The sequence below is a fragment of the Equus asinus genome, chromosome 20, assembly GCF_041296235.1.
Source record: "Equus asinus isolate D_3611 breed Donkey chromosome 20, EquAss-T2T_v2, whole genome shotgun sequence".
NCBI lineage: Eukaryota > Metazoa > Chordata > Mammalia > Perissodactyla > Equidae > Equus > Equus asinus.
In genome coordinates, this window is record NC_091809.1 from 27,041,619 (window position 1) to 27,108,034 (window position 66,416).

A 66,416-nucleotide genomic window follows, 5' to 3' on the forward strand; every position below is an offset into this window, starting at 1 on the left:
GTTGTAAACTCAGAACCATGTCCCGCACGTGTAAAGCGCTCTATAGGTAAGTGACTGATGCTGCCATCATCCTCTTGATCCCTCTAGGCGCCCACCTCCAGCCCATCTGAAAGATGTTTAAATCGAATCTCAGGCGTTTTGTGGTTTTTTTTTTCGCAAATCCCTTTCGTCGGCCCGGCCTGGTGGCCCTGGGATGCTCGCCAGGCCTCCGTGCACCCGGACTGGGCGCGGACACCCCTGGGCTCCGGGAATCCGGACGCTGTGGACCACAGGCTCCCATCGCACCGCCCACGGGCCTGGACCGCCCGCGGTCTCCATGGAAACCCACCAGCCGCAGGGGGGCGTGACGGACTGGGGGCCTCCGCCTATCAGATCAAAGTCGTGTCGGCGAGCGGGGCTGACGGGGCCTCTGACGGGTGCGTCCTCGCTCAAAGGCGGGATCACGGCGACGGCCCGCGCGGCTGTGCCGGCCCACCAATCAAGGGCCGCGCTGCCTGTGATGGACAGGCGCGGCGGGAAGAGGCCCGAGTGCAGGCTTTCACCCAACCGGCGGGCCGCAGCCCCGAGAAAGGGCCAATGAGGAGGCGGCGGAGGTGGGGCGAGGAGGCCGGTTGCTCCGGAAGTGGAGGGAGGGGGTGAAAATGGCGCCCAGCTCGAAATCGGAGCGGAACAGCGGGGCCGGGAGCGGCGGCGGCGGCCCAGGGGGCGCCGGGGGGAAGCGGGCAGCAGGGCGGCGGCGGGAGCACGTCCTCAAGCAGCTGGAGCGGGTCAAGGTGAGGCCTGGAGTCGGGGAGGAGCGCGCCGGAGGGTGGGTAGGAGGGACGAGGGAGGCAAAGGGAGGGAGGGCGGTCGCGGGGTGAGGGGTTGGGGGCGGGGCCCCGGGGAGGGGGCTCTATAGAGGGGCCGGGGGCGGGGCCCCGGGAAGGTGGCGCGGATGGAGGGGCCGGGGGCGTGGCCTCAGGGAGGGGGCTCGGATGCAGGGGCTGCGGGCGGGGCCCCGGGTAGGGGACTCGGATGGAGGGGCCGTGGGCGGGGCCCCGGGGAGGGTCTCGGATGGAGGGGCTGCGGGCGGGGCCCCGGGGAGGGGGCGGGGTCCCGGGGAGGGGGCTCGGTTGGAGGGGCTGCGGGCGGGGTCCCGGGGAGGGGGCTCGGATGGAGGGGCGGGGGGCGGGGGTCGAGGTCCCGGGGAGGGGGCTCGGATGGAGGGGCGGGGGGCGGGGCCCCGGGGGCTCGGGTGGAAGGGTCGTTAGAGGCCGCTGGAGGAATAAGGAAGGAGGAGGCGATCCAGGGTCACACCCATTTTTCAGCGCCCTGCTCCCATGCCCCTCTGTTATGGGGCCTTCCCGCGCCCTTGGCAGAGCTCCTGCTGCCTGCTTTGGGCTCCCTCTGCCTGGTGTTCCTCTCTGTCCCAGCTCTGAGCACAGGGGAGCTGGGAGTTCCTGTACCTGCATCTGCCTCCCCCACTGAATGGGAGGAAGCCCCCTGGAGAAGGCCTGGTCTTCCCTTTCAGACTGCGAGCTCCTGAGCGGGGCTCTGCCTCCCCCATTAGACTGTAAGCTCCCAGAGTGCCAGAGTCTCTTCCCCCATCACTCTGGGAGCTCTGGGAGGGCACGTGCATCTGCTGTCAGGCCAGCAGCAGTGGGACAGGGCGTGTCTCTGTGCTAGGGAGTAAACCTTCCCCATTCACTGGGAACGTCGTGAGGGCGGGGCTGGGTCTCCTTTTGACTGGAGCTCTCTGGGCAGGGACAGTCCACCCTCAGCCCGGGTGCTCCCTGGGTTGGGCTGTGGCTCTGCCTTTAGCTTGGAAGCTCCCTGGACATGGATTGTGTGTCCCTGTTGTCTGGGCCCCGCTGACGGGGCTCATCCATCAGACTGGGATCTCCTCGAGGGCTGGGCTGTTTCTCCCCCATCACACTGTGGGGCAGGACCCAGGGGCTCTCATTCCTCCGTGCCCAGCTTGGCCTGCCTGTCCCCCCAACGTCCTTCCTTGGTGAAGTTTGGGGTGAGGGAGTTGGGGGAAGGCGGCAGATAACAGAGAAGGGGAATCGGGGGGAACCGGAAGGTCTCTGGGCGGGCTCCCCTTCTGTCTGCCTGGACTGCTCCCCAGCTGAGGCCAGGGCTGTGCTGGGGGCCTGAGCACCCCCTGTGGAGGCTAGTGGGTCGGGGACAGGTGATTGCAGTTGGTTAAGTCCACATCCTCACCTCCTTAGGGGTTGAGTGCGCCCTGAGCCAGCTTTCAGGGAGGCAACCAGGTGGCCCAGTGTGGCCAGGGGTGACTGAAGACACTTCCTATGGGAGGTGATGGCAGTGCTGGTCCTCAGAGCCTGGGGGCTTGGCCAAGAGCACCCCTGAGGCTGAAGAAGTGGAGCTGGGAGGGTGGCTCGGGTCCCTGGTGCAGAGGGAGGCTCGACCGTTCCCACCTTCCAGAGCTCAGACTGCCCTGGACCGTTATGGCTGGCAGTAAGCGGGCCTGCGTGGCGGTCCTGGACCCCACGGGTGCTGCTCCTCCTTGGGAGACGGGACCAGGGGCTGCAGGTGGCATCTGCTGGATGGTGCCTCAGGAGCCCTGGCCACCTCTTCCCCAGATCAGTGGGCAGCTCTCCCCTCGCCTCTTCCGGAAGCTGCCGCCCAGGGTCTGCGTCTCCCTCAAGAACATCGTGGACGAGGACTTCCTCTACGCAGGGTGAGGCTGGGGCCGGGCAGGGGGCGGGCTGGGGCAGTGGGCTGGCCCTGACCTGGCCACTCTGCCCTCCGTGCCCCCCGCAGACACATCTTCCTGGGCTTCTCCAAGTGCGGCCGCTACGTCCTGTCCTACACCAGCAGCAGCGGGGACGACGACTTCTCCTTCTACATGTACCACCTGTACTGGTGGGAGTTCAACGTGCACAGCAAGCTCAAGCTGGTAGGGCGGCCTGGCGCCGGCTGCCCCTCCCTCTGCGGGCCCCTCACAGCGCCCCTCTGCGCCTCAAGTCCCTTGTCCATAAAGTGGAGATAGTGCACTCGTGGGGGCGTCGTCAAGACTCCACGTGTTGGGTCGAACCACATGAAATTGCCGTTTTTATAGTTGGAAGTGGGTAAATAGCGGCACTTGCATGTGCTTCCAGTCAGCATCTACGGCCGGGAGAGCCTGGTGGGCGCAGGCCGGGCGGGACCTGTGCGCTTTGTTAGGCCCGAGCAGGCAGCCACCCTGTTAGCCCTGACCGTGACTCCTCGCGGCCCCGGCCCCGGGCGGCGGGCACTGCTGGCCAGTTTGCACGTGAACTCAGAGCTGAATGGCTTCGGGGGATGGGGCTGGGAAGGCGCGCGTCTGGCGAGTCCCCTGGCTGCGTCCTGTCCCGGGCCCAGCCTCCCTGTCTCCCCCGCTTGTGGTGAGAAACACTTGGGAGCCTCTGCAGGCTGTTCCCAGGAAGGCAGGGGGCTGCGGGGGCTGCTTGGGGCTCCCTGGCCTGAGGCACCACCAGAGGGGACAGCCCTGCCGGCTTGGCCTGTCCCCGATCCCAGCCCAGCGCAGTGCAGCCTCGGGCCCGCTCTGACGCTGACTGCGCCATGCAGGTCCGGCAGGTGCGGCTCTTCCAGGACGAGGAGATCTACAGCGACCTGTACCTGACCGTGTGCGAATGGCCCAGCGATGCCTCCAAAGTCATTGTCTTCGGTTTCAAGTGAGACCTGGGGTTGAGGGAGGCCGAGGGGGGTGGGGGCCGGAGGCCGGGGACCCGGGCGAGGCAGCTGAGGGTGTGCCGGCCCCCAGCACCCGCTCGGCCAACGGGATGCTCATGAACATGATGATGATGAGCGATGAGAACCACCGCGACATCTACATCAGCACCGTGGCGGTGCCGCCACCAGGCCGCTGCGCTGCCTGCCGGGAAGCCAGCCGAGCCCATCCAGGTGAGGGGCTGGGGCAGGGCGCGGGCTGCGGCCTCTCTGCCCTGGGCCGAGAGTGAGCCGAGTGGCTGTGTCGCCGCAGGTGACGCGAGCGCACAGTGCCTGCGCCACGGCTTCATGCTGCACACCAAGTACCAGGTGGTCTACCCCTTCCCCACCTTCCAGCCCGCCTTCCAGCTCAAGAAGGACCAGGTGGTGCTGCTCAACACTAGCTACTCCCTGGTGGCCTGCGCCGTCTCCGTCCACTCGGCAGGTAGGCCCGGGGCTGCTGACAGGCCCAGCGCGCACACACTTGGCCATCACTGCCCCACATTACAGATGAGACCGAGGCACAGAGAGGTGGCATCCTTCATCTAAGGTCACACAGCCAGGAAGTGGGAATGTGGGATCCACACGTGGCCATGCCCCATCCCAGCACTGTCCGCTAGAACCTCCTCAGGGCTGGGGTGTTCCGTGTCTGCGGTGTCCACTACAACTGCTGCCAGTAGCCACTTGAAAGTGGCCCGTGCAGGCGAGAAACTGAGTTTTTCTTTAATGTAGTTTTGGTTGTGTTAAGCTTAAATAGCCACGTGTGGCCAGCGGCTACCATGCTGGACACCGCCGTGGTCCTTTCTCTACAAAAGGGGAAAGGCTAATTAAACATTCCGAGAGTGGCGAGCGGACAGAGCCCGACTGGCACCTTTGGAGAAATGCCCGTGAGAATCACGAGGCAGGCCCCTCAACAGAGCGGCGGGTGTTAGGATCCTGCGCTGGCTGGTGGTGAGGCGGTGCCCTCCACCCTCCTGGGGCTACAGGCAGTGGGGTGTCCCGGCCCTGTGCCTGCCATGCCCAAGGCTGGTGGCAGGAGCTGGGGACCGCCTGGTGTCCATCCCTGGGGCGCGGGGAGGTAGGACAGCCCCCGCCTGCATGTGCAAGAGCCCGCCTTAAAGACGCAGGGGTGTGGGAGAAACACGGGAGACATGTAACCAGATACTGATCCCACTTAGGTATAAAGATGTTTCAGGTTTGCAAGAACCCCGTCAAATAAAAAAAAACTCACTGATGACCTTAAAATGGTTGTCCCAGGGGGAGAGAAGGCAGTGAGCACGAAGAGAGGATTAAATGTGTGTGAGGTAGCCAGTAAACCAGCAGGGCCCGAGGGAACTTCCCCCTCCCGCCCCTGTGCTGGCCACCTGCCCCTCGCCGAGCGGGCGCCCCCAGCACAGCACGCCAGGCCTGGATGGGCTGATGCCTCCACCCTCTCGGCGGTGATCCTATTGGGAAAGACCACGTGAGACAGGATTCAGCCTGGGCTCCCACCCAGGGGAGGGGCCCCGTCAGCATGTCCCGCGCCCGTCACCATGGGAGGAGGGCGTTCCACAGAGTGGGGCGTTGCCCCACGGTGCCACGACTCCGGTGGACAGGAGTGCGTTGGCAGACTCGCCTTCTCTCACAGTGTGACCTTAGACAGGTTTCCCTCTGACCCCACGTTCCCCGAAGGGGCTCTGGCCCCTGGTCAGGCAGCAACGGAGACTCCAGGTTGTGCCCGTGCGGGTCCCGCTGGCGTTGGGGTGGCTAGCCGGCCGCGTGGTAGTCTCAGACTTAACTGCCGTGGCTCTTATCTGCTGTCACCGCCAGCTGTGGCTCCCCGAGGGCAGGGATGTATCTGTGTCACAGTGTGTGTGGCACACAAAGGATGCTCGAGAGTAGGATTTGAAGGAATGTGTGTGCGCGCGTGTGTAAAAGGTTCTTTTCCCTTCTGGATGTTTCAGACTGATTTCTCAGCGTAAGTAGTCTTCTAGAAGGGTCTCCTCCAGGTCAATTTCTAAGAACCCCCTCGGGCAGTGAGGGAGGTGGGGAGAGCAGCCTGGACCTGAACCCCCCCATCGCTTTTTGCCTTCCAGGTGATAGCAGCTTCTGCCAGATCCTGTATGACCACTCCACCTGCCCCCCAGCCCCTCCCAGCCCCCCTGGGCCCCGGAGCCCAGAGGCGCCCCCCGCCTGCCCCAGCCTCTGCCCTGAGGCGGCCCCCGCCCAGCCCTCTGGGGCCCCTGAGCCCTCGCCCGCCATCGCCAAGGCCAAGGAGTTTGTGGCCGACATCTTCCGCAGGGCCAAAGAGGCCAAGGGCGGGACCCCAGAGGAAAGCCGGCCGCCCCCCTGCCCGGGGCCCTCGGGCACCCGCCTCCGCCTGCCCTCTGAGCCCCCAGCCCCTGGTCGCGAGGCAGTGCCCCGGGACAGCCCCCCGGCAGCAGAGGCACCGGCCCCCGAGCCCGGCTACGTTAACTACACTAAGTTGTACTACGTGCTGGGGTCCAGCGAGGGGACGGAGCCAGAGGATGGTGAGCAGGGAGCCCATGCCCAGGCAGGGTCCCGGGCATGGGAGGCTGGTCTGGAAGGGGCCTCCAGGCTTCGCACCGCCGTCCTAGCCCCACATCCTGTCCCCTCAGAGTTTGAGGATGACAAGATCTCCCTGCCCTTTGTGGTGACTGATCTCCGTGGCCGCAACCTGCGTCCCATGCGGAAACGGGCCGCCGTCCAGGTTAGTGCTAGCGACCGGCAGGCCAAGGGGCGGCCCCAGAGAGCCTGCTGGGGTGGTGGCTGCCACCGTCATCCCCCTGCTCCTCTGTCCGTTGCCACAGGGTCAATACCTGACAGTGGAGCAGCTCACGCTGGACTTTGAGTATGTCATCAATGAGGTCATCCGCCACGACGCCACCTGGGGCCACCAGTTCTGTTCCTTTAGCGACTATGACATCGTCATCCTGGAGGTGGGCCGTGGTGTGGCCCAGGGTGGGCTCAGGGTGTCCCCATCTGGGGGTCACCCTCAATAGCTGTCACCCTGCCCCCAGGTCTGCCCAGAAACCAACCAGGTCCTCATCAACATCGGCCTGCTGCTCCTGGCGTTCCCGTCCCCGACCGAGGAGGGCCAGCTACGGTGCGTGGGCAGGGACCCCGCCCTCACCCTCGTCCAGCAGGGGCCCACAGGGGAGGGGGGATATGAGAAGACTCCCCTGTCTCCACAACTTGCATTGGTCCCTTCCTTACTGCTCCAAAGACAAAAGCCCTGAGGGTCGCCTCGGTCCTGGCCCAGGGACCCTGTGGTGCCACCTCCTTTCTCTTCTGCTCACCACCTCTTCCCCTGCAGACCAAAGACCTATCACACCAGCCTCAAGGTGGCCTGGGACCTCAACACCGGCATCTTTGTGACAGTCAGTGTGGGTGACCTCACAGAGGTCAAAGGGCAGACCAGGTGAGGCGGGGCCGGGGTGGGGCCCGGGGCCGGGGCCAGGTCGAGGAGAGCCACTCACCCCCTCACCCGCAGCGGCAGTGTCTGGAGCTCCTACCGCAAGAGCTGTGTGGACATGGTCATGAAGTGGCTGGTGCCCGAGAGCAGCGGCCGCTACGTCAACCGGATGACCAACGAGGCGTTGCACAAAGGTGGGCCCCGCGACCCGGCTGCAGCCACAGCTGGGCGCCCCGTCCTGCCAGGCCAGCCCAGAGCTGGGGCTGGTTCCCAAGTGTGGCCGGGAGGACGAGCACGCTGGCCGGGCGGGTGACGCTGCGGACGCTGGCTGAGGGGGCAGCCCAGGCCAGGCCTGACAGGGCTGGCAGGTTGGCGCCTGGGCCCCCAGCCGTCGGTTCATTCGGCAGGCGCAATGGGGTGGCTGCAGGTGGGAGGCAGAGCCGAACTCAGCTGGGCTGCTGCCTTCCGGAGCCCGCATCCAAGTCACATCAGGGAAAGAGGCGGGCCCCTGCTGCAGCCCGGCCAGAGACGCATGGCTGTCCCACGCTTCCCTGCAGGGTGCTCCCTGAAGGTTCTGGCGGACAGTGAGCGCTACACGTGGATCGTGCTGTGAGGGCCGGCCGCCCGCACACTGACTCCAACTACCTCCGCGGCCCGGAGCTGGCCGCCCTGCCCGGTTGGCTGGCCTGCCGACGGCTGGCGCTAGTGTTCAGCTGCGGGCAGGGGGCTGGCGGGGCGGCCCCTGGTGGCCTGAGAGTCTGGACGCTTCTTATTTATGCCTATTTAAGTTGGGAAGGGGTAGAGGGAGGGAGCCCCTGCCCCCCCAGCCCCCCAAGCGCCCGCCCGCCTTCACCCTGCGCTGGGCACGGCCCTGCCCTCTCTCGTTTGCCCCCTCCTCTGCTCCAGGCGTGGGCATCGTCCCCTGGGGAGGCCGAGTGGACCTGGCTCCCTGCCTGTCCCCAGCCTGCCCCACTCGAGGTGGCAAACGTGGCAGCCGTCCCCGCTCCCCTGTCGTTCGTCTTCATGTAATAAATGTTTTATTTCTGAACCTCGCTGAGTTCCCTTGACTGCCACTTGGGGCCCAGCTGGAGCCCCCCCCCCGAGGCCCCCCCAAGGCCCAGCCAGTCAGCAGTAGCCAAATATCACAGCAGAATTTATTGTGTTTTAAGAAAGACTACAAAAAGGTAGAAAACAGCTCGGCACACTAGACTACCACACGTGTGGACACTTTCACCGCCGGGAGAGGGGAACCCCGAGGGCAGGGAGGGGGGTGGATGGGCCACCCCAAAAGCTGTAGCACGCGGAGCACGCAAAATAGTGATTTTTATACAATAGGTCAGATTTTTTTTTTTCTTTTTTGCCATAAACATCTCACAGGTTGAAAACACTGAGAAAACCGGAACAGATAAGGCCATGATGGTTGGAAAGAAACCCAACAAGTTACCGACTCCGCTGGGCGGCGCTCACAAATCGCACAATAGTCATGGGGGGCAGGGGCGCACAGCACGGAGGAGAAGCGGGGTCTCCGCGAAGGGGAGGAGCGAGGAGGTTCCATCACAAACCAGCAGCGGGGAGGGCCCGGGAAGCGGGGGTCTTGGGTCTGAGCGCGCGGAGCCCCCAGCCCCGCGGGCAGGCGCAGCCCGCCACCCGCCGCCCGCAGCAGGCCCCTGGGCTCCGGCACCCGCCCGCCCGCCGCTCTTTGGAAGCTGGAGGCGGCGGCCCCGCTGCCCTCCCCGCAGCCAGGCCGGCGGTGCCCCGTCCAGGGCTGCAGGGCGAGGGAGGGCCCAGCTCCGAGAAGATGCGACACCCACGGCTTTAATTGCACTTAAACGGAGGAGGGAGAAGCGGTGGGGTTGTCGAAGGAGGGGTCCCGGGGGCTGCTGCTGACAGTGGGGGGGGGGGGGCGGTCACCAGGTGATGCCCGCCGGCGCCCACCTGGGGCTCAGGGCTGGGCCCAGGGCAGGCTGTGCAAAGCCAGCGAGCTGAATAAGTTAACAGTTCCGCGGGGGAGGGGGCCTGCCTGCCTGCCCCCGGGGGTGGCGGGAAGGCGGCTGGGGAAGGGAGATGCTGCGGGCTTGGGGCCGAGGAGCCGACCTGGCTGCCCCAAGGGGCACCTGGGCACGGCGGCGGGTTCCTTAAGGCACGTCTTTTGTGTCAGAGTTTGCAGCTGCGGCTCCGCCCGGCCCTGTGAGTGTGCCGGCCCCATCTCGGAGCCTTCCCTGTCTCGGAGGTCCCCTCCCCGCCCTGGCCGAGGCTGGATCGGTGACAGCGAAGCCACAGAAGTTGCGAAGGACCCTGGCGTGGAGGGGCGGCGGGGCGGGCAGGGAGGCGGGCGGGGCGGGGAGGCCGCGGGCTTAGCTGGAAGGCAGCGCCTGCACGAAGAGCCCGCGCGCGTCCGTGCGCGCCAGCTTGGCCGGCGGCTCCAGGGCCTCGGGGCCCAGCGCGGGCGACTCGCCGCCAGCCGCCAGCGAGATGTCCTGCGGCAACTCGTCCTCGCTCTCCTCCTCCTCTTCCTCCTCCTCGTCTGGGGCACACGGACCAGGCCCGGCTCAGCGCGGGGCGGCGGCGCCCCCAGGGCCTCGCCGGCACCGCCTCCACCCCAGCTCCCCCCCGGCCACCGCCCCCCTGACTCGGGCCCTGGGCAGGGGACACGCCGCGCCTACCTTTGTCCGGGTCCAGGGGGTTCAGCGAGGTGGCCAGGTTGGCGAACTGCAAGGAGAAAAGGGAAGGGGTGAGAGTCCCGCCGAGGGGCGCCCCGCCCGTGCCCTCAGCGCCTAGCTGCGCGCACCTCGCCCATGACGGCGATGGGGGTCTCGCCCTTGGCCTGGGCCACGCGGTGCTCGATCAGGTAGTACATGTACTCGTCATACAGCAGCCGGATGAGGTGGAAGGAGCCGAAGCTGGCGGCGCTGCGCAGGGTCAGGTCCCGGATCACCATGGAGCTGGAGGCGGCGGCGAAGAGGCGGCCGTCAGGCTCGGCCCCGCCCCTCGCCCCCGTCCTTGCTGCCAGGATCGCAGGCTCGAGCAAGCCCAGCTCCCCGCCCGGACCGCGCCAGCTCCTCCAGGGCGCCCATCGGTGAGAGCGGAAGCACTCTGCCTTCGCCGAGGAGGCCGGGCCTTCTCTAGTGCCATCTCGGCCTGTCCTCAGAGAGGAGGGGCCTCCTCTGGGTCCCGCCCCGGGAGGAGGGCCCTCCTCCGGCCCCGCCCCGCCCCGCCCGCCCGGCCCCGCCCAGCCGGTGCGCACCTATAGAAGGACCACTTGAGGAGGAAGAGCTTGGCGGCCTTGGGGAAGCCGGCGCTGCCCTGGTAGGGCTTGAGCACCTGGCTCACGACGCCGTCCAGCCAGGTCGCCCACTGCTCCAGGGAGTTCTGCTGCTGCAGCGTCACCTTGAAGTCCTGCTCCAGCCGCTGCACCATGCGGTCCTCGCAGCGGCACACCCACGAGGCCTGCTCCTGGGGCACAACGGGCGGGCACCCGGGCTCAGCCACCGCCCCGGGCCGCCCCGCAAACCGCCGCCCGCCTGCCCCGCGCTCACCTGCACGTTGGCGAAGTCCACGCGGTTGAGGTCGCTCAGCATCTGGTTGATCTGCGCCGTGTTCTGCAGCACGGCGCGCGCCGCCTGCGCCAGGTGGTTGAGCGACGTGTAGCGCCGCAGCGTCTGTGCGAAGGCGCCGGCCGCTGCCACCTGCGGGGCGGGGGGGCTTGTGGCTTCCAAGAACCCGCCCACGCCGTCCCCTGCCCGCCCTGGGCGATCCCTCTGCACAGCTTCTCCCGAAAGCGGAGGGGAGGGGACCTCGTTGCCTTTGTCGGGAGATCAAGCGGTCGGGAGCTTCACACTTGGAGTCCATCCACCCAAAGTGTGGGTCCAAAAATCAACGTTTTGTGTCTGCCCTTCATTATTATTTTTAATGAGAGGACACAATAGAAATCTCGGAGGGCACTACCCAGAAAAGGCCAGCACGGCTCCCAGGAGCGTTTGTTTCATTTGGTTTGATTATTCCTTTGACTGTCAGCTCTGGGAGGGCTGGGGTTCTGTCCATCTCGGTCACTGAGCCATGCTGTGCATGCAGCAGGTGCTCAATAGATGCATGCTGCATAAATGAATATGTGAGTCTTGCCCATTCTGAAGGGCGTCGCCCTGGATCCAGCTTCCTGGGCTCTGCCCCGTGCCCTGTGTCCTGCCCGGCCAGGGGCGATTTTTCAGTTCTGCTGAGCTGCCCTCCCAACACTTTAAGGACTAAAAACACCCCCTTCTTTTCTTTTTTCTTTTCTTTCTTTTTGCCCAAGAGCACGCACATCCAACTCCTCCCATCTACGCAGTTAGTGAATCTGCAGCATTAATGAAGACGCCACGTGTCCCTTCCTTACAGACGCTGCTCTTGTTTTCTTTTTAAGAGTCTGTCTATCTCTGAACACCCAGCGCACTTTGTCTTAAGGCTATCTGAGGAGAACTACCTGAAGTCTGCACATGGCTTTGATGGTTTTAAGACGCTGTGCTGCATACAAAAATACCACCAAGGGGTTCTGTTGCAGAAGTGGGGACCTGAGGAGGCTAGTTTGTAAAGACAACACCCAGAGCTCAGTCTGAGGGGACAGGCATAGGGACAAATCTTACAGCCTCTGGCAGAGGGGCCCGAGGCCCCAGCCCCCAGCCTCACCTTCACCCGCAGCATCTCCTCGGGGATATTCACCATGGCGTGGGTGAGCCAGCTCTCCAGGCTTTTGGCAAAGTTCCGGATGGCTTGGGTCAAGGCACCTGTGGGCGGCAGCGGGGGCTGATCAGGCCCGGGAGGCCTGGGGGGGGCGGGGGGCGAGGGGGGCGTGCGCTCACTGGGGATGGGCCGCAGCACGTCGGGGATGAGGATCTCCACCAGGCCCTGGTACAGCACGTTGTCACAGTGCTTGGTCCACTGCAGCACGGGCTCGAACTTGGAGAGGAGCACCAGGCTGGCCTTGGGCAGCCGCTTCTCGGCCTCGTCGTGCCTGTGGGCACCCACCCCACCCCGGGGTCACAAGGACACTCCACGGCCCGGCCCCAGGGTTAGAAGGGCACAGCACCACCCTGCAGGGCAGGCGGGTGGTCCCTGCCTCCCCCAGGCCCTAGTGCCCCAGGGTCAGAGGCAGACCAGTCCCCTGCACCCCGGGGCCCCGGCCCGCCCATTGCCGGGAGGTGGTGGCTTGCAGGGCTCCCAGCCCACACACTGAGGGTCAGCCCCACACCCGTGCACGTCTGGAGCCGGGATCAGATGCAGGGGTCAGGCAGGGGCCCTGCTCCAGCCCCCCAGCCCCAGGTGCTGACTCCGACAGTGCCCACCCCCCCCCCCCCCATCCCGAGGGACTCACACGGCCAGCGGCGGTGCCTCGCTGGGCTGGCTGAGGTTGTACCGCCAGAAGGTTTTCCAGAGCGTCTCCACCAGAGGGAACTGCAGGTTCACCATGACGTCCACGATGGCCTGTGGGGAGGTGGGCTCAGGGCCGGCCGCGAGGCCCCCCGGCCCCGCCCCGGCTGCCCCCACCGGCTTGCCCACTCTACCTCACAGTGCTCCCGGTACAGGGCCTGGAAGGCCTTGATGTCCCCGGGCCCCACGCCCTCAGGCAGCACCTTGCCCTGGAGGTCGAGTTCTGAGAAGTCGGGGAGGCTCCTCGAGGCATCTGGGGCAGGAGGGGACGCCATGAGGCCCTCCGCCACCCCCCCACCCCGCTGCCCCCTCGAGCCTCTCCCTGGGATCCCATCGCACTGTCGCCACTCTCCCGCCAAGCAGCAACCCCCAGTGCAGAGGGGGCTGGCAAGGCTCAGGGAGGGCAGGCGAACCATCTCCCACTCTCTGGGCCCACAGACCCTGCCCCACGCCCCTGTGGGCTGGGGAGCCCTCACCCAGGAACTGCTGGTACTGCTGGACCTGGGCGCTGATGTCCGACAGCCCGCTGGCCGGCTGCGGCCCCACAGCCACGCCATTGGTCATGCCCTCCATCTTCTGGATGGGCTTGAGCCTGGAGAAGAAGGGTAGGCAGGGCATATGGGTGGGGGCTGGGCAGCATGGCCCTCCCCACCTGCCAGCACGGGGTCCAGCACTGCGCTCCCACCTCTGCTTCTGGGAGAAGGGCTGGCCGCGCATGGCCATGTGCTGCTGGTCCTCCATGAGCCGCAGCAGGGGTGAGCTGGCCTTGATGCGCAGGCCGTAATAGTGGTACTTGGAGTTGCCCCTGCAGGGAGGCGGAGGGTGAGGGCCGGGTGGGGCCGCCAGGGGCTTTCCACCCCGCCCTACACCACGTGCGCTCTGCTTAGGGAGCAGACAGAGCCCGGGGGCTGATTCACGTTCCACAGAACCGGGGATGCTGCACTGGGCAAGCATAGGGGCTGCGGGTGCCAGGAGAGGCCCCCGCTGCCCGAGCTCTGCGAAGACAGGACCGGCATCTGGTTCACTGCTTGTGCCCCAATCCCAGCCCGGGGCTGGTGCCCAGCAGATACACGTGCACTGCTGCCCTCAAAGCGCCGGGCGCGGCTCTGAGTACTTGGCCCAGGCGAACCCAGGTACTCCTCCTCCCCACCCCAGGAAGAGTGCTCCTAACATCCCAGATGGACAGGCCAGGCGAGGAAACTGAGGCACAGGGAGAGCCACTCCTTTGGCCCAGGTTATGCATGCCTGCATGAATGAGGTGATGCCTAGGCTGGGATGTGGCACCAAGAGGCGAGCAGGCTCAGCCCGGGGGGTATGGGGTTGCAGAGGACAGGAAGGAAGGTGGGTTCGTGGGAGGGGTCCTGTTCCTTCCTGGGAATTTGCCGACTCACAGACCCTGACTGAGCACCAACTGTGTGCAGCCCCCACTCTCAAGGTGGACGCCTCTCAGCACTGGAAGACAGATCAGGAGCGAGACGCACATAAGAGAAAAGACAGGCTGGTGGTGCTGCAAGCCAAGGAGAAGTGGGCAGGAGTGGGGTGTGGGGAGCGGCGGGGAGGGGAGCAGGCTGCACTCTAGCGAGGGGCCCACAGGTCTGAGCAAGAAGACGGGGAAAGGCACTTGAGGTGCAAGGCAGAGCCAGTGCAAGGGCCCTGGGGCCAGCAGGGCTGGAGCAGAGTGAGCGAGGGTGTGATGGGGAGCTGAGGCCCTCCTAACTTGGGCGGGCTGTGGAGGGCCCACCTGGTGCCGAGGCGGCGGGTACGCAGGCCCATGAAGACGGAGCGGATGAGCTTGCCGAAGGAGGCGGCGTTGACTGGCTCCAGCTTCTGCTCCTGGCAGTGCAGCAGGTAGTGGCAGTAGAGCGTGCTCCGCGGCAGGCTCACGCCCTCCGCCGTCTCGTAGTTGTCCAGGAGCCACTGGACCTGCCGGGCGACAGGAGGGTGCTGAGCCACCCGATTCTCGAGTGCTCGTTGCTAAGTGCACTCTGTGCCTATTTCTGATCACGATCCTGACAACCATGCCTTGTATCACCATCACCCATGGGAACTAAATCCCAAGGAACTCTCTAGAACCACACTGTCCAACACCAGTCGCCACCAGCCACACACGGCTCTTTAAATACAAATTTAAGTCATTTTGTACTGAGTGGAAAAACGCACTGTCAGAAGGTCCCACAGAATATGAGTCCATTCATAGAACATTCTCGAGATGACAGCATCCCGACATGGGGAGAGATTAGGGTTGTGAGGTCACTACAAGGGGCCAGCAGGTGGGAGGTCTTCAGGGTGGTGGGAGGTTCTGCATCTTGACTGTGGGGAGTTTTCCTGATCCACACACGTGACGCAAAGACCCAGAAGGAGCCACCCCCAGGGTCCCCAGTGGTTGCGTACAGCGCCCCAGGTACGTGAGGTGTAATGGGGGTAACCTGCGCGAAGGGCCACGGGGACCCCTCTGCACTATTTCTGCAGCTTCCCGGGAATCTACACTTATATCAAAACAGTTAAGAAAAAAAGCAATTCAACTCAAGTCCTCAGAGACCCCAGCCACGTTCCAAGTGCTCAGCAGCCACCCGTGGCCAGAGGCCCAGGTGCCGGGCAGCACAGAAAGCATTTCCGTCCCTAAGAGCCTTCTCTGGACACACTGTTCTAGCGAAGCAGGTCTGCAAACGGGGGTGAGAACCCACTGGGGTCATGAAATCAGTTGCATGGGTCCCGACCAGCATTAAAACCCAGCTGGTCCTCGACCAGCATTAAAAACCCGCCCAGAAGGGAGGCTGTGTCCTGCCAGCCAGGAGTGCCGCCTCCTGGGGAAGCTGTGGCTGGGTCACGGGGTCCAGAGTGGGCAGCCATGCCAGAGGGCGTGAGGCAGCAACCTGTGGAAGCCATCGCCCCAGACCTGGAGCTCCAAGAGGACAGGGACCACCTCGGGACCACCAGGCTCTGACCTACCCATGGTCACAGAGGTAGCCAGGGGCCCGGTCAGGGCTGGGAGCCAGGGCTGCCTGAGCCACCCGACCCAGGCCTCCAGGCAGCAGGAGGCCACCCCGCTGGCTCGGGGCAGCTCCTCCCAAGCGGGGTTCTTGGGGCACCGCTCTAAGAGCTTCCTGCCTGTTCACTGAGGGCCAGAAAGGCCAAGTAACTCGCCTGAGGTCGCACAGCGAGGATTCCGCCCTGGCCATCCATCCTTACCTGAGCACTCTGGCACCAGGGTGCCCAGGGTCTGCCCTAGTGACCACGGCCCCGCCCCCACCCCGCTACTGCCACCTCCCCACCCCCACCTCCCCCGGTGGGCACTTACAGTGGCTGGCGAGGCACGGGTGGTGTGAGAGTAGGACTGGCTGGCCCCACCCAGCATGTAGCCGCCCTGGATCACGTAGGTGCCCGCTGCGCCACCGCTGCTACCGCCACCCCCGCCACCGCCGCCACCTGTCCCGCCGCCGCTGCCTCCGCCGCCGCCGTTGCTGGCGCCGGCCCCGCTGCTGGTGGCGCTGGCGACGACCGGGCTGCCGGACACGTACATGGGCACGGAGCCGCTGCTGGCCACCGCCTGCGAGGTGGCAGGCGCGCTGACCTGGGCAGGCGTGCCGGCGGCCTCATAGTAGCTGGAGCCCGGCGCGGGTGTGTAGAGCGGCGTCTCGGGGTACGGGTAGGTGCCGGGGCGGCTGCAAGGAGGCAGGCGGCCGTCAGGGCGCGAGTCAGCCAGGGCGACCGGACGCTCCCGGGGGGGCTCCCACCCCGCCACTGGGGTCCTCGGCACGGTCCTTGGACACAGGAGGGAGCCCCCACCTCCGCCTGATCTGACCGGGACGAGGACCAGGGGACTTGCCACAGGCCACACACCTCACTCAAGCGAAAAACGATTATTGAGTGCCTACCGTGTGCTGGGCCCTGTTCTGGGCACCCTGGACCCCACACGGAGGAGACAGAAAAGGCCCAGCTAGGGGGAGTTCTAGTTGAGGAGAGAGCCTAGAAGCCAAGACCAAAGGTCAATAGAGGGCACTGCAGAGGTGGGGCACCCAGGAGGCAGAGGAGGCAGGCAGCGCTGCTGGAGGCAGGGGGCCACCCTGGGGGGCCGCCCTGAGGGATGTCAGAGTGCAACTGCCATTCCCTTGCACACCAGCCTCGCCGGCCCTGGAGAGGTCTCTGCCAGCTACCCAGGACCTGCGTCAGGTGATGCAGGCTCAAGGCTGCAAATTGTAGCAAGAGGGTAAAAACGATGGGGGTCCACCTTGAGGGGGCTGTTAGATATCAAGGGTGACAGGATCCAGAGAGGAGGAGGAGGAAGAGGAGGAGGAGGAGGAAGAAGGCCTCATAGTCCTGCCAAAGAACAAGCTCCAGAACACTCTATCATGTGAACAGAAGAGGTGGGAAAGGGTGCATACGGGGCCTCAGGAAGATGGAGCCGTGCACATGGTATCTGTGGGGAGGAAGGGGGGGAGGGGGCAGGCACCTCACCAGCCATGATCCCACACAGTGATTTGATTTTTGAGCCCTCTCAATGTGTTAGTGATTTAAAAACCTAATGTTAAACTTTTAACTCCAGTAAGAGAGGGAGGTGGGTCAGGCGGCCTGGCTCTGAAGGTGCTGTTGGGCACAGTCTCCTGAAGGAAGGACACTGGGGTGGCAGGGGAGGGGCTGGGCTGGGGAGGGGAGAGTAGCAGGAGGCGCAGTCATGAGGTCACTCAAGGGGGTGCAGCTCCAGGCCATAGCACCCCATCCATGTCTACCACACAAGTGACGCTGACAGGGTGTGACCTGAGCTGGCCCTGGCAAGTGCCCCTCCACTCCCTGGGCAGGGACCACAGCCGGCCCAGCCCAGTGTCCTGCACACAATATGTGCTTCCAAAAAGTCATTCCTCCAGGAGCGGTCGCTGAAGGACTGAATAAAGGAAGGTGTGCGTCTCTGGGCAGCCTGGACAGGGCCAGGACGGAGGCCCAGCGGCTGCGGCTTCGGTCAGGGCGGGGAGCTAGGCCGGTGAAAGGCTGGGAACCCAGTAGTTATCCACTGTGTGGGAGAAACAGAAGACACAGTGCTCCCAAGAACATCACAGAGCAGAAAAATCTGATGGCTCACACACGAATCATGAAAGGACAGTCACTCCCAGGGGAGGCAGAGGGAGTCAGCCGGGAACCCTGAGGCCTGGGCTCGTAGCACTGCTTTTAACATCCCTGGGGGCCTCAGGGACAGGCCTCCTCTTTGGAATGCCCTCTGTGGTCCCGCCAGCACTAAACGACCGCATGGCTAAGAGACTGGCAGCACTGGAAAGAAATCGGCAGAACTGTGAGGGGCTGGATGCCATGGACCATGACCCAGGGGCCCTCAGGGTCAGCCACAGCCTCGTGACCCCGGGACCGAGTTGCTCTGCTGGATAATTACTCTCAGCACCATGCCCACAGGACAGGTGGGAGGATGCAAGAAAAAAATCAGACAAATGCAAAGAAAACCAAATGAAACTCCTAAAAACTCAAATGGCAACAACTAGTCCTGGGATTATCACTGCGAACATGGAAGAATGGATGAATGCACGCGGTATGGGGGATCCCGGCCCGGAGCCAGAGCCAGGGCGGGGAGCCAGGGCAGGGGCCCAGGGCGGGGCGTCTGCCCGACCGGGCTGCACTAACACTGCACATGTGCAGGACCAGGAGCGGAAGTCACCTACACTCGGGGAGGTGGGGACTGGCTGCGCCACTCACAACACGCCTACATGGCGGAGCATCGCGCAGCGGCTACAGAGGATGACCGGGACCTACACGCACAACGACGGGAAGCGCTGCGAGATACACAGCTGAGGAAAGAGTCGGGACAGGAGATGCTGCCTCTGTTTCTGAACAAAGAAAGGAGTAGTTCCTCGTCAAAGAGGACCTCGGGGAGGAAACAAAGAAATGGGTCACAGGGTCCCCTCTAGGGCGAGCTGAGGGACAGGAGTGAAGGGGATTTTTTTCACTAAGTTTCTATATACCTAGATGTTTTTATCTTGTAAAAATTATTATCATTTTTGCAAAAGTCCCAGGCCATTTAACTCTGAAGTCCTAAGCTGTGCTGGGATGTCTCCCCCAGCCTGCCAGGGCCCCCTCTGCTTCCGCCCTGCCTGGTGGCTGCAGGTGCCCGAGGAGCACCCACCGCCTGCCCCTCACCTGAGGCCTTGAAGGCTGGCGTCCCGGGGGTCCTCCTCCCGCCCCCCCTGCCCCCAGCCCCGCACTCACATGGCGTTGGCCGTGTAGCTGGCATCGCCGCCCTCCACATACTGCACCTGGCTGGAGTACACGTGTGGAACGGGCACCTGCTGGAGCTGCTGCACCTGGCACAGGACGAAGGACACGCAGAGGGTCGGGGTGGGCCGGCTCCTCCGCCTTCGCCTCTGAAGGGCTGGTGGCTGCCCCAGCTCGCCCGGACCCCCGCTCCCCGGCTGCATGGCTGCACTTCTGCACACACCCTGGACGGGGCTGGGGCTCAGAGGCGCAGGGGCTGCAGCCTCGGCCAGGGCTGGGAATCAGGCAGAGCTGTGTCAGGAGGAGAAGCCAGGACTCTCCGCTTGGGCTGGGGACAGCAAGCGTGGGGCCTGAGGGGAGGCGGGCCCAGGGGACCCCAAGATAGGGTCCTACTGTGGGCCTGACAGTTGGACACCAGGAGCACAGCCAAATTCTGGGACGAGGCTGTCGCTAAGCTGGAGCTGGGAGCAGACAGGGCCTCAAGGGTGGAGCCTGCATCACTGACCCACCGGGTCTGCAGGGGCGGGGCCTGGAACCGGGCAGGATGTTGGGGGCGGGGCCGTGGGTGGGGCGCCCGTTGGTGGGACTGAACCGGGACCTACTGACCAGGTTTCAGGGGCGGGGCCTGAGTTCCCCACCCCATCCCCAATCCCAATCTATAGGGGGCGGAGCCTGGGGCCTGGAACCCAATTTAGAGGGATCAGACGCGGGTCCCCAGACTGGCGTGGCAGGGGTGGGGTCTACGGGGCCTGCGGGGCCTGGCGGGCAGCCCAAGGCCTGCACGGGCCGGGGCCGGCGGATCCCGCCCCCGCCCGCCCGTCGCCCCCCGCCCCTGCGTCCGCCACCTACTTTGAGGGCCGTGGCGGCCGTGCTGAACACTAGCACCTGGGGAACTCTCTGGATCCTGACCCTCTGGTCGGGGCTGGCTCGGGCCGCGAGCCCGGGCAGTGGCTCGAGGACCACTTTCTGCTGCGGCAGGAGCAGGTGCGGGGGCAGCACGCCCACCAGCTCCACCCACTGCGCGGCGCCCGGCTCGTAAGGGGGCGGCGGCGGCTCGGGGCTGCCTAGCTGCGGGGCCTGGCCGCGGGCGGGCGGGGGCGGCGGCTCCGGGGCCAGCGCGCTTGGCCCGGGCCCGGGCGGGGGTGGCCGGGGCGGCGGCTCCGGCGGCGGCGTGGGCCGGGGCTCTCGCTGCTCTGCCTTCCTAGCGGGAAACTGACTGTCTGAGCTCTGGAGGACAAACAGAGACACTGAGGGGTCACCCGGGCGTCAGGCCGCCGCCCCCACCGGGCTGCGGGGCTCACGCTGCGACCCGACCGGAAGCCCCCGCCCCGCGCTGGGTCTCAGGGAGCAGAGCCTCCGATCCCTCTCAGCCAACCTGGGCCCTGACCTGCCCGGGGCGGGAAGGGGAAGGCTCCAGGACCCCGTCTGCAGCCCGGGGCCGGAGGCGGAACCCGGGGCGGGGCCCCTGAGGGCACAGGATCAGGTCTATCCCTCCCTGCGGCCTGAGGGGCCTGCACCCCTCCCCAGCCCAGCCCGCGCCCAGCCCCAGTACGCCCAGAGGTAGGTGGGGGAGGCACGCACCTCTTGAGCCACGTGGACTGGCTGGAGCCCCTGCACCGTCATCTGCTGCACGGGGCCAGCTTTGGGCACCTGTGGAGTGGCCTGGACCACGGACCTCTGGGGAGGGAGAGGCAAGTCAGACTGCGGTAACCACGGCGATGCTGGGGGCCCGCCTGTCACTCAGCACTCCCCCACCAACACAAGGACTCCTGTAAGCCTCACAGCAGCGTGGTAAAAAAAAGGCAGCTGTCCTGCAGCTCTCTGCTGGCTCTGCACCACGTGCCTTCCAGGTTCATTGCCCCCTTGACTGGGCACCAGGTTATCGGTGTGGAGCCCAGGCTCAGCAAGGTGCGGCTGGCGGGAGGTGGCAGAGCTGAGAGCTGAACTTGGGACCTGGGACCGGCTGAGCGAGTCCCCGCTCTCCACCAACTCCTTCTGGGGGCTCTCCCGCACCCCCAGCTGTCTGCTCTTCCACGCTGTGGCGGGGACGCTGCCACCTCCCGGCACAGAGTGTGGGGCAGAGGCTGGGGGTTGCTGCTGAGTAGTGGGGCCGGGGCTGGAACCCAGGTGTGGAGATGCAGAGGGGCTGTGGTGCCAGGCAAGAGAAGAGCTATGAAGCTTCAGGGTGGGGTCACCACTTTCCTCGGGGGAGAGGACCTGTGGCTTTCACCTGGTCCTTCGAGGGCCTGGGCACCCTCAGCTCGAGTGCTAATGACCAGATGGCAGACAGCCCTCGCCTCTTGACCTGCTCCAGCCGCCACAGCTGGCAGCTCAGTGAGGCCTCCCCCAGGTTGGGCATGGATTTGGAGGCTGGGGCCTCTCCCTGAGCCCCTCAGGGTGAGCCAGGGCTTGGCCTCTGGGTTCCTCCAGGCTGATGGGCCCAAAGAGGCCGAGGTTGTTTCTCGAAGCTGCTTCCAGAGCCCGTTCAGTGCTAGGCCCGCATTCCTTCCTCACAGCAGCCCCAACCCCCTGCCCCGGCCCGCAGGGCAGAAGCCATCATTTAGATGAGGATTTGAGTCTTGGGAGAAGCAGAGGCCTTGTGGAAGGCCCGGCTCTCACAGTGGACCCCTCTGCGGGCTCTCACAGGCCCTCCCACTGCAGCTCCCTCCAGGACGCAGGACGCCGCGGAGGCCGCCTGGCCAGGACCCCCACCCCAGTCCCTGCCCGCCTTGGCCTGGCACCTCTTGGGTGACAGGGACACTCTGCTGGACGCCGTGGACCTGCAGCTGCTGCGGCACTGTGCCTGTGGGGGCCCCGGCCGTCTTGCTGGAGGAGCTGTTGGCCTGCGCCGGCGACCGCTGCGAGGGAAGGAGACAGGAGCACTGTCAGAGCCCCAGGCCCTGACGGAACCCTTCTCAAGAGGGCTGTCCCCACAGCTGTCGGGAAGGGCACAGCCAGCGGGGCTGGTCCTGACTACCTAAGCCAGTAGCGGCTGTGTCCTGTGCACCCAAATGCCTAGTTCCTGCTGCAGCCCCGGTCACCCCCAGCAAGGTTTGGGGTTCAGCCCACAGGTGCTGGTGGGGGGACCCGTCCTCCCCAGGAAGCATGGCTGGGACTCCAGCTTGGCTCAGGGGCGACTTGCTGCCTCTAGAATCAGACGGGCCACAGCCCCATGGTGAGAAAGAGTAGGTGACGAGATCCCCACTTTCCAGATGAGTTGCTGAGGCACAGACGGGAAGGGATGTGTGCAGGGCCACACAGCTGTGAGAGGTGGCGCCAGGCACTGACCCAGGTGGGCTAGCTACCGAGCCGCTGTTAGCTCTGGGCCAGCTGCGCCACAGCAAGCTGATGGGTGGCTGCTGTCATTAGCTGTGTCACACATGGAAAGCTCTGGGCTCAGGAGGCTCTGAGGGCCTGCCCAGAGGCCCCAGGACTAAGTGGCTGAGCTGGAGGTCTGACCTCAAAGTCCTGAGGCGGACACCCACACTCCCAGCCCCACACAGCTGGCCTGCCTCTGACACCCTCGTTGGCGTTCGGGGGTCCGCAGAATGCACCCTGTGGTCGGGGAGGAGCTTTGTCTGCACTGTGGAGGGAAGAGGGACCTGCTTTGCTTCCTGGGGTACAGCACCCGAAGCTGGAGCTGGAAGGCCCATCTTGACTGGGGGTGGAGGGGCGTCTCCTCCTCCTGGAGCTGGACTCAGCTCAGAGCCACCCCCTGGGGTCAATGAGGACTTTGGAGGGGCAAGTGGGCTCGGGGGGCAGGAGCCCCACGGATACTTGGGGAGAGGAGTGGGGAGGGCAGCCAGCGGGGCCCCCACCTACCTCAGGGGGCGAGTGCACCTGCTGGGTGCCATGCACCGTCAGGGAGACCTGGCCGACCTGGCCGCCCTTGCCGCCCGGGGCTGTGCCCTGCACCACCAGACGTTGCGTGGGGAGAGCCTGCAGCAGGAGGGAGCAGGACGGCAGCTCACTCGCCATGGCCGGGACAACGAGCACCCAAGCTGTGCCGGGACGCCTTGTGCTGCATGGCTGTTAGCTCCCAGGAGCGCCCCGACAGCCCCACACAGCGCTGTCGAAACCCCTACTTCACAGGGGGGAAAGCGAGGCCCAGGACGCTGGGAGCGCTTGCCGAGGGCCTGGAGCTGAAAGCGGCCGGGCCAGGTCTGTGCCAGGGCCGGCTCCACAGGCCACGCAGGACGTGCTCTCGCCCTTGGCACCTGGCGGGACTCTGTCCCGGTGTGTGCGAAGCCCGGCCCCGTCTGCAGCCTTCTGGGGACAGACCACCGTGCATCTGGTTAGGGGTGCTTGGCTCCTAACCGGCTTTGGGACACGGGCTGGACCCACCAGCCGCCTTCCTCCCTGCCAAGCCACAGTTCTCTCTGCTAAGATGACTCATGTGGCTCCTCCTTCCCCAGTGAGCCCCGACCAACACGGTTTCAGTCAGTGGAGGCAGCTGCTCAGAGCTAGAATATGGGGGGCCCTGGACAGGGCCTGTGTCCTTGAGGCTGGTCAGCCAAAGCAGGGTGGGTCTGCACCCTGAGGGAGGCAGCCGGGGCCAGGGCCGGATGCCACAGCCTTACCTGCTGGGGCACAGGGATGTTCGTGAGCTGGAGGGGTGACACATGGCCCGGCTTGCCCGACACGCTCGTCTGGACCAGCAGTCGCTGCAGGGACAAGGAGTAAGGACCTGAGTGCCACCGGCCTCCACGGGGGCGGGGAGGGGCAGCAGTGAACATCTTGATGACAACAGGTGAGCAGATGGTCCTGGCTGGGGGAGGGGAGGCGAGGTACCCGTGGCCACAGTCCCCACTGCCCCCCTCACATGCCCTCTCCACCTGCCCCTGGGGGAGGGCACATCCTACCTGCTGGGTGCCCTGCACCTGCTGAACCACCTGCGTGGGGACCCCGGTCTGGCTGGCCGTGGAGCCGGGGCTGGCCTCTGACACTGTCTCGCTGGCCCGCATCGTGCCTTCTGTGAGGAGAGTCACCGGTCAGCTCTGCCTGCTGCCCCTGCCCCCACTCTGAGCCTGAGCCCAGCAGGATGGGGTGATGCAGCCCCAGGTTGAGCCCTGACGAGGCCAGGCCTCTCCAGAAGCCCTGACTACCTTCTGCCAGCTGGGGTGGGGTGGGCGCCACCGCGATCCATAATTCTTAACATCCAGAAGTAGCCCCACCCCACCCTTACCCTCCTCACCCCAAAGTCAGACCAGAAGAGGTGACTGAGACCATGATGTGGTGGAGGCCTAGAGGGATGGACCCCTTTTCCCAACAGACAAGGCTTGTGGATAGGGAGTGAGTGACCCCCACCCGGGGTCCCAGCAGCCCTGGAGGGACCTTCCTGGAGATGGCTCCTGGCTTCCTAGAAACAAGCTGACCAGGGGAGTGGCCCCAGAAGGTCTTGCTGGCCTGTGACCAAGCACCCCGTCCCCCTCCACTGTCCAGCCTCCCTGTCCTTGCAGGGCGGGAGCAGCAGGGGGCCTTGCCGCTGGGCAGGGGGTACTCACGCTGACAGGCAACCGAGAAGAGGCAGTCATAGAACATGGTGCCCCCGCCCCACCCCGCCCCGGCTGTCAGGGTAGCCGGCTCGGCACTCCTCGCTCCTTGCCACCTTGGCGGGGACAGCGGGGTGCGCGGGCGGCTTTATACCCACAACCTTGGGGAGCTAATCCCCCAGTGGATGCAGAGCTCGAGCTCCCAGCTCCCAGCTGCCCTCTTGGAATAAACACTCCCCTCCCAGCAGGCGCGGCCTGAGCGGCCTTCTCGGGGCTGGGGCCACGCTGCGGGGCCAGGAAGGAGGCTGGTACCCAGCGATGCTATCGGCGGGCGCAGGTTGAGTTTCATGCACATCTCGCTGGGGGATTAACAGGGGAGCTGGGGGAAGCAGGGCACAGAGGGCAAGTGTCCCCGAAAGACGCTGGTCAGGACACCATCCGTCCTGCCCGCTCCAGGCAGCCTGGCTTGCTCCCAGCAGTTCCAGGGATGCTGGGGGTTGGGGTTGGGGCACTGGGGAACCACATGCGCCTGTCCTTCCTCCAGTGTGCTGCCAGAAGGAGCCAGGGTCCCAGCCCCAGCTCCCCGGGGTCCCGGGCAGGACTGCAGGGCGGCGAGTGAGAAGTCACAGCAGTAACTATGGTGCTTCTGATGCGCCAGGCCCTGTGCCGGGTCCTCCTGGGCAGCTGGAGATGGAAAGAACTCTGGTTGCCCCCGTTTTCAGACAAGGCAACTGAGGCCAGGAGAGAGGAAGTGGCTTGCCCAACGTCACCCAGCGCGGAACTGGCAGACCAGGACACAAGCCCACGTCTGTGCCCACATGAACCTCACACCGTGCACAGAACCCGAGTGGAGGGTCATGCCCGAGCTCAGGCCCCGCGGGCAGTGGCGTGCAGACTCAGGCACGTGGGTCCAGGACGACAGTGAGCAGAGGCCCTACGGGGACACCACAAGATTCAGGGCATCCCAGGGTGGGACTCAGCCTCCAAGGGGGACGCTGGGCCTCAGTTGTGTGGGGACAGAGAGGGGCCTGCTCAGGGCAGAGGGCTGTCCTGGGTAGAGGTGAGGCCCTCAGGGCCCATGTGGGGCAGAGCGCACAAATGTTTATGTGTTGGTAGGAGGAGGCATTGGGGGGAGCCTCCCACTGGCCACCCAGGGGGCAGGCACTGGGACAACCCCAGGCCTGCTCAGCCAGCTGCCTCTGCAGCCAGTTCCAGGAGGCACCCATTCCTCTGTTTTGCTGGAATCTTCCCTCACATCCACTGAGGCTTCCCTGAGCGTGAGGGAGGAGGCCCTCACTGAGTCGGCCCCTCGGGGAAGCAATGAGCCCCGTGGAGCCCGCACGCCTGCGGTCTGTGCGCAGGGAGCCAGGCCCAGCCCGGCGGACAGCCTGCTGGAGGAGGCCCGGGGCAGGCTTCGCCCAGCTCAGGGTAGTCACTGAGTGGGGCACAGGCTGGGGCCCTGCTGCGATCAGGCATCTGCCAGGCCGGGCAAGCCCTGGAAGCAGCCCTGCCGGTCTCCTGCCCCAGGGTGGCCCTCAAGGCCGGGACCCCACGCTGGCCAGGCCAGGAGGCCACAGTACGAGGACAAGCAGGTGAGGTCCCCGAGTCTACTCTTCAGATGAGGGCTGCCTGTGTGTACCTGTGTGCCTGTGGCCAGGGCGGCCCCGCACCTGCCCCGGCTGCATGTGTGACACAGTTGTGAGCGTCTGCATCTGCCATTCCATTCTGGGCGTGTGCATGAGGCCAGGGCGGCCCTGCCACCTGCCCCGGCTGCGTGTGACACAGTCTGTGAACGTCTGCATCTGCCACTCCATTCTGGGCGTGTGCATGAGGCCAGGGTGGCCCCGCCATCTCAAGTCTCTAGTCAGGAAGTGGCAGCTGATTTCCTGTCCCTCCTATCTGATGAGCAGCTCTTCCTCCCCGGCCCGCACTTCCCCGTCGAGACTGCTCACGCCTCAGATGCCCTGAGCACGTGGGCAAAGCCTGAGGGAAGCCGCAGAGCCGGGGCCCTGGCCCCATGGGCGATGGGTGGCCAGTCTGGCCCTCTCCCTCCTGACCCTTTGCTCCCAGAGATGGTTTCAGTCAAGGGCTCTTTGGGGCCTCTGGGCCCCTTGTCTGCCCCAACTTCGGTTTCCCCATCTGTGCTTGGGATGCTGACACACACCCTCCACATCCCTCTCCCAGACACAAATCTTCTTGTGCTCCCAAGGACTCCAAGTGAGAGGGAAGCAGGGAGGAGAAGCGGACACAGTCCCTCTGCGAGCCCAGCCCTGTCCCCTGTGGCAGGCTGCCTTCACCTTCCCTAGGATGGCTGCCACGGCCCCGTGCCCTCCTGCCGCCTCGAGTTTCGGGGAGAGTCCGGTGGCCTCTGCGGACGGGGAATTATGGATCCAGAGGACTGTTCTGAAGCTGGGAAACTTGAGCTTCCTTCCCATTGCCTCCAAAGTCACCTAAGGCCAGGGCCCGTGGGGAGCAGCCCGGATGAGCTGCCTCTGGGGTGGCTCCGGGCTGGCTGCCGGCCTGTGCTCCAGGTCTGGGCCCAGGCCCTCCCTGCACTCCCCGCCACGCCCTGGGCCCATCAGCTCAGACTGCTTCGGGCTCTGGAAGAGCCCAGGCACCTTGCAGCCTCACTGGTGTCAGTTACATCCCCCTGCCCTCCCCACCTGCTCATGTGGCCCAAAGGCCAGGCTGGGATGAAAGGGGCCACCCACCTGGGTGAGGGTCAGGGAGAAGGCCCAGGAAATCACTGCCAGGGGACGGGGGAGGGGCAGCGGAGCAGGAAGGGCAGCCACAGGGCGTAAGCCAACTTCCTCTTCCTCCAAACAAGTGGAGGAAGCATGGCCTGGTGACCCTCCCGGGACAGGCTCGCTCCCGCCAGAACCAGCAGAGCAGGGAAATGAGCCTCTGGACCACTGTGGAAGACAGCTAAGCCTCTGTCCGAGGGAAGATGGGAGGCCAGGCTATCAACAGCCCGGGCACGCGGAGTGCCCACAGCACAGTGGGGGCCCAGGGACAGGATGGGGACAGAGGCCTTGACCTCTAAGCACCGGGACCCCCTGGGGAGGTACTGGGAAGAGCTGGAGGAGCTGAGGAGACAGAGGAGGTGGCTGGGCCTTGGGGGGCTCTGTGTGCCCATTCTGGACCCTTGCTCTGGGCAAAAGCCAGCACCCAGGAGATCCAGGGCCAATGCAATGCCCCAGAGGCAGTGGTGACAGGTGAGGCCTCCCGCCCGCTCTCGGCCACCCCAGGGCTGAGGCACGTGAGGGCTGTGCTGGGTCGGGCCAGCATGCGTGGGCGTTCGTCCGTCATTCTGCCCAACCCAGTGGACAGAGCCCTGCCCTCGTAGACAATGGGAACAGACACCATCATCGTCACTGCAGGTGGTGACAAGTGTTAAGAAGGAAAATGAAGCAAACGAAGGAGACGGGGAGTGAGCAGCCGGGGGTGAGGAGCTGTGGGCATCAGGGGGTGGACTGGAGCAGAGCCCCGAGGAACAGGAGGCATGAGCCCCAGAAGGACTGGGATGGGGTGCTCCAGGCAGAGGGCATGGGAGCACAAAGGCCCCGAGGCCACGCTGAACCTGGCCGGTTTGCAGAGCTGCAGGAGGGGGCGAGGGGCAGGTGGGCCTCACAGGCCAGAGCCGGGAGCTGCGCATCTGTCAGCAGAGGCTCCTTCACAGGGAGTGGGGAGCTTTTAAAGCTCTTTCCTGGTGGTGGTGGTGGGGGAGCCCACAAGGGGCCAGCTCTCCTAGGGTCCTAGGGCCGAGAAAGCCCAGGCCAGGGTTTCTCAGACGGCGCCCCCAGGACCACCTGCCTCAGAATCCTCTGGGTTGAGCTGGGACATGAAGGGACCTAACTGGCGGCTGGCAAAAGGCTCCCCCTGGCTGCTGGGGGGGTGGACTGTGAAGGGTGGGGCCATGGGAGAGAAGGGGGTTCTGGCTGGATTTGGAAGGTGGAGCCGAGGGGCCTTGCTGGCTCAAGGACAGGAATCAAGGCTGAGCCGGGCCGGGAGTGATAGCTACTGGGACGAGGAGGTCTCAAAGGAGGGCGGATTCGAAGAGGGAAAAATCCAGAGTTCTACTTAGCCATACTGGTTTGAGAGGCTGCCTGTCCCACCGAGGGGATGGGTCACAGGTGGCCGGGGTTCAGGGCCGAGGCCCAGGGCACAGACCTCAATGTGGGCATTGTCAGCAGAAAGGTGGCACCGAAAGCCAAGACAAGAGACAAGGCCACCAAGAAGGGAGCATCACTGGAGCAGAGAGGAGGCCTAGGCCTGACAAGGTCACTGCTGACAAGGGCAGGAGGTGAGGAGCAAGCAGCCAGGGGACCCGGGAGGGTGGAGACCAGGGCAGGAGGGCCTCTCTGGGGGAGGGCGCTGCCCAGAGGCCACGGGAGAGGAGGACCGAGGGTGAGCGGGAGATGAACAGGATGGGGGCCTCGGCGACCCCAACCCACCACCTCGGAGGAAGGGCGCAGGCGGCTGAGGAGAGAGTGCAGGTGAGGAGGCGAGAGAGGGAGGCTGCGTCCTCGAGCGAGTCTAACTTACAGGCATTATGAGACACAGACGGCAGCTGCGGGGGTGCAGGGCCCGGGGGCCTGGTCAAAATGGGAGCTGTTTCATCTTTACAAGCTGGTGAGAAAGATCACAGGGGGACCGAGTGACGAGGCGGGGATGGCAGGAGCAAGTGCTGGAGGGGGCGGCCCAGAATGGGGCGGGTCGCTACACCCTTCGAGCGGTGAGAAGGCAGAGCTGATGGGTGCAGACAAACCCCGGGAGGTGGGAGGCTGGCTAGGAGGGTGAAGGGTGCTCCTCGTCATGTGACGGCACCTTGCCTCAGGGCCCCAGAGGCGTCTGCCCTGGTACGGGGCCATGTCAATCACCACAAATGTCGACATTCTGTCATCCTATGGTCCTAAACCCAGTCTTGACCTGCCCTCCCCACCCCCTCCCAGAATGCCCTGTGATCCCAGGGCCGCCTCAACGCTGGGTTCTGCCACGTCCTCCCCTCCACAGAGCACATCAGAAACGGCCGACACCGCCCAGTCCCAGCCTGAGCCCCACTTTTCCCGGAGGAGCACCCGCCGTCCTGACCCTCTGCCTCAGGTTCCCTCTGCTCAGCCTGGCCCCTGGGCATGGGGAAGGGGCTCCAGGCAGGACATGGGTGCCAGGATGCAAGCTTCCTGGTGATCTCCTCCACAGCCGCAAGGGGCAGCTGCGGCGACAAATACGCCACATGCTCACAAACTCGCCCTGCGACAGCCGCGCTCAGCCCCTGAGTCCTGCACCCCCATGGCGGGGAGGTGATGCCTGGGTCTCCCAGCCGGCCTCCCTGAGCACCTCATACACATCCCTGATCCCGCAAAGCCCTTCTGACCCCTTCATGGATGAGGAAACTGAGGCAGAGCAGCCAAGGCCACATCTGGAAAGTGGCGGCTGGGCGCCCCCGCTGCCTCCAGCAGGCGGCCGTGAACCTTAACTCCCCTGCCCAGTCGCTGCAAGTGACAGCCCGCGTGGGGACAGAGAGAAACGGCCCTAAGAGCTGCCCTGGTGGGACGGAAATGGGGGCACGGAGACCTCCCTGCTTCCCCACAGATGCCCCGAGTCCTGCCTGGGAACCCTGAGACTTTGATAGCTGCCCTCCCGGTGACAGGTACAGCAGGTGATGGTGAGAGGGCATCACGGCGCCCCTCATCCAGGATGCTGGGCTCCCCGGAACTCCTCTTGGAGTTGTTCACGGAGCTGCCTGGCTCCGAGCGCACGTCCACTTACCAGAGACGGTGACCACGATGTACTGCTGGGCCACCGGGGCTGGGGCGGGTGCGCCGGCCGGCTGCGAGGGCGTGGGGGCAGCTGGGAGCTCCGTCACATACTGCTTCTGGCTGCCTGGTGGCTGCGTCTGGGGCTGGGGGCTCTGCAGCTCGGTGACATACTGGGGCTGGGGGGTGGCAGTGGTGGCGGGCGGCTGGGGAGGCTGTGGTGCTGCTGATGGTGGCGGTGGCTGGGGCTGGGCCTGTGGTGGCTGGGACGGCTGCGGGGCTGCCTGCAGCTCAGTAACGTACGCCTGTGTTGCCATGCCAACAGTGAGGAAAATGATAATAAATAAGGCTTTTTTTTTTTTCTTCCTTGGGAAGAAGAAGGGGAGAGGGGAAGAGGAAAAAAAAAAGAAAAGGAAAAACAAGAATTAATCTACAGGCAGAGGAAACCAGGGACAGCTCCTGGCTCCCTCGAGACACGTTTGGGTTCCTCACTAACTTAATTAAATGCCGAGGCTGGCGGCCAGATACAACCCGCCCACCGCTGCGGGGCATGGGGCATGTGCTGAGGCTGCTCTGCGCCCCCTCCACTCACCCCTGCCCAGGGCTCCTGCCGTCTTCCGTCCCACCTCCTGGTGCCTGGCAGACCCCTAGGCCAGGGGGAACTCAGGCCCTCGCCCAGAGACAAATGGTACAGTTCTCATGCCAGTTCCTGCAGGCTGTGCGCTGTGCTAAGTGGTTACATTATTTCATTTTAAACTTTGCAACAATCACATCCGGGTTTGGGTTCGGTCTGCCAGATGAGGAGCTGAGGCTCAGAGAGGTTCAGGAGCTTGCCCCAGGCCACACAGCAGGGAAGTGGCAGGGCTGAGCCTGAACCCTGGGTGTCCCGAGCACCTGACTAGTTGGCTAATTGCCGGAGAGGCAAGTCATGGGAAAGCCGTCTCCCAGGCAGCCTGTGCCAGTTCCCCACATGCCCGCCATCTGGGCTTGGATTCTTGGCAGAATACCATTCCCAGTGGGGTGCCAGACACAAGGAAGGTGTTCTGAGTCCAAAAAGCTCTGGAGCAGCGTGTGGCCACAGGGGCCTTTGGGCCCTTGCTTGGGGTGGTGAGCTCATCACTGCGAGGGTGCCCTTCTGGGGTCAGGGGCAACCGGGCCGGGAGCAGACCCGGCCGCGGCAGCTGAGCCAGGGATGGGGCCCACCTGACCTGGCAGAGCAAGATTTTCTGGCTGCTAAAGAGTCTTGGTCCCTCTCCCTGGTGCTGGGCCAGGCAAGCCATCCCTCTCGCTAAGCCCCGCCCCTCCTCGCTAAGCCCCGCCCCACAGGGGGCGGGCAGATCGTTTCCCGGCCCCTCGCGCTCCTGCGCCGCATCTCCAGCCCCGGAGCGCGAGGACCGTGGAGCAAAGGCTGGGCGGTGGAGAGGAGAAGCTCCAGCCCCCACACCTTCGTGGCCCCTGCTTGCCCCTGGAGGTGTTTGAGTTTGAGAGCCCAGCCTGCGGTCGGTGGTGACTAAGAGAGAAATTTTCAAGAGAAAGGAGGAAAAAAACAACTTCCGCTCCTTGCCCAGGGGCCAAGGAGCGCTCCGCTGAGATTGCCGGGGCCCAGCAGCTGCAGGGAGGGCCCACTGCACGGAGGAGCAACCGAGGCGCAGGGCGCATGGCCCGAGCGTGCACCGCCCCGCGGGGGGCGGATTTGAGCCCGGGTCTCCTGCCCCCAGATCTGTGCTCCGCCCCTGCCTGCGCAGGGAGCCAGGCCCAGGGCTCACCTATTTCTCGCGGTCAGCAGACGGCATCCTCCCCGTTCTTCAGACGGGGGCACCTGAGCCCCACGCGCTTGCCCAAGGCCCTGGCTGGAGCAGCAGAACTGGGGAGCGGGCAGCCCCCCAGCAGCCCGAGGGAGCCCTCAGGCCGTACAGCACAGTGGTGCCCACATTCCTCACGCCCCCCTGGACCTCCCTCCCAGGGGGTCCGGGTTCTGCCCTTTGAGGACAAATCCAAGAGGTGTCCCAGTCAGTAGGGGGCGAGGCAGGTGAGGAACAGGCCCTGGACGGGCCAATGCACGACTGGAACTTGGCCACCTCTGGGCTGTTTGCTCGGAGGGAGGCCCCGCCGTGGTCTGTGACATGGGAGGACAGCGGCCCACGAGGCAGGGCTGCTGAGGGCTCCAGTCTGGCATCTCCAAGGGCCGTGCTTGATGAGCGCAGGGCACAGGGTGAGCCCTTGGGAAACAGCCTGGCTCCCAGCATCGCCCAGGGAGGCCGTGTAGCAAGGCTGAACCCAGGACCATGCCTCCCGCCCAGGGCCCAGGGCTTCGGGCTGCTGGGTATAGAGGAAAGCAAGCTGCTGTCTGCACCCTGGGCGCTTGGCAGCCTGGGCAGGTGGGCGGGAGGAGCCACGGGCTCCACGGGCTGCTGGGCTGCCTTCCCTGCCAGGCCAGGTCGTTATGGGGAGCAGGGCAAGCAGGGCAGTGGCAGGTGGCATGGGCCTGGCCCAGGTCCTGGGAACATCCTGGGCTTTCCCACCGGGCAGGGCACAAGGCAGAGGGCGGCTGGTCCCACTGGGACTCAGGCAGCACGGGAGCTGCAGGGCAGCTGGCCCCACCAGGACTCAGGCAGCAGGGGATCTGCTGCCTGCCACGCACACACAGAGAATACCCTTCTCCAGCGCCTGCCCTCCTCAAACTACTCCCTGCCAGCATTAGAGGGGCCGCCTCACACTAGTGGGTCCAAACTCTGGCCCAGGTCCGGTGCTCAAGTCACTGCAGCCAATCAGCGCCTGCCTGCCTGGTGTCAGACCCACCTTGACATGAACCCTGGCCTGTCTCTTAATTCATGAACACATTCCTAACCTTCCTCTGGGCCTCAGTTTCCCCACCTGTCACCTGGGCATGATGAGAGCAACCGATTCGGAGGGCTGTTGTCAAGATGCGCCGAGATCAGCCCAGCACCCAGTAAGCACTAAGAAGTGGCAGCTGCTATTGTTATTATTCATTCAACAGACATCCGTGCCAGGTGGGGAGGGACGGAGAAGGAGTCAGACAGGACCCGTGAGCTCTTGGAAGGAGGCAAGGATGGGGGAATCTGATTCTTTTCATCAGCCTCACTTGGGGAGCTGGTTAAATGCAGGTGCCTGGCCCCCGCTGCCCAGAGTCTTTTGGGATGGCCCTGGAGTCTGCTGTTTGAACTAGGCAGGTGGTCCTGGGGGCACTCTCTGAGAAACCCCAGCCTGGGCTTTCTTGGCCCTCGGAAAGCTGGCCTCTTGTAGCTCCTCCCACCAGGAAGGGGCTTTAAAAGCTCCACACTCGCTGGTGCTGTCTCCTTTTAAAGGTGCAAAGCCCACAGGCCTCATCCCTCCCAATCTAGGGTGGGGGGAAGGCGATGATGAGGGCTGGAAGGCTGAGCCCAAAAAGGGGAAGTGGGAGATCAATGAGCAGTCACCCCGACTTCTCTACTGGAGGCTTCTCAGCATTCTCGCTGTCACTCTCCAGGAAGGGCGATATGGGATGCCAGGTTTCCCATAATTATTTGACAGGCAACTTTTTATTTTCCCATTTGTGGATGACAGGTTAAACAGAGTTCTGTAGGGTGTCCCCTAGAGAGGAATAAGTCACATATATGCATACAGCATGACACGTTCCTCGTCTGTCTAAGCATAAGACCCCTTTCTTTACAGAGCAGGGTACAGGAAACGAGGGAATCGCTCAGCAAATCTGTTCCTCGGCAATGAAACTGCCAAGAAAAGCACCAATGGCTGCACCTATCTTCAAAGCCAACAGCTGTTTTTGGAGAATGTTTGAATCAATTCTTTAGATGAGGGGCTGGCAAACATCTGTAAACAGCCAGTCAGTGAGTGGTTTTGGCTTTGTGGCAGACGGTCTCTAGTGCCACTACCCAACTCTGCCACTGCAGTGTGAAAGCAGCCATGGATGATAGGTAAACAAGTGAGCGTAGCTGTGTGCCAATAAAACTTTATTTCTAGACACTGAGACTTTAATTTCATATAATTTTCACACATCATGACACGTTCACATCACAAAACGTCTTTCTTTTGATTTTTTTCCCCAATCATTTAAAAATGTAGAAGTCATTCTTAGCTCATGAGCCATACAAAAATAGGTGGCAGCGTGGTGTGCCAACCTCTGTTTTGGAAGTTTCCCTCATCCTCTATATCCAGCTGGGTTTTGTGTGTGTGTGTGTGTGTGTTTTTTAAAGATTGGCACCTGGGCTAACAACTGTTGCCAATCTTTTTTTTTTTTTTCTGCTTTATCTCCCCAAACGCCCCCCCCCCCCCCGAACACAGTTGTATATCTTAGTTGCAGGTCTTTCTAGTTGTGGGATGTGGGACCCCGCCTCAACGTGGCCTGATGAGCGGTGCCATGTCCGTGCCCAGGATCCGAACCCTGGGCCGCCACAGCGGAGCTCGCGAACTTAACCACTCAGCCACGGAGCTGGCCCCTCCAGCTGGCTTTTAAGACTTGTCAATAAGGCCTCCAGAACAGATCCTAAGGCTGAGCACTTCTCTGCATCTCCATCAACACCGGGCTAGTCCAAGCTGCCCGGACCTAGGCAACAGGCTCATCACTGGCTCCTGGCTTCACTCTTGCCTCTACAGTCTGTAAGATCTTTTGAAAACACAAATCCTATCTTGTCACCCCTCTATTCAGAAGGCTCCAAGGCTCCTCATACGGAAAATAAATAAAATCCAGAGCCCTCTCCATGACCTACAGGGCCCTGCGGGATCTGGCCCCTCCAGTCCCTGTCTTTCTCCCTCTGGATGTTCCAGCCACACAGGCTCTCGTTCCTAGAATGCCCCAGGCCCCCTTCTGCCTTAGGACCTTTGCACCAGCTCTTCCCCTACTGGCAGGCTCTCCTCGCCTCCACCCCCATCCTCCACTGCCGGCTCCTTCTTATCACTGAGGTCTTAGCTCATAATGTCAACTTCTTGGGTCTCAAGTACCCCCATCAAGGACTGTGGAGCACAAACTCCTGTTGTATTTTCTTCCTGGCTCTGTATTTCCCTGTTTGTTTCTTTTCATAGTTCCTCTTCCCTCGGTGACCAGAAAGGTGAGCTCCCCAGGGGCAGAGACCTGGCCTGCCTGGCCACACGCCATCCCTACTCCTAGAACCCTGATGGGCACACAGAGGGGGCTGGACTTTTACTGTCAAATGAGTGTCCATGGGCCAGGACACACTGCCAGCCAGCGTCAGAGGCCAGTTGAAATCTGCCGATTGGTGAGACCTGGAGAAAAAGCCACTGCCTCCTGCCGATAGCAGGCTGTTCTGCAGGGGCAGGCGAGGCCTCCGAGGCCAGGACGGGCCCCAGCCCAGGAAGCCTGTGCACTGTGCAGCTGCTATCTGCAGGCTATGTCCCTAGGTCTGCCTGGCCCATGCTGTCCCTGGCCCGAGATGCCAGGACATGTGGCAGGAGGGGAGGGTGAAGGCCTCAGGTCCAGAGACACTTTCCCCAGATCCCCACTTTTTCCAAGACACCCATGGCTCTGGCTCCCCCAGCTGCCTCCTGAGTCTGGATGCCAGTCCAGGGACGATTTTTTTTTCTAGCTACTCTCCTAAAGCCAAAGGAAAGCCACTCCAGAGCAAGAGAAGGGACACTTTCCCACTAGAAACAGGAGGCCTGGTACCCCGCTTCCGAGGACCCCTGTCATCAGCCCCCGCAGCCCAGCAAGAGAGCCAACCTTTAAAGCCACTAGGCTTTCGCCCAATACAAGATGACAAACATAAACATGAGTGGTGTAATTGTGAGGGCTACACAGGAAGCACCAATCATCATCATAAGAGCGGCAGCTAACAGAGTTTGAAGAATTACTATGTATGTGATGCTCAGCTTGTGTTCTTTTATGCGATGCACAGCACAGTAACCTGAGATTACAATCATCACCAGTGATCACCACTCCTAGTTTAGACAACAGGAAACTGAGGTTCAGAGAAGTTAAGTAACTTGCCCAAGAGCACATAGCTAGGAAGCAGATGCTTGTCAAGGACAAGCAAACCAAGCCAGTGCCCCCCCAACCCCACCCTATCAATGACCCCTCTGGGCTTGGGCTCTTCAAACGTAAAAGTTATGGGGGGGAGCAGTCAACAAGAATGGATCATCCGTGACATCACTTTCTGCTCAAAGTTCACCAGACAGGTGGTGGTGATCTTTCTAGCAACTTGGTATTTCTAGATTCTTACTGAAAATTAATCTCTACCTTCTCTGACTTTCAAGGGACCCTGCCACCTCCCCAAGAGCATCTGGCCTAGGGAAAGTCCCTGGAGAAGCAAGGACCCGCCGCCCCCCACCTTATCTCAAATTCTTGGGGGAAAGCCTCAGGAGAGCCTTAAACAGTCCTTCTCCTGGAAGTTTTCTTTTTAAATTTCTTTTTATTTTTATTATTTTTTCTTTTTCGAGGAAGATCAGCCCTGAACTAACATCTGCTGCCAATCCTCCTCTTTTTGCTGAGGAAGACTGGCCCTGAGCTAACATCCGTGCCCATCTTTCTCTATCTTGTAGTGGGATGCCTGCCACAGCATGGCTTGATAAGCAGTGCCATGTCTACACCCGGGATCCGACCAGGCGAACCCGGGCCGCCAAAGCGGAACCTGCGAACTTAACCGCTGAGTCACCTGGCCGGCCTCCTGGAAGTTTATTGATGGACTTAAAAAGAAACGAATGCAGGTTGCACCCCGCCCCCGGCGCTGCAGATGCCAAACTCCCAGGGCAGGACGGAGAAGGCACAAAGTGGACTTAGCCGGACCCGCTGTTTAAAAAAATCCTTCCCCGAGGCGGCAGATCTTGTCACCCGGCAAAGCAGTCGCTGGACTCTCCTCTAAGCACTTCCCCTTCCCTCTGACCTCGGCGTCCTGCTCCTGCCCACGTGGCCCTGGAGGCTGGTACCTCCTCAGTGCCACGTGACCCAGTTGACACCAACTTGATGGACAGGACACAAAAACATGTGTCTGGCCAAGAGAAGCAGCTTAACAAATCTGAGCGACTTCCTCAGGCGCCATTCGCTCCCCTTACGCCGAGAGGCAGATGATGTTGGTGGGAGGGACAGTCAGGGACCGTCCCGTCTCCAGGAACAAGCCCGCCGCCCGGGACAACGCCCTATGGGAGGGAGCAGCCGGCGCAGAAGCGAGCAAGTTTCTCTTCCTCCAACTCAGTCCCTCAAGATCGCTCCTCCCTCTCTGCAAACCAAGTCCTGCGGGCTAAGGCCACGCTCCGGGCCCACGGCGCCACCAAACTGGCTCCCTCCCCTCCTCTCAGAGCGGAGGAGGCCGATCAGGCGCCGCCGGCAGGGCTGCGACCAAGACCGGCTGAGAGCTAACCTACAAACCACACTCGGAAACCGCACGCGGGCCGGGGTTCAGGGGGAGCCTGCAAGCAATCCGGGGTCGCCGACATGCAGGAGGCGGGGAGAGCAGTGCTTCTCCCCACTGTGCGGGATGGAAAACCGAGGCCTCGGATGCGGCGGGCGCTGAGTCCGGGGGGCGGCCGCCGCTTCGGGGACCGGACCGGCCGGGGAGGCCCAGCCCGCAGCCGCCCACCTGCGCCCCGGGCCCCGGGTGGCCCCGCCCCCGCCGCTGCCCCGCCCCGCCCCTCCCTCGCTCCCATTGGCCCGGCCTCACAGGGCCCGCCCCTCAGCACCTCCCGGCATATAAAAGCCCCCCGCCCGGGCCGGCCGACCTCCACTCGCCGCCGGCCTGCGAGCGCCCGCCCCTCGCGGGGGCTGGACCGCAGGGCCCGGGGGCGGGTGGTGTAGCCCCAGCCGGGCCCCGGCCCCCTCCCCCACGGCCCCGGCAGTCGCCGCCGCCATTTTGACCGCCCGCCCCTTCCCCCCGGACTGTGATCACAGCAACACCGCCGGCCGCGCCCCACCGCCCTCCCCGGCCCGCCCCGCCGTCCCGGGGCGGCCCGCGTTACCTCGGCTTTTCCGCACTTCTGTCCGCGGAAGGGCTTTCCACGGCTCTCGGAGGCGATGTGGGGAGGGGGACGGAACGTGCCGGGGTCCCCAGGCCGCGCCAGGGGGTGGGGGCGGGGGTCGGCCGGGCGGTTGTTGTTGTTGACTCGCGTTGCCGGGTTGCTTGGTCGCCACGACTACCGTGGCTATGGCGCCTCCGTTTCCCTCACCGGGGCAACTGTTGCTACCCACCCTACTTACGTCACGGGCCGGGGGCGGGGTCCCGGGTGATTGGCGGCGCCGGGAGAAGTGATTGGACGGCGCCAGGCCCTGCCGCTAAGCTATTGGCCCCAAGGCACGCTTTTCAACTCCCTCTCGACTTCCTGGCGCTCTGATTCATCGGGATAAATGTCCATCAAAGGAAACTGAGCCCTCAAAGGCTGCGGAGCCTGTCACTCCCTCAAGGAAGCCGCGGGCTCAGGATAAAGGGGTGGGGTCCGTGAGGCCGGGATTGGTTTGCGGCTGTACAACCTGCTTTCTGGTTCGACCAAAGGGACGTCAATCTACGCCAAAGGATTGCCGCGCTCTCCAGCTGGAGGCCGTGCGCACGCGCAGCACGCAAGGCCCGCTGGGAGTGGTAGTTCGCTTCTGCGTACTTGGAACGCCTTTCCAAATATAAAGGGCGAGACAGGCGAGATCGCTCGCTTCGGCCTGGTTGCTGCGCCGGTGCGCTGGCCCCGGGTTCTGCGCGCTGACGTCGCGGGAGGAATGCGGTGACGCCGCGCGGCTCGTCTGTGACGTAGGCGGCGGTGCGGGGCTCGGGGTTCGGTGACGTCCGGGCCCTGCCCCACCCGCGTTGCCGGGATGGAGGGGCGGGCACGGCCGGAGCGCAGGGAAAGGTCGCCGGGGGCGGGGACTTAATTAGCTGCTCCGCCGCCGGCGATAAGCGGAGGTCAGCGCCCGCGGCGGGGAGGGAGCCCGCCCCCCTTCCGGTCCTGCGTGCCTTTTTCCCCAGAGGAGAAGAGACAGATGCAAAAACTCGTATGAAGATAACTAATATTCTAAGGCAATGTTTTTAAATATCAGAATTAGTAGGAAAAAATAAATCCACGATGAACAAAATACCAGCATTTTTACATAAAGACAGGACCCGCCAGGACTCGGATCGGGGTGAGGCGAGTCATGCAAGTGCAGGGTCGGATCTTATCTTTTACATGTTAAAAAATAGATGTTTTGATCATCACGTTTTTTGCATTAATTTTGGTTTCTTTGAGTAATTATCTTGATGACTGAGCTTTTGGCATCCCCTTAAATTTTGCGCCCTAATCCCCACCAGACACAGAGGAGAGAGGAAAAAGAAAGCCAAGTCTCAGAGCCCGAGGTTTTCATTGCAGTTCTGCTGTGTGACAATGAAAAAGTGGCTCCCCCTCTCTGAGCTTCCTAGTTCAACCAACATTACACTTCCTCTGTGCAAGGCCTAGGCTGTAAAAGTGAAGAAAACAGACGAGTCCCTAGACTTTGCTAGGGGAGACACAATGAAATTAGTAGATAAAATGGGTTAATGAGGGCCGTGAGAGCGGTATAAGAGGCTGTGCAGGAGAAGTGAGAGGATGCTGTGGCCTGTTACCTGAGGAGAGGACATGCGGGCTGGGCCTGAGCTGGGAGGAGAAGCAACCCCACAAAACCAAGGTGGAGGAACTCCAGAGGCAAAGGCCTGGGAGCAGGAACAAACATCTGGCTGGAGCGGATGACAAGGAAAATGCCAGGAGGTGAAGTCGGAGACGTACAGATGGGCAAATGATTCCGCAGAAATGCTCCCAGCAGCCCAGCGTGGTAGAATGTTACCCCACTTGACAGGTGAACAGACAGGCTCAGAGGGGGCAGTAACTGCCCCAAGGTCACACAGCTGGAGGCAGCAGAGCCAAGACACCCTGTCTCCTTTTCTGGAACTTTCCAGTGTTCTTTGCTGCCCCTGGGAGTGACCTGATGGAAAAGCAGCAGCTGCAGCCCCAGTCTGCCTGGAAGTGCCAGCTGAGACCCAACCCTGAGAAGACCCCCTAAGAATTCAGGAGACTTCCAGGCAGGAAGCGCCCAGATAAACCGCAGCTGCGAAGCAAGTGGCTCAGCCCCAGCAGCCAGGGCTGTGAGACTGCCCTGGGGTGTGTGTGGGTAGGGGGGTGGGGGTGGGGTGGGTGAGTGTGTGTGGGTATGGGGTATGTGTGTTGGTGGGTGTGTATATGGGGTGTGGGTGCGTGTGGGTGGGGGTGGGGAGTGTATGGGTGTGTGTGTGTGTAGGTGGGTGTGTGTGGGTGAGTGTGTGGGGATGTGGGGGGTGTGAGTGTGTGTATGGGTGAGTGTGTGTGTGGGTGGGTATGGGTGTGTGTGGGGGGGTTGGTGTGTGGGGGTGTGGGTGTGTATGGGTGGGTGTGTGTATGGTGGGTGTGAGGGTGGGTGTGAGGGGGTGGGTGGGGGTGGGGGTGTGAGTGTCTGGGTGAGTGTGTGGGTGTGTGGGTGTGGGTGTGGGGGGTGTGAGTGAGTGCGTGTTGGTGGGTGTGTGTATGGGTGTGGGTGGGGGTGTGTGTGTGTGTGGAGGGGCTACCTAGAAGCCCCATTTCCACTTCCCACCTGTTTCCATGTCTTCCTGAAGCCCCTGAACCCCATGCTGGGCACAGCCAAACCCGGAAGTCCTTTGTGGGGCTGGAAATGGTCTGTGTTTGTCTGGTGGCGGTTTCTTGGGCAAATAGATGCAGAAATTCCCTGAGCTCTCCATTCGAGATCTGCGCGCTCGCTGTGGGGTGTGCCTCAGTGTGAAAGTTAAACTCACACACGTCGATTATGCCGTTGGAAGCGCTCTCAGCCAGCTCCTTCCTGGAGATGCTGGTAATTCAAAGTGAGGCATTAAGCCCGGTCTCGCCTTCCCGGCAGTAGCTGTGTTTCGCAGTCACAAAGCAGCCCAAGAGGAATGCCAGCTAAGAAAAGGCGGAAGAAATGAGAGAATTCGAAAAGTCTCCATTTTGCAAAAAAGTCAGTGAAACAACTTAGGCGGCGATCAGAGCATGAGGGGAAACAGGACACGCTCAGGGCGCCAGAGGGCTCGGGGTGGGGGTCAGGGAGCCGACTTTGCCACCGAGGACACACTGCCGGCAGCACGGGCTGCAGTGAAGCCGACACCGGGGTGGAACCTGTGAGCCTCGTGGGCCCCTTGACAGGAGGCGGAAGGAAGTTCACAGCGGCCCCGAGGACGCAGCCTGCGAAAACCTTCACCCTGACTCCTGATCAGGCCTCTCAGCGGAACCTCCAGTTTGCAGGAAAGGGAAGGAGGAGAGAAACGAGTCAAAGGACAAAGCCGGAGGGTCAGATGCACCACAGGACGACTGTCGGGGTCTCTTCACCACTCGCTCCTGAAGGAGAGGCGTGGGGACGCTCCCAGGGCAGACAGCACCATTGCCATTGAGGGCCCAACCATTCTTTGTCACGGGCTGTCCCCTGCCTTGTAGGCTATTGAGCAGCGTCCCTGGCCACCACCCACTAGATGCCAGTAGCCCACCCTCCCCAGGTGTGACAACCGAGGTGTCTCCAGACACAGCCAAGTGTCCCTGGAGACGTTGCTCTAGAGGATGGTGGAGCAAGGGGCAGTGGACCCGGGGTCCCCAGGCTGTCCACCAGCAGAGACACATAGACGTCCCCTCTTGTTTCAGCCAGAACTGGGTCCGCGTTAAGTTGGGGGAACTACGACGTGGTATTCTCTTCCACGCTTTTCTGTTCACTGAAAGTTTTGCACCAGATAAGGATGTTCTTGAGGGGGGAAGTTGGAGGCCGTGTAGGTGTCTGTCTCAGGGGTCTACCAGGAGGAAATAAGGAGGCTGCTGAGCAGATGACGGCCAACAGTGAAAGCAACAAAGTGGCTGTTGAAAAATAAAGCACCGCCGGAGCGAGCCCCACACACTATTGCTCCAGACCCCCGGGGCAAGAGCAAGCGGTCTCCACGGAGTTTTGTTAAAAGGGGAAAGAGAGAAAGACTGTTAAAACCATCCACTAATGTGCCAGCAGGTAATGAAATAAGAATCTGGCACTTGGTGCATTGAAAGGCACATAAGATGTCCTTCTTTTATGCTGGCCGTTCCTCATAAATGCTGTCACGTTCCTGCTCCTTATCCGTGAGGGGGAGTGACTGATTAGCAGGCTGGTTCTCCTAACAAGTTTTCAAGCTACTTATACAATAGAGTCAAAGAAAAAAATATATCCTCAATATATAAACACTGTGCAGATATATCCACGGATAAAATGGAATCCAGCTTCAGGGGGCGGCCACTCAAAGAGATTTTGGGAAATATGTCTCAAGCAGAGTTTTGATGAGTTAAGACGATCTCTGTTGCTGGGGTTACTGCCTCATGACGCCAAAAGGAAGAATTGTCAAGGGAATGAGCCGAGATTGAAAAGTAAAAACAACAAAATCTTGAGAGGTGATCACATAAATGCTTGGGGATTTAGAGAAAATGCTTGGGGCACATGGATGTCTATGTGAACGCGTCAACTTATTCCCCTGCCCCCTCAGTGGAAAGACAACTTTTTGTTGGGAAGAGGCTGAAGGAAATAAGCTAATAAATGCTTTGTCTCTCTTGAGAAACACAGTGTATTACTGAGCTGAAAGGATACAGATGGAGGTCTAGTAACAACATCCTTGTGCAAATTGCAACATACTCGAGCAGACACACAAAGTAAACAGAAATGCACAAAATGATACATCCTATTGTTCAAGAATAGCCGCCTGCTCAGGACACAGAACAAATGCCTTAGAGATGCTGGCACCGGTTCTGGGAGGACAAGGAAGTGGGGGCCTGGGGTGGAGGGGGTGGAAATTAAACCAGCAAGGGCTTTGCATGGACAGAGTTTGGGGAGACGGGGGGCTGGATGAGACCTGGGTTCACTGGCATTTGGAGGGCAGAGATCAGGTTGCAAAAGGCTGAGGGCCGAGTGGGAGGGGAGGGATGCAGACAGCAAGCACAGGTGATAGATGCTTGGGTCAGGGAGACAGGTTCTAAATCTGTGCTGTCCCATGTGATGGCTGCTAGTCCCATGGCGCTATTTTTTGGGGGGGAAGGGATGCCTTTTATTTATTTTTCTTCCGAATTTCTCTGGCTATGACTCCCAGTACTATGTTGAATAAAAGTAGTGATAATGGGTACCCTTGTCTTCTTCCTGATCTTAGAGGAAAAGCTTTCAGCGTTTCACCGTTGAGCGTGACGTTAGCTGTGGGCTTGTTGCATCCGGCCTTTATTACGTTGAGCTATGTTCTCTCTGTACCAAGTTTGTTGAGAGCTTTTATCATGAAAGGATGCTGAATCTTTTGTCAAATCTTTTTCCGCATCTACTGAGATGATCATATGGTTTTTATCCTTCGTTTTGTTGATGTGCTGTATCACACTGGTTGCTTTGCAGATGTCGAACCATCCCTGCGTCCCTGGAATGGATCCCACCTGGTCACGGTGTACGATCCTTCTAATATATTGTTGCATTTGGTTTGCTACTATTTTGTCGAGGATTTTTGCGTTTATGTTCCTCAGGGATATTGGCTTGTGATTTTCTGTGTGGTTATTAAAACTAAAATAAAATACAATGAAAAATTCAGTTCCTCATTCATACTGGACACATTTCAAGCGCTCCACAGCCACATGTGACTAGTGGCTACCATACTGAAAAGCAGACATAGGGAACATCCCCACCATCGTAGAAAGTGCTATTGGCCAGGGCTGCTCTAAATCAACTCTAAAAAGACACTGCAGAGGCTCAGGGAAATTTGAATATGCGCTTCATGTAAGAAGATACCAAACACTGAGTGCTAGGTGTGAAAATGGCGTTATGATCATGTGGGCAAAGGCCCTTATTTTTCAGAGATGCATGCTGAGTATTTAGAGGTGAAAGATGATGTCAGTATGGCTGAAATGAGATAGTGTGCTTAAAGTATGTAGCTCAAAACCAGGCATAGGGGCTGGCCCGGTGGCGCAGCAGTTAAGTTCGCACGTTCCGCTTCCCAGCAACCCGGGATTCGTTGGTTCGGATCCCGGGTGTGAACATGGCACCGCCTGGCAAAAGCCATTCTATGGCAGGCGTCCCAGGTATAAAGTAGAGGAAGATGGGCATGGATGTTAGCTCAGGGCCAGTCTTCCTCAACAAAAAGAGGAGGATTGGCAGCAGATGTTAGCTCAGGGCTAATCTTCCTCAAAGTAAATAAATAAATTAAATAAACAAACAAAAAAAAAAACCCAGGCATATATCAAAGCCTCAACAAATACTAGTGATCATTAATTGAAAAGCTTGTAGAAATGACAAACTGCAAAAAAATATTTACAACTCATTTCATAACCCGATGGTAAATCTCCTTAATATATAAAGAACTCTTAGAAATCAAGAAGAAAAAGATCAACAACCCAAAAGAAAATCTCGCTTTGGGGGAATCATGTACAGATGTGCTTGCATATGTGTGAAATGACGGCTGTCTAGGGTTCCTCACTGAGGTGTTAGCCGGAGAAGAAGTGGATGAAACGTACCCGACTCGGAAGTGAAATCGCCGAGTGGGCCTCCCCCAGCGTCCGCCCCACTGCTGCGGAACCAACAAGGCGTTTTGGGAGCGCGGGGAGGGGAGGGCTCCCGCATTTGTCTTTAACTGAAAAGAAAAAAGACAAAATGCAGAAGAAGGTGCAGAACACGTGACCCTGAATTAAAATCCTGACACACGGACAACGTGAGCGAGCCTTGAAAATATCACGCTAAGTGCAAGAAACCAGTTAGAAAAGGGCAAGTGCTGTGCGGTTCCACTTATCCAGGGTCCCTGCAACAGGCGAGTCCACGGAGAGGACAGGTGGGTGGTGTTGGCCGGGTGGGCGGGGGAGCAGGAGGTCGTGTTTCATGGCGACAGCGTTCCGGTTTGGAAGATGAGCAAGTTCCGGAGACGGACAGTGGGGTTGGCCGCACAGCCATGTGAACGCACTTAATGCCACTGAACTGCACACTCAAACATGGCTAAACGGGCATATTTATGTTATGTATATTTTACCCCAATAAAAAAATTTTTTAAGCTACCTTTTTTGTAAAAGCAGGTGTGTGTGGGGAACAAAGCCCTGTATTCATGTCTGTTTGTGTGTGTGCGCCGATGTTCTGGGAAGATACTCACGGAATCAAGAGCAGCGGGGGCCCTGTGGGGAGAGGCGAGGAGCTGAGGTCTGGGAGGGGGACGCGGCAGCGTAAGCCTTCGTATACTTTTTGTTTTTTGAAGCACATGCATGTGTTAACTATTCAAAACTAAAATCAATTTGGAAGTTTGGAGAGAAAGGCTTTCTTTAGGATTGCTAAGATCCGGGCGTTTTTTTATGCTGACCCAAATACTCGTGACGATGAGGATGCTGCTGTTGGTAGCAGACGGCGTCTCCCAGGGCTGATACACTGGTCTCCCGTGGGTGCTCTGACCGCAGCGGCATGCTCTCCCAGTCTGGAGGCTGGGCGCCCGAAACCAAGATGTGGGCACAGCCAGCCTCCCTCCGCGAGCTCCAGGGAGGGTCCTTCTTCGTCTCTTCCAGGTTCTGGGGGCTCCAGGTGTGACAGCTTCTGTAGCCACGTCCCTCCCGTCTCTGCCTCTGTCTTCACTCGGCCTTGTCACTAGTGTCTGTGTCTTCGACCCTTGTCAGTGGATTTAGGGCTCGCCCAGATAATCCAGGGTAATTTCATTTGAAAGTCCCTAATGACATCTGCAAAGACCCTTTTTCCAAATAAGTCCATGTTCACAGGTCCCGGGAGTTGGACATGGACCCATCTTTCTGCAGGTCACCATTCAACCCTGCACTATGCAGGATGCTAGGCACTTTACAAAATTTCACTGAAGTCCCCAAACAGCCCCGTGAAGTAGATACCCTTATTATCTCCATCTTCCTGATGAACTCAGAGAGGTGCAACATCTTGCTCAAGGTCACACAGGAACCAGGATTCAAACCCAGCTGTGTTGGGCTCAAAACTCTGATTCTGTGTGAGGCACAAAAGAGGTTCCTGGTTCTGCCCCAGACAGTCAGGCAGCTGATATTTCCCGAGGCCCTGGCCAGACACCGGGGACACGGAGAAAAGGGCAGAAGGGTGCGTCCCTGGGGCGTCGCCAGGAAGGAGGCGGGGGGGGGGGGGGGGGTGGGGGGGGCGGGGAGCGTATTATTCATCAGCCCTTTCGAAGCAGTACAATCAGATAGGACTCCTGCCTTCTGGAACGTTACCCATGGCCCGAGACACCCACAGGGCGCAACCGAGGCCAGGCGTTTGTCATGAAGAAAAGGACAAAGGAATAAAGTTCGAATGCAAAGGGAAAGTGTCAAGTAGAAATAACATTTAAGCAATGCTTACTGCATGCCACAGACGGTTTTAAGAATTTAACACACTTGGTTGAACCCTCCCTGTTTTACACGTGAGGAAACCAAAGCACAGAGAGGTTAAGTGACTTGCCCAAGATCAAACAGCAGGAAAGAGGCAGAGATGGGATTCTAACCCAGCTCTGCTCATCACCAGAGCCCCTGCTGTTTTTTTAAATTGAGGTGAAATTGACATAACATGAACTGACCGTGTTAAAGTGAACAATTCAGCAACATTTAGTATATCCATAGTGTTGTACAACCACCACTTCTATTTCCAAAACATTTTCATTATCCCAAAGGGATGCTCAGTAGCAATGACTCTCCATTCCTTCCTCCCCCAGTCCCTGGTGACCCCTACTCTGCTTTCTGTGTCTGTGGATGTGCCTGTTCTGGACATTTCACATCAATGGGTCACACCCCATGTGGCCTTCCCTGACTGGCTTCTCTCACTCAGCATGATATTTTTGAGGTTCATCCACATTGTAACAAGTATCAGGACTTCGTTCCTTTTTATGGCTGCGTAATATTCCACTGTGTGGATGGACCACATTGTGTTCATCTGTTCCTCTATTGATGGACACTTCGGCTGTTTCCACTTGGCTGTTGTGAATAGAGCTGCTGTGAACATTTGTGTACATGTAACACGAAAACGGTTAATTTTATTTCATATGAATTTTACGTCAGTATTTTTTTAAAGTAATGCTATCGGCCGACAGGACCTAGAAGCAACAACACCCCCACCCCCAGTAGCAACGAGCACAGCCAGGGCCCGGGCTGGGATCCTCCATGCCGTCTCCGATAAAGGGAACCAGCCTCCTGGGGGAGATGGCCGATCCTAGTGCTGGGCCAGGGAGACAAGCAATGAGCCTGCAGCATCTGTGGCGCCAGAAAGCAAGGAAGTGCTCAGAAAAGGAGCATGTGGAAAGAGAAGTGGCTGAAATACAAAGCTTGGAATAAGGTGCAAATGAAAGAGCTCCCCGCCGCCAAAGCTGGGACAACTGAGGTGAGAAATCAATAAGAGCACTGGATTCTAACCCACAGAATAGGATATCTATTCACGAGTCCATACTGGTATGAATAACCGATTGAATAAATAAATACGTGGACACAGAACAACTCTTCCTTACAGAAAATTCCAAATGAAAAACAATAGTCAATGTGGAACGAATGAGGCCGATGGAAAATTACTAATAAACAGACACCACAGTAATAATTTCTACACACTCTGTCCACTGAGGAATGTTAAATTTAGTGGCAGAAATTTCAAAGGGAAACAGGACCTTTGCATTGCTTCACAGTATCTCACCCTAAGTATTTATCAGTGAGTGTCGTCTTCACGTGTGTCATGGATTCTTCCAGACTCCTCCTCCTGCAGGCGGAGCTTCCTCCCCCTGCGCCAGGCGGAGGCTGGGGAGGGTCTGTTTCCGGACCTGAGTGCTGGATGCAGAAGTGTGTTCGGTTTGTGGAAATTCTTCCAGACGTCCCCTGACAGTCTCTGCATTTTTCTCCGTGTGTGTCGTATTTCAGTGAAAAGTTCAGTCTGTGAGAATGCACAGAGGAAACAGGAAAGTAAGAGATAGATGGAGCCATCCGCCTCAGAGATGCACGCGTTGGCATTAAAACTGTAACGAGAAGGAAAGAAGTGATAACGACTCAAGTCAGGAGGGCAGCCACCCTGGGGGACCAAGGGATTGTGACCGGAGAAGATACGCAGTGAGGGGACGTCTGTGGTGCTGGCACCATCCTATTTCCTGTTCAGAATGATGATAACAGTGATGTCCTGTTTATAATGATTCTTTAAGTTGCACAAATTGCACGCGTGTGTTTTGCCTTCAGCGGTGTGCGGGAGCCAGCTTGTGCTGGCTCGTAGGACTGATCGCTATCTTTTCAGGAATTTGCGGACATCACACTGACATGATGTTGGTAACTTGAAACTGGCCAGAATCCACAACTGCTACAAATCAGGCCCTTTTTTTCTGGAGAGCCATTGCTAAATATTTCCCAGCACATCACAGCTCCTCTATGTGTATGGTATTCATTAAAAATTTTTAATTGTGGAAAAATATATATAAGACAAATTTTACCATCTTAACTTTTTTTTTTTTTTTTTTTTTTGCTGAGGAAGACTGTCCCTGAGCTAACGCCTGTGCCCATCTTACTCTATTTTGTATGTGGGTCACCACCACAGCATGGCTAGATGGGTGGTGTGTAGGTCCACACCCAGGATCCAAACCTGCAAACCCCAGGCTGCCTAAATGGAGCCCGCAAACTTAACCAAATATGCCATCAGGCCGGCTCCCATCTTAACCATCTTTTTTTTTTTTTTTTGAGGAAGATTAGCCTTGAGCTAACTGCTGCCAGTCCTCCTCTTTTTGCTGAGGAAGACTGGCCCTGAGCTAACATCTGTGCCCATCTTCCTCTACTTTATATGTGGGACATCTACCACAGCATGGCGTGCCAAGCGGTGCCATGTCCACACCCAGGATCCAAACCAGTGAACCCCGGGCTCACAACGTGGAAGGGGCGCACTTAACTGCTGCACCACCAGGCCGGCCCCCATCTTAACCATCTTTAAGCGGACACTTCAGTGGCATTAAGCACATTCACATTGTTGTGCAGCCCTCACCACCATCCGCCTCCAGAACTCTTTTCATCTTGCAAAACTGAAACTCTGTCCCCATAAGATTTTATTTTAACTCTTGAAAATTGTCCCGTGGAGAGACAGCATGGATCCTGGAGTCAGATGGCTCTGTTCCAATTCCCGCTCCCACCCCCACTTCCTAGCTGCCCTTGGGCACCTTACGTCACTGCTCTGTGCCTCAGTTTCCTCATCTGTGACAGAGGGATCTCTTAGTCCTCATCTCACAGCCCAGTGGCCCTCAAAAGTGTGATTTCTGGACCCACAGCATCGTCATGGCCTGGAAATCTGATGCAAATACAGGTTCTCGGACACTCTGCAGGGGGCGCTCTGAACCCTAACGAGCCCCCCGCAGACTCTGAGTCTGGCTCAAAATTGAGAGCTGCTCTCAGGGGCCGCTGGGAAGATTGAACAGACCACACGGTTACAGGACGCTGAGAGCAGCGTCTGGCCTCACAGGCCATCCTGTGTGAGGCTCGCCACTGTTGTTGTTGTCACAGAGGAGGCCTGGGGCCAGCCCTCTGGGGGCCTGGCGCGCCCTCTCTCCGGGGCTGGTGGGGGTCTGTGTTCGCGGGCTGTGCGGAATGGACACCTGCCCCCTCTGTCTCTTGAAGATGACAGGGAGCTGGACCACGTCACTGCATCCTCGGCAAAAGGTTATCTCTTGGTCCAGGAACTGGGAAAGGTCGGGGGTGGGGGGGCCGTGCCCGCTTCCCCTCTGCTGGAGGAGATAAAGGAGGTCACTCAGCTCCTCCACAACAGGTGGGGGGAGCGGGGACGTATAAAAGGGGGGCCAGGAGGCAGAGGAGACACCGACCCCAGGAACTGCCTCGCTGCGCTCCCGCTCGCTTCCCAGGCGTCCCTGTGCGGCATGGCCAAGCGCCCGCTGCTGCTGCTGCTGGCCTTGTGGGTGCTGGCTGGGGAGCTGTGGCTGAGTGCCGAGGCCCGGGCAGCACCCTACGGCGTGAAGCTTTGCGGCCGGGAGTTCATCCGAGCTGTCATCTTCACCTGTGGGGGCTCCCGGTGGAGACGGTCAGACATCCTGGCCCGCGAAGCTATGGGTGAGGCTGGGGAGGGCGTGTTGCGGGGGTGTGGGGACAGGACGCGGATGAGTCCAAGGAGCCACGGACAGAGATGAGAGGGGGGCCGGGCAGGACAGTCCCTGCTCTGCCACGTCGGTTGGGGAGCCCGGCTCAGCCTGGCAATGACGCCGAGGCTGGGGGAGCCAGTCAGCCGAGCCCCCTGCCCCTAAAGGCAGGGAACAGGCTGCTGTCTCCCCAGCTCCTGCCCGGCACTCAGACCCCCGCAGAGTGAGGCCTGCTCGCGAGTTTTCTGGGTGCGGGGCAGTTCAGAAACCGACCCAGAGCGCTGCCCCCTGGGGAGGCGGTGGGAGGCTGTGACTTTGACACGGAGGGGTGATGCTCCCAGCAAGCTGCTTGCCCTCTCTGGGCCTCCGTCTCTGCAAATGGGAGGCATGGCCCCTGAATCTCGCAGGATCGTACAGAGGCAAAATCGAGTGAACACAGATGAGGACACAGTCTCAGCAGCGCCCAGCTTGGTCTGGGTTAAGGTGGGGGCAGGAGGCCTAGTGTCACCGGGGCCAAGATGATGCCGACAGCGCCCAGCTCACGGGCTTGTCATGAGAGGGATAAAGAGTCAATCTGCGAAAGCCCTTAAAACAGGGCCTGGCACACATTAAGCGCTCAATAACTGATCAGTGCTATTTTGAGTGCTTGTCATGTGCCAAACGCTGTCCTAAGATGTTCATGGGTATTAATGAACTCATCTACTCTGTAGAAAACCCTAAGAGTAGGAGTTATTATCCCCCTCCCGCTTTGTGGACAAAGAAACTAAGGCTCAGAGAAGTAAATTCACTTCCTCAGGGTTATAACTCGAAGAAGCTGGACTGGTGGGGTTCCCAAACACATGTTCTTAACTATCAGGTCCTCAATAAATAAAGACTAGGGGAAAAGAATGACAGGAGAGGAAAGTCAAGCTCAGTGAAGTTGAATAGTCTGCCCATTAAAGCTGGAACCCAGGCCTGAGTGGAATCAAAACCTTTAACCATGACGCCGAGTGACAAGAACAGAGACGTGGCTGGATCAGCCGGGACTCTGGGTGTGACAGAAGGTAAGCTCCGCACACTCACTCTTCTCATCTTTTGCACTCACTCTTCCCATCTTTTGCAGGCGATGCCGTCCCAGACGCCGACTCTGACGCAGACAGCGAGCTGGAGGAGGCAGTGGCCTCCAGCCAGTGGCTGGCCCCAGTCAAGTCCCCTCAGGCTTTCTCCGGGGGCCGGCCCAGCTGGCAGGGAGTGCCGGGGGCTCTTCGGGGCAGCCGTGATGTCCTGGCCGGCCTCTCCAGTACCTGCTGCCAGCGGGGATGCAGCAAGAGTGAAATCAGCAGCCTCTGCTAGCCCAGGCGCCGGCCAGGCCCCTGCCTCCGACTCTTCACGCATTCATTCATCAGCAAGTCATGGAGGCCAGCCTGTGGGCTCAAACACAGTCGCCCCCCAAACAAGCCTGACCTTGGACCAGTCTGTCCTGACCCTGAGCAAGCTGCACTCCTACTGGGCCGAACAGGGACCCTTGATCCTGACCCCTGACTTTTCGCGGGCCCATATCCTGCCTTTGCTTGGCCTGCACTGTCCCCCTCTGCAAGGGTGTCCCTACTTCACCTGAGCTGGCCGCCCTGAGCCCCGTGCCTGAACTGTGACTGTCTCCTGCCCCACCTGTGGCCGCTGTCCCCTGGCAGGCCCAAATGACGCCCTGCCCCTCTCCAGCCTTTGCCCCTGCCCTCCAGCCCTTGCCCCTGCCCTCCAGCCCCTCTCCCTCCAGCCCTGCCTGCTGGGGGGTGCACTGCCCTGGCCCCCCCCCCCCCCCCCCGGGGCTGGTGGCGGGACCACTGGGTCCCCTTCACATCCTGGGCGGGGCGGCTCGGTGGGAGGTCGGATCAGAACCTTCTCCAACCGCAGTAATAAAAGTGCCGAAGGACGTTGCCGCCTGGGTGTGTCTCTGTGTGTGTGTGTGTGTGTGTGTGTGTGTGCGCCCGCGCATCCCTCCGGAGGGCGCGGCCTTCGGGGAGCCAGCCCGCCGCGCCTCCCCCTCCCCGCTCCCTGCTGTCCCCTCCCCGTCCCCAGCGCGGCGGCGGGGACTTTCCGGCGCCGCCGGGAAGGAGAAGGGGCGGGCGGGGCGGCCGGGCGTCAGGTGCGCGGGCGGCGGGGAGAGCGAGGCGAGCGCGCGGCCGGGCTGGGGCGCGGGGCGCCATGCGGGGGGCCCGGGCCGTCGCCTTCTGGCCGCGGCTGCGACCGAAGCTGCTGCTGCTGCCGCTGCTGCTGCTGCTGTGCGACCGGTGCCCCCCGCAGGGTGAGTCCGCGCTGCGCCCCCCGGGCGGGGACGGCGAGGACCGGCGCGCTGGGCGGGCGCGCCCTGAGCTGGGGGCGCTCGCGGGGTGGCGACAGGATGTGGCTGCGGAGGGAGGGGGAGGAGCCGGCCCCGAAGCGCGGCGGGGTGCCCAGCGCCCCCTCCCTGCTGCTCGTTTCCCCATGGGACCCCCGTCGCCCTCCGCGATTGTCCGAAGTCGGGGGGAGTTCGGGCTGCGGGCGGGTTGACCTTCCCCGGCCCCGCCTCCCCCTCCAGGCAGCCCCGGGCCGCTGCAGTGCTACGGAGTCGGGCCCCTGGGCGACTTGAACTGCTCCTGGCAGCCCGTCGGGGACCTGGGAGCGCCCTCCGCGCTGCAGCTCCAGAGCCAGAAGTAGTGAGTACGGCGGGACGACTGGGGAAACTGAGGCTGTGGCGGGGCCACTCAGGTCGCCGCATTCTCGGGTTAAGAGGACCCCATAGTCCTGTCCCCCAGCACCCCCTCCCCCACAACCAAGCCCTTCAATTCCAAGTTCCCTCATTTCCTTGCTGTCTGACCTTGGACCAGTCCTTTTCCCTCTCTGAGCCTGTTTTCTCCCCTATCAAACGGCGAGAATAATGGAACCCGCCTCCCAGTGTAGGTTCTCAGGCTTCAAAGAGTTAGGTGCTTGGCAAAGAGAAAATGCTTATTTTATGAACTTATTTATTGTTTTATTTTATGATTTAATTTATGAATTAGAATCCGCTTTTACGGCTGTGTGACTTAGGCAAGTAGGTTAACCTCTCTGAGCATATGGAAAGCTCATTTGGTCTGGTGCTGGGGATGCAGCCAGGAAGGAGGCAGACAAAGCCTGGCCCTCGTGGGCCCGCAGTGGAGGGGGAGGCGGGCTTCCTGGAAACACAAATCACTTCCAACTGGGCCAAGTGAGGGAAGAGTCAGAGGGACATTTGACTATGGGAACCAGAGTGAGGGGCTGGGTTTTTTTTGCTTTTTTAATGGTGGTGAGATACACATATAAGGTCTACCATCTTTTTTCCTCCACCACTTTTAAGTGTGTGGCTCAGCGGCGGCAAGCACATTCGCAGTGTCGCACACCATCCTCACGAGGCGGCTCCAGAGCGGCCTGCTTCTGCTGGGGGCGCCCGGGGAAGTGGCAGGAGGCCTCTCTGTGTATGAATGAAACTCACGTAAGGTAAAATGAACCGTTTTAAAGTGAACAATTCAGTGGCATTGACATTCACGACGTGGTGCAACCACCACCTCTGTCTAGTTCCAGAACATTTCCGTCACCCCAAAAGGAAGCTCCATATCCATCAGAGGTCGTGACCCCATGCCCCCCTCCCTCAGCCCGGGCAGCCACCCGTCTGTCTTTCCGTCCCTGCGTTTGCCTGTTGTGGACGTTTCCCGTCAACGGAATCGCGCGATACGTGCCCTTTCCTCACTGGCCTCCTTCACTCAGCATGTTTTCGAGGTTCATCCACGTTGCAGTGTGTCTGTACTTCATTCCTTTTCACGGCTGAGTAATATTCCACTGAGTGGATGGACCACGTTGTGGTTGTGTTTATCCGCTCAGCTGTTGGTGGACACTAAGGCTGCTTCCACCTTTTGGCCACTGTGACTAGTGCTGCTGTGAACGTGGACGACTTTTTGAGTCCTTATTATCGGTTCTTCTGGGTACATGCCTAGGAGGAGAATTGCTGGGTCATATGGCAACTCTCTGTTCAGCGTCTGAGGAGCTGCTGAGTGCCTCCTGCAGCAGCCACGACATTGTACGTTCCCACCAGCATTGTGGGGGCTCCACTTTCTGCACATCTTCGCCAGCACCTCTGTTTGGTTTTTTTGTTCTGAACACCTTGTTTTAAACCTTTGAAATCCAGTCCTTTGGGATGTCCTCACTCTCTCTCTCGCTCATCCACGTTGGTCCATCAGCAAGCCTTGCTGGCTCCCTCTCCGCGTTATCCAGAACTGGCGCCCCACTCTCCCTCAGCTCCCCCCATGACCAGCCCCTGCCCTCGCAGGCCCGGCCCTGCAGCCCCCTCCTCCCCAGGCTCAGCCTCCACCCTCAGCCCTGCAGGCTGCTCTCTGCCTCCACCTCCAGACGGCACCTGTGGGCCTCTGAGTCTGGGCACATCCCGCCCCTGCCCACAGCCCTCTGGGCCCCCACCTCACTCCAGCCAGAGTCTTTCCTGTGGCCAACAGGCCCCGCACACTCTGCTTGTCCCCTCCCTGCCCTCTCTTCCTCCCATGCTCCCCCGACGCACGCCACTCCAGCCAGCGGGCGACCTCCTCGCTGTTCCTCACACTCGCCAGGCACGGTTGGACCCGGGGCCTCTGCACTGGCCACTCTCTCTCCCTAAAATGCTCTTCCTCAGGTGCTGCATGGCCCTGCCCTTATGTCCTCAGGGCTTTATTCAAATGTCCACTCATCGGAGAGATCTGTCCAGACCTGCTTAAAATAGTGTTGTCCCTCCTCACCCCATCCTCACCCCATCCTCACACCATCCTCACCCCATTCTCACACCATCTTCACACCCCATCCTCACACCATCCTCACCCCATTCTCACACCATCTTCACACCCCATCCTCACACCATTCTCACACCCCATCCTCACACCATCTTCACACCATCCTCACACCATCCTCACACCATCCTCACACCCCATCCTCATACCATCCTCACACCCCATCCTCACACCATCCTCACACACCATCCTCACCCCATTCTCACACCCCATCCTCACACCATTCTCACACCCCATCCTCACACCATCCTCACCCCATTCTCACACCCCATCCTCACACCATCCTCACACCCCATCCTCACACCATCTTCACACCCCATCCTCACACCATCTTCACACCCCATCCTCACACCATCCTCACACCCCATCCTCACACCATCTTCACACCCCATCCTCACACCATCTTCACACCCCATCCTCACACCATCTTCACACCCCATCCTCACACCATCCTCACACCCCCTCCTCACCCCATCCTCACACCCCATCCTCACCCCGTTCTCACACCATCTTCACACCCCATCCTCACACCATCTTCACACCCCATCCTCACACCATCTTCACACCCCATCCTCACACCATCTTCACACCCCATCCTCACACCATCTTCACACCCCATCCTCACACCATCTTCACACCCCCTCCTCACCCCATCCTCACACCCCATCCTCACCCCGTTCTCACACCATCTTCACACCCCATCCTCACCCCATCCTCACACCCCATCCTAACCCCATCCTCACACCATATTCACACCCTATCCTCACACCGCATCCTCACACCCCATCCTCACCTCATCCTCACATCACATCCTCACACCCCATCCTCACCTCATCCTCACATCACATCCTCACACCCCATCCTCACCTCATCCTCACATCACATCCTCACACCCCATCCTCACCCCATCCTCACACTGCATCCTCTTTCCTTGCTTGATTGTTCTCTGCCTCACTCATACCACCATCAGTGATATAGTGTTGGGTTTCGCATCTGCCTCCTGCACTGGAACGCAAGCTCCAGAGGATGGGTCCCTGCCTGCTTTGGTCATAGTCCTATTCCCAGCTTCTACAGCAGGGCCTGGCGTGATATAGATTTGCTGACTGAATGCTTGCCCACATGCAGATGTGCATGTATATAGTAGCTGCTCAGTGAACACAACAACCAGCGTTCATGTAACATGCAGTGCACAGCTGACACTGTTCTAAACATGTCTGCTCATGTGTCATCGGTTCCCCTCCGCTCTGTAGCCCTTTCAGCAGGTCCTTTTATTGCCCTCCTTTTGTAGATGAGGAAACTGAGGCACAGAGAAGTTAAGTCACTTGCTTAAAGTCACACAGCTCTGAAGCAGCAGCACTCAGATTTGAACCCAGGCAGAGCATTTGTTACCATTACAGCTCTGGGCCCAGCCAAATATACCTCCCCCATCCCCACATCTCTCTTCACAGCCATTCCAAAAGAAACTGGACTGTGGCCGTGTCAGCAGGGCAGAGCTGGGTGATCATTTTGCGGGAAGAGCTCACCATGTCTGATGAACTCCTCGTCTGGGGGATCCAGGCAGGCCGGCCTCTCTGGCCCCCAGTCTTTGTGAACCTGGAAACCCGAAGTAACAGGCGGGGTGGGGGATGCGCTGGGTGTTGGGTGGGTGGTCCTGGAGGCCCTGGCTCACCCCACCCTGGCCCCCCTTCCATAGTGAAGCCGGACGCCCCCCGGCTCTTCCCTGACGTGGACTTTTCAGAGGATGACCCCCTGGAGGCCACTGTCCAGTGGACCCCGCCTGCGTGGCCGCCCCATAAGGCTCTGGTCTGCCAGTTCCACTACCGAAGGTGCCAGGAGATGGCCTGGACCCTGGTGAGTGTCAGGGGCCCTTTCCTCCCCACGTCTCCCAGGCAGAGCCAGGGACCTCCGCCCCTAAATCAGAGACCCGCCCAGAACACGCCCACCGGCCCGGAGTCTGTCTGCCTCTCACACAAGAGACCTATATGTGCATCTTATTCAGCTCCCCTCCCCCCCAAATGCACAAACTCCAGGCAGTCCCGATCCTAATTCCACTTAGAATTTTCAAGAAACTCAATACATTTCCCCTAACATCTTATGAATGAGTGAAAGTCCTCAAATAGCTATGTTAACCTTAAAATAATAATACCAGCAGACACTTAGAGGGTGTCTGTTGTGTGCCAGACACCGTTCCAGGTCCCTTGCAGACACTGGTCTGTTGAATCCTTACAAGAATTCTTTCCGGTAGGTACATTTTATAACCTACCCGTTTTACAGATGAGGATCAGGGATGAATAAAAGCCCCTGGCATTTCTGAGCGCCTGCCGTGCGCCAGCTCCCAAGCTAAGGGGGCTGCGGGGACCACCTTGACGAGCGGCCCCAGCCTCCCTGCGTAGTAGACGCTTTTAGGATGCTGGGGAAGCTGTGCCTCAGAGAAGTTAAGCAACTTTCCCAAGTTCACACAGCAAGAAAGGAGAAGGCAATTCCAGAACAATGGAACCCCAGAAGGAGTCGGGGAACCCGCCCTTGCTGTCTAACAGCACAACCTAGAAGTTGCATATTTCATTTCCTCTCATATCTCATTGGCCAGGACATAGTCACATGGTCTCACCTGACGCCAAGGGAAGCTGGGAAATGTAGTCTTTATTCTTGACAGCCATGTTCCCAATTGATGCTCAGGGGTTCTATTTCCAAAGGAAGAAAGAGAGAGAATGGGTATTGGGGATGATCAAGTGTCTCAGCCACAGCTTTTGATGTAAAAATACCACAATATAGAGCAGAGTTGTCACTCTGTCTATGCAGACTTGGAATCTGACTGCCGGGTACGAATCTTAGCTCCAGCTCTGTGACCTTGGGCAAGTCACTGCCCCTCTCTGGGCCTCATCTGTAAAATGGGGCTAATAACAGAAGTTACCACTTACTGCTATTCCTGGCACGTAGGGTGACCAACTTGTCTCCTTTTGCCTGGGATTGTCCCAATTTTGAAACCCAAAGCCCCGTGTTCTGGGAGCCCACAGCCCTTGGCAAAGGGGGCAGTTGGTCACCGGGCCGAGGGGTGATGTCGAGTATGTTCAACTCAGTCCTTGGCCTCCTCGCTCCCTCCTGCTCTCCCCCAGCTGGAACCAGAAGTGAGGTCCATCCCCCTGGCCCCTGTTGAGATCCAGGACCTGGCGCTGGCCACCGGCTACGAGGTGTCTGGTCGCTGCCGAATGGAGAGAGAAGAGGATCTGTGGGGCGAGTGGAGCCCTGTTCTGCCCTTCCAGACCCTGCCCTCTGGTGAGGCCCCCGGCTTGCCCCGCCCCCTTCATCCCCTCCTGGAAGGCTGTCCAGTCACATTTATCCCTCCTTTCGTCATCCCTGCCGCCCCCGAAAGACATGTGGATATCGGGAAAGCTGTGTGGGCCACGAGGTGGACAAGAACGCCTGCTTCTGTGGAAGGTGAGTTGTGGGGACCCGCTGTGTGTGAGCAAGGCAGAGCTCCCCCGCTGCCCTCCACGGCATCCACGCAGGGCTGCTCTGAGGGGCCCACGCCCAGCAAGCCTCCAGCAGAGTCCACCGCTTCTGGGAGATCTGAGCGGAGCCGTGAAGATGGGTGCAGGGGTTCCTGGCAGCTGGGACAGCAAGGGCAAAGGTCTGGAAGCAGGACAGGGCCGGCTCCATAAAACAGAGTGCAGTGTGCCGAGTGCTGGGGGCTGCTCTCGAAAGGGGGTCCCCAGCTGACAGAGAATGGGCAGCGCTTCCGCTGGGTCCAGATCTGTCGAGCATCCACTGTGGCCAGGCCCCGGCTCACAGGCACCAGCAAGAGGAACAGACCAACAGGGCTCAGAGCTCTTCCCACACGCCAGGCCCTCGCCCACACATTAGTTCTATCAACTGACTCTGCAGATGAGAAAAGCAAGCCACAGAGAGGTTGCCCCCAACTGCCCGGCGGGTGAGCGGCACAGCTCAGATTCACTGGCTGCCAGACGGCAGATCGAGACCTGAGCGCCTCCCTTTCACAGCACATCCCTTTCCTGTGCTGAAATGAAACACGTGGATAAATAACCCATGCATACACATGTTCTAGAATGTGTGCAGGTGCAGGTGTTCCTGTATCCCCAAAAAGGCAGTGTTCTAATCGTAACATTCAGTAGAAAATAAAAGGGAAATAAGGTTACTACATGAAGGCAAAAGATTCAGTTCCCCATGTCTGAGGACTGAATCTGTACGTATGTGATAACATGGCTTCGAAACACATAATGCAAAAGTGGACAGAACCACAGGGAGGAGTAGATGGATCCACAGTCCCTGTGGGAGATTCTCACAGCACTGTCAGTGATTTCATCACAAGCACATGGATCGCAGGTTAAGACTAGAAGATCTGCATGTGTGGTGAGAAACCCCTAATGGGCTCCCGCTGGAGACAGCAGAGCGTGTGCTCTCTCCGCACACACGACGTTCGCCAAGATCAGGCCGGCCCGGGCGTGGAGGCGCATCCAGGGGCTGCAGGGCGGAGGTGCTGTGGGACACTCAGAAATCCTCTGATTTCAGAACACAGACTGTGCTGGGAATTGATGATAAAAACTGCCTGGAAAGTCCCTGTGTGTTCAGAGTATTTCAAAACTCAGTGAATATTAAAACCAGGCCCCCAAAAGATTTTGTATTTGTACATCGAAAGGAGTTTGGTTCTCAGATCGGTTAAGATGATTAGACAGGTCTTTCCTCTGGATGGCTTGGCAGTGGGGCCACCACTCAGAAGCGGCAGGGACCTGGGACACTTCTGGTCTGAAGAGTGTGTGCCGCTGGCTCTCGCCCATTAAGTACCAGTCACTGAGGCAACCAGGAGTCCAGGACTGTCCCCAAAGCCCCGGGGAGGGTCCCGTCTTCTGTGCCAGGGACACCTGGAATCACTGAGGCCTTGGCCTCAGACCCCCACTTTGCCTAGAATCTGGAAATTTTGTTGTCATGGGTTTTTTTTTTTTTTTGGCATTAATTTTGATTGACTAAAACATAACTTATCTCGAGCCTTGGGTTTCTCCCCCGGGCCGGCCCCCACCCCTGCGCTGGCCCCTCTGAGACTCAGTTTCCTCAGCCGCAGGGGTGGGACCAGCAGCGAGAGAGCCCCCTGTCTGGTTCGTGGGGCGCCCTCGCTGAGCCACCCGCGCCCCTCTCCTCCCGCAGGCCCCGGGGCACTGCCCGCCACGGCAATACAGGGTCTGCTTCCCGGGCGCGTGCCAGGAGCCGGTCGCCTGCTGCAGCCACGACGTCCCCGCCCGGGCAGAGTGGGTCGGGCTGTCTGTCGCCGGCGCCCACGCCACCAGCCGGCCGCCCCTGGCCAATCTCTCTCTGGCCTGCTTGGGTAAGGGGCCGGGACCCCCCTCCGCGGCGCCCTGGTGGCGGGGGGGACCCCCCGATGGGCCACCAAGACTTCTCCTCCACCCTCTAGGTCCGGGCTCTGCCCCCCACAGCGTGGCGGTCGGCATCGCTGGGAGCACAGGGCTGCTAGTCACTTGGCAACAGGGCCCCGGGGAGCTGCGGGAGCATGTGGTGGACTGGGCTCCAGACGGGGCGCCCCTGCAGGACCTCGCCTGGGTCCGGCTTCCCCCTGGGAACCTCAGCACTCTATTGCCAGGTGAGGCTGGCCCGGCTGCTGGGGAGCGGGCAATGGGGGCTGGCGGGAGAGAGTGCTGTGCTGAAAGGGTCATTCATTCACGCAGGACGTAGACACTGACCACCCCTGCGTGTCAGGCCCTGTTCTAGACACCGGTACACAGGAATGGCAGCTGGTGTCTATCGCATCAGCATTAAGCCATTCAAAATTCCTTATAAAGTAGGTTTCTGTTATTATCATGCTTGATGTACAGATGAAGAAAAAGGCCCAGAGAGGTTAAGCAACTTGCCCAAGGCCACACAGCAAGTAGGTGGTAGAACCAGGATTTGAACCACCTAGTCAGGCTCCTGAAGCCAAGCCCAGAGCCACCACACCAGTCTTCCTCTCAGCAACGTCCCAGGCCGCGTGGAGCTGACCCTCTTGTGGGACAGGCAGCTAATGAAACAGACAAGAAAAATCCAAGTACATCCAAGTAGTGGAATCAGGGAAAACTAAAGCAAAGTAATGGGGAGGAGGGAGAATCACGATTTTAGAAAGAAAGGTTAGGAAAGGCCTCTCTGAGAGAGTGGCATTTGAACCAAGACCTGAAGGAGGTGAGAGAGAGCCGTGAGGATGTCTGAGGGAAGCAAGTGAGAACAGACAGTGCAAAGGCCCTGAGGCAGCAACGTCCTTGCCCTTAGAGGGACAGTGAGGAGGCCAGGGTGACTGGAGCAGAATGAGTGAGGGGGAGGGTGGGAAGGGGTGGGGCAGGGAGGGAACAAGCAGATTGTGCAAGTCGTCGGGGCCACAGCGAGGACGAGGACGGGGCTGTTTCTCTGGGGGAGGTGGGAGCCCGCAGGGCTGTGCCGGAAGGGCGGGCGGAGGCGGGGCTGGGTGGCGAGGCAGGTGCTCACCGGCGCCCTCTGGCTGCTGTCGGGGGACAGACGGGCTGAGGAGGGCCGGAGCCGAGAGACCTCCAAGAAGCGATGTAGGCCCTGGGGCTGGACCAGTTGGGGACCGAGGAGGGCGAAGCAGCAGACGAGTTCTGGCTGGGGAGTCTCAGAGCCGAATTTCGGGGGCCCATGTGCCCATTCATCCAAGCGGAGTCCCCCGTGGGTGTCGGAGGCCCAGGTCTGGGGTTGATGGTGGGCAGTCGGTCCTGGGCGAAGGGCTCGGGAGAGCGCGGGAAGGTGCTGACTGAGAAACTTAGGAGAGTCCCGAGGCCCTTATGTAAGCGCGTACGGACGGACGAAAGGAGGAGGAGCCCCAATTCTGGAAAGTTCCCATCTGGGGAGGGCTGCTAGGCAGCAGGAGGCTTTGAGAGGCCTTCTGGACCTCGTCCCCCCGCCCCCCCCCGCCCCCCCCCGCCCCCGTGTTGGGTGGTGGCAGGGCCCCACTCGCAGCCCCGTGTTTGACCCCCTCCCAGCCTCTGGCACCGCATTTCCTGGTCTGAGGGCCTTCTCGGGTCCCTGAAGCAGTTTGCCTGCCTGGGCTGCAGGCAAGTGCGGGGATTAAGGCCCCTCGGGTGCAGCCCTCCGCCGTGACCGCTGGGGGGAGGTGGGCGCACCGGCTCCGCTCCCTCGAGTGCAGCCCCCAGCCGTGACCCTCGGCGGGCCGGCTCGCAGGCGGGTGCTCTCTGCGGCCCCGCGGAGGGAGCGGGCTCGAGCTGGGGACGTGTCCTTTCACGCACCCTCAGCCCTCTTGGTGTTTTCTGCGGTTACTGCTCAGAAGAAGCGCTTCTCCTCGCCTCTGTCTCCGCGCGCGCCTTCCGAAGAGCGCCCCCCCCAGCAGGGAGGGAGCGGGGAGGGGAGCCGCGCTAACCGCTCTCTGCCCCTCCCCCGCCCAGGGCGCTTCGAAGCGGGGGTCCCCTACCGCATCACGGTGACGGCTGTCTCTCCCTGGGGCCTGGCCCTTGCCCCCTCCGTCTGGGTGTTCGGAGAGGAGCTAGGTAAGCGGTGGGGCTGGGGGATGGAGGGTCCTGGGACCCCAGCAGACCTTGACCCCCTGGCTTCCTCCCCAGCACCCCTGGCGGGACCAGCGCTTTGGCGACTCCAGGATGCCCCGCCGGGGACCCCCGCTGTGGCGTGGGGAGAGGTCCCCAGGCGCCAGCTTCGGGGCCGTCTTTCCCACTACACCTTGTGTGCACAGAGTGGGTCCAGGCCTTCCGTCTGCATGAATGGTGAGCCATCTGCCCAATGCCCTCTCCAGCCCCCGCGAGACCCACCCCTCAGTCTGTCCCACCCCTCGTCCCCAGACTGGCCCCTTGGGTCCCCTCTCCGTCCCTGGGAGCGCACGTGACGTCATCAGTTCCCTAGCGGACCATAACCCTTGTGGCCATCAATAGAATGGACTGTCTGTCACTGGCCATTAAAAAGGAAGACTTGATCTATATTTATGGACATTGAAAGATGCCTGTCACATCTTATGAAGTGAAAAAGATAAAAAGATCGCCAAACTCTGTAGGATGGCTCCATTTCTGTGAAGTACCCCAGCACTGAGCAGAGCAGAGGCCCAGACGGAGGGAGAAATGCCCCACGGTGTCAACAGGGCTGCAGGATTACGTACAACTTTTCTTTCTTTTTCATACTTTTGGGCTAAATTTTTACTCGGAGCACAAATTCCCTTTTTAAAAGTATCTTTATTACCTTTTTTTCTAATTACAAAAGTGACAAAAGCTGATCCATTCGGGGGTATGTCATCAAGAATTCTAGCAGTCTCATCGTTTCGCTGATAGCTTCCAGATTTTTCCATGCAGGTGTTAACACAGGGATAGGAGTTGTGTTTTGGGAAGGTTTTTGACTTTTTATTATAGACGATTTCAAGCACACACAAACATAGGGCGAATAGTAAAACGAACCCTCCTGTGCCCACCACCCAGCGCCCGCAGTTTCTGATGTTTTACCGGTCTCGTTCCACCTCAGCCCCCGCACTTCTTTTTTCTAGAGTCTTTGGTGTCATTTCATCTCTAAGTACATTAGTACTTAGCATTTGTCTCTGATAGACTTTTTTTAAAAATTATTATTTTTTAAGATTTTACTTTTCCTTTTTCTCCCCAAAGCCCCCCAGTACATAGTTGCGTATCCTTAGTTGTGGGTCCTTCTAGTTGTGGCATGTGGGACACCGCCCCAGCATGGCCCGATGATGAGTGGTGCCATGTCTGCGCCCAGGATCCGAACTGGCGAAACCCTGGGCCGTGGAAGCGGAGCACGTGAACTTAAACCCTTGGCCATGGGGCCGGCCCTTGGTAGACTTTTTAACAGTTATTTTGTCATGATTGCACCTTGCAAAAGTATACATAGATCATTAGGTTAAAAATTATACATATATGACATTATTAAATAGATACATGTGTATTTATTATTATTATTTTAAAAGGACCATGTTATAGGCTGTGTTTTGGCCCCTGAATCCTATGACTGTGATGTTTTACGACTTTATCTTTCTCACCTAATGGTTTAACTTGGGCATCCTTCTATGGCAATACGTCTTGACTCATGTTCGTGTCTCCTACGCTCTTGTAACAAACCAAAAAGCTACTTCTTGTTTTGGCTTAAAAACAAAAAAAGGAGCAATTCTGTAAAAATGGAAACAAAAGTAGTTCTGGGAGTGCCGATGTCTTCCCCTTGTCTGGGAGACGCTCCCTTTGCGGGTTCTGTGCAGAGGGAACGTGACGCTCCTTCCTTCTTTTATCTAGTCATACATGTAGATAGAGACAGAGATATAGGTAGATGTCACTTTCGAGGGCTTTCTATGTGCCAGGCACTGATCCAGGCACTGGGAACACCCTTTTGGAGCTGCTTTCTAATAGGGGACACGCAGGCATAGACAAAGTAAATAATCCCTAAGCAGTGTGGCAGATGCTGCTAAAGTGCCAGGTAGAGAGTGAAGCCGGGCCGATGGGTGGTGAAGGAGGTATGGTTTTAAAATGCGGCAGGTCCGGGAGGGCCTCACTGAGGAGGTGAAATGTGGGCAAAGACTCGAACGGGGGAGCCGTGTGGATATCTGGGGGTGAGCGATGCAGACAGAGAGAAAGCTTGTGCAAAGGCCCTCCAACCTCTCTGGGTGTGTCCTTCAGTGAGTGGCAGCATCCAGAACATCAGCCTGCCCGGCCTTCCCTGGGGTCCCTGTGAGCTGTGGGTGACGGCGTCCACCATCGCAGGACAGGGCCCACCAGGTCCCAGCCTGCGGCTCCACCTTCCAGGTAGGGGCCAGGGTGGGACTGCCCTAGCAGGGGCCGGGAAGCATCAGGGGCTTCAGCGAATGAGCAGCCCTTGACTTGGGGGCAGTTACTGGGGACGCCTCGGGGGCGTCTGGATTCGGCTGCACTGCACGCTGCTGTGCATCGTGCGGCCTGTGCGGCTCTGACCCTTTGCCCACCCCCGGCCTCGACCTGTCACCCCTCATGCTCTGTTCACAAGCCCCACTCCCACGCCCGGGTTTCCCTCCCCTGAGCCCCTACCCTTCATCAACCCGGCCCCTAACCTTACCTGAGCCCTTCCCCCATCCACCTGTCCTTCTGCCCCTCCCCCAAGATAACACCCTGAAGTGGAAAGTCCTGCCAGGTGTCCTGCTCCTGTGGGGCTTGCTCTTGACCGCCTGTGGCGTGAGCCTCGCCATGTCCGGAAGGTGAGGCTGTCAGGCGTGCGGGTCTCTGCCGCAGGGGGAGGGCGGCTGGGCAGCAGCTGAGCCCCCTGGGTGGGGGTGGTGAGGGTCGCCTCTGGCCCCTGCATCCTGGGCCCGGGTTCCCTGCCCTGACTCCTCCCTGCTTGCCAGGTGCCTCCCCCTGCGGCACAAGGTGCTGCCCCGCTGGGTCTGGGAGAAGGTCCCCGATCCCGCCAACAGCCGCTCCGGCCAGCCCCACCTGGAGGTGAGCCAGAGGCTGGCCTGTCGCGGCCCCTGGGGGCTGACGGGACAGTGTGGGGCGGGTAAGAGGGGGCCAGGGGCAGACTCTCAGCCTTCTCCTCTCCCAGGAGGTGCCCCAGGCCCAGCCCCCTGGGGACCTGCCGGTCCTGGAAGTGGAGGAGGTGGAGCCGCTGCCCGTTAGGGAGCCCCCTCGGGCCTCCACCCCGCTGGACTCTGGGTATGAGAAGCACTTCCTGCCCACACCCGAGGAGCTGGGCCTTCTGGGCCCCCATCCAGGCCCCAGGCTCTGGCCTGAACCCACCCCAGGCCGTGAGAGGGATGCTCATTTGACAGATGAAGACACTGAGGCTCCGAGAGGCTGAGTCACTTGCCTGAGGACACCCAGCCAGGAAGAGCCGAGATAGAAGGACCCCCTATGGAGAAGGGCCTGGCCCTCCTGGGAATATACGGATGGATGAGGGAGCCAAGGGAAATATGTGAGTCAGACTGGCAGCTGCCTCCCTGCGTCTGTCCTGCTGCTGTGACAGAACTGGAGTGGGGCACACACCCAGCGTCCCCTGCAGCTCGGGGCAACCGTGGACCGAGTCTCGCCAATGGACCCGGGGAAGAAGGGGTGTGTGCCAGCCCCGGGGCTCGGTATGCTCCTTCCCTGTCCTACGACATGAGCTGGAGCATCCCAGCTCCGGCCACACCCTAGGGGAGGGTGGGGGTGACAAGAGGAAGGGAGCCCTGTCACGAGGGACCGTGGAGCCGAGCCACCAGAGCAATAAATCTTTCTATTTTTATAGCTGCGGGAGCTGGAGGTCTTTTTGTTACAGCAGCCGCGTCTACACTCTCACTGACTTGTCGTCTGTGATGCTAGCAGAATTCAGTCCTCAGTTTGCCACCAGGAGACGGCGAGGTCATTCTGTGCCAACAGCACACGTGTGCACACATGCGCACACCCACACACACGTTCACACCGGCCGAATGCTCTGACATTTTATTTTCAAGTATAAAGGCTCCATCGCAGAGGGGCCAGGGCCACAGGCGGCCGCGAGTTCTCCTGAAGCTCAGGTGGAGGTGACGTGTGGGCTGGCAGGCTCCCAGGGGCCAGGCCAGTCCTGCGGTGGCCTGTCTGCCCTGGGACCCTCTGCTGGACACCAGGACACCGAGGTAGCTGTGAGGGCAGCTGGCGGGCAGGCTCACATGACTGCACAGCACTGGCACGTCT

At 60.4% G+C, this 66,416-nt stretch overlaps 5 protein-coding genes across 14 annotated transcripts in view; 3 read left to right on the plus strand and 2 right to left on the minus strand.

Annotated features, from left to right (window-relative positions):
* The first annotated feature begins 612 nt into the window (after positions 1-612).
* DCAF15 (DDB1 and CUL4 associated factor 15) lies at positions 613-8,160 on the plus strand. The gene is made up of 13 exons (XM_044751778.2): positions 613-773; positions 2,586-2,683; positions 2,767-2,902; positions 3,553-3,659; positions 3,749-3,888; positions 3,968-4,138; positions 5,769-6,203; positions 6,312-6,403; positions 6,504-6,632; positions 6,714-6,799; positions 7,010-7,114; positions 7,187-7,302; positions 7,666-8,160. The coding sequence occupies exons 1-13, from the start codon at positions 642-644 to the stop codon at positions 7,719-7,721; spliced, it is 1,803 nt and encodes a 600-aa protein (XP_044607713.1). The 5' UTR covers positions 613-641; the 3' UTR covers positions 7,722-8,160.
* An 88-nt stretch (positions 8,161-8,248) lies between these two features.
* Positions 8,249-38,088, minus strand: RFX1 (regulatory factor X1). Of its 5 annotated transcripts, none has more exons than XM_070492207.1 (22): positions 37,887-38,088; positions 29,980-30,332; positions 23,581-23,690; positions 23,299-23,382; positions 22,541-22,657; positions 21,460-21,576; positions 20,300-20,395; positions 19,568-19,945; positions 18,713-18,807; positions 15,807-16,170; positions 14,250-14,431; positions 13,194-13,313; positions 12,985-13,100; positions 12,643-12,761; positions 12,453-12,562; positions 11,941-12,092; positions 11,768-11,865; positions 10,645-10,794; positions 10,353-10,561; positions 9,897-10,050; positions 9,772-9,817; positions 8,249-9,632 (listed from the first exon to the last, which is right to left on the minus strand). In XM_070492207.1, the coding sequence occupies exons 2-22, from the start codon at positions 30,281-30,283 to the stop codon at positions 9,463-9,465; spliced, it is 3,291 nt and encodes a 1,096-aa protein (XP_070348308.1). In that variant the 5' UTR covers positions 30,284-30,332; positions 37,887-38,088; the 3' UTR covers positions 8,249-9,462. The 5 variants fall into 5 exon arrangements, with proteins under 5 accessions (XP_070348308.1, XP_070348310.1, XP_070348311.1 ...); XM_070492209.1 differs by having other exon boundaries at positions 29,980-30,328; positions 37,887-38,055; XM_070492210.1 differs by lacking the exon at positions 37,887-38,088 and adding an exon at positions 31,733-31,861.
* An 11,608-nt stretch (positions 38,089-49,696) lies between these two features.
* On the plus strand, positions 49,697-51,929 carry RLN3 (relaxin 3). The gene is made up of 2 exons (XM_014861701.3): positions 49,697-49,949; positions 51,078-51,929. The coding sequence occupies exons 1-2, from the start codon at positions 49,760-49,762 to the stop codon at positions 51,305-51,307; spliced, it is 420 nt and encodes a 139-aa protein (XP_014717187.1). The 5' UTR covers positions 49,697-49,759; the 3' UTR covers positions 51,308-51,929.
* Positions 51,930-52,060: 131 nt separating this feature from the next.
* On the plus strand, positions 52,061-65,990 carry IL27RA (interleukin 27 receptor subunit alpha). The gene is made up of 14 exons (XM_014861700.3): positions 52,061-52,256; positions 52,530-52,647; positions 56,223-56,380; positions 56,468-56,625; positions 57,888-58,047; positions 58,145-58,209; positions 59,932-60,109; positions 60,197-60,382; positions 62,187-62,288; positions 62,361-62,519; positions 64,416-64,541; positions 64,873-64,966; positions 65,114-65,207; positions 65,311-65,990. The coding sequence occupies exons 1-14, from the start codon at positions 52,157-52,159 to the stop codon at positions 65,563-65,565; spliced, it is 1,953 nt and encodes a 650-aa protein (XP_014717186.1). The 5' UTR covers positions 52,061-52,156; the 3' UTR covers positions 65,566-65,990.
* Positions 65,991-66,139: 149 nt separating this feature from the next.
* The window catches only part of PALM3 (paralemmin 3), an 8,134-nt gene continuing 7,857 nt past the window's right edge, over positions 66,140-66,416 (minus strand). For all 6 annotated transcript variants that reach the window (XM_070492214.1, XM_070492211.1, XM_070492212.1 and 3 more), the window contains one exon: positions 66,140-66,416. This exon is cut by the window's right edge. In XM_070492214.1, coding sequence (XP_070348315.1) covers positions 66,388-66,416 — 29 coding nt within the window. In that variant the 3' untranslated portion in view covers positions 66,140-66,387.

Excerpts from the sequence above, each read along its gene's own strand:
- RLN3 (XM_014861701.3), top strand. The coding sequence starts at position 49,760 with ATGGCCAAGCGCCCGCTGCTGCTGCTGCTGGCCTTGTGGGTGCTGGCT. Across the intron at positions 49,950-51,077 it reads CCTGGCCCGCGAAGCTATGG|GCGATGCCGTCCCAGACGCC; the intron begins GTGAGGCTGGGG and ends CATCTTTTGCAG.
- DCAF15 (XM_044751778.2), top strand. The coding sequence starts at position 642 with ATGGCGCCCAGCTCGAAATCGGAGCGGAACAGCGGGGCCGGGAGCGGC. Across the intron at positions 774-2,585 it reads AGCAGCTGGAGCGGGTCAAG|ATCAGTGGGCAGCTCTCCCC; the intron begins GTGAGGCCTGGA and ends CCTCTTCCCCAG. Across the intron at positions 7,115-7,186 it reads GAGGTCAAAGGGCAGACCAG|CGGCAGTGTCTGGAGCTCCT; the intron begins GTGAGGCGGGGC and ends CCTCACCCGCAG.
- IL27RA (XM_014861700.3), top strand. The coding sequence starts at position 52,157 with ATGCGGGGGGCCCGGGCCGTCGCCTTCTGGCCGCGGCTGCGACCGAAG. Across the intron at positions 56,381-56,467 it reads TGTGAACCTGGAAACCCGAA|TGAAGCCGGACGCCCCCCGG; the intron begins GTAACAGGCGGG and ends CCCCTTCCATAG. Across the intron at positions 58,210-59,931 it reads AACGCCTGCTTCTGTGGAAG|GCCCCGGGGCACTGCCCGCC; the intron begins GTGAGTTGTGGG and ends CTCCTCCCGCAG.
- RFX1 (XM_070492207.1), bottom strand. The coding sequence starts at position 30,283 with ATGGCAACACAGGCGTACGTTACTGAGCTGCAGGCAGCCCCGCAGCCG. Across the intron at positions 20,396-21,459 it reads GTGTCCCTGTCACCCAAGAG|AGGTCCGTGGTCCAGGCCAC; the intron begins GTGCCAGGCCAA and ends CTCCCTCCCCAG. Across the intron at positions 10,795-11,767 it reads AGGAGATGCTGCGGGTGAAG|GTGGCAGCGGCCGGCGCCTT; the intron begins GTGAGGCTGGGG and ends CCCGCCCCGCAG.